Source organism: Phyllobates terribilis, unplaced genomic scaffold (assembly GCF_046119375.1).
Source record: "Phyllobates terribilis strain yellow unplaced genomic scaffold, ASM4611937v1 Scaffold_785__1_contigs__length_677335, whole genome shotgun sequence".
Lineage (NCBI taxonomy): Eukaryota > Metazoa > Chordata > Amphibia > Anura > Dendrobatidae > Phyllobates > Phyllobates terribilis.
The window spans coordinates 399,816-471,904 of NW_027363545.1; the positions used below are offsets into that span (position 1 = coordinate 399,816).

Below are 72,089 nucleotides of genomic sequence, written 5' to 3' on the forward strand. Positions count from 1 at the left end.
AGCCTGCTCCCCCTACTGGCCTGAGACAGGAAGCATTGCATGCTAATGTTCCCCTGACTAGAGAACCTCCCCCCTGCTCTCAGACACAGCTTTAATTACACTTGTGGCATCCAGGCCAGGGTGACACACATGTACACTTACACTACACACGTGGTCAAAACTGTTGGTACCCCTCGTTTAATGAAAGAAAAACCCACAATGGTCACAGAAATAACTTGAATCTGACAAAAGTAATAATAAATTAAAAATCTATGAAAATGAACAAATGAAAGTCAGACATTGCTTTTCTGCTTCCACAGAATAAAAATAAATAAATAAACTGATGAAACAGGCCTGGACAGAAATGATGGTTCTTCTTAACTTTATATTTTGCTGAACAACCTTTTGAGGCAATCACTGCAATCAAACGACTCCTGTAACTGTCAATGAGACTTCTGCACCTCTCCACAGGTATTTTGGCCACTCCTCATGAGCAAACTGCTCCAGTTGTCTCATGGTTGAAGGTTGCCTTTTCCAGACGGCATGTTTCAGCTCTTTCCAAAGATGCTCAATAGGATTTAGGTCAGGGCTCATAGAAGCCACTTCAGAATAGTCCAATGTTTTCCTCTTAGCCATTGTTGGGTGTTTTTAGCTGTGTGTTTTGGGTCATAATACTGTTGCAAGACCCATGACCTGCGACTGAGACCACGCTTTCTGACACTGGGCAGCACATTTCTCTCTAGAATCCCTTGATAGTCTTGAGATTTCATTGTACCCTGCACAGATTCAAGACACCCTGTGCCAGATGCGGCAGACCAGCCCCAAAACATAAAAGAGACTCCTCCATGTTTCACAGTAGGGACAGTGTTCTTATCTTGATATGCTTCATTTTTCCATCTGTGAACATAGATCTGATGTGCCTTGCCAAAAACTTCCATTTTTGTCTCATCTGTCCATAGGGCATTCTCCTAAAAGCTTTGTGACTTGTGAACATGTAGTTTGGCAAATTCCAGTCTGGCTTTTTTATGATTTTTTTTCAACAATGGTGTACTCCTTGGTCGTCTCCCATGAAGTCCACTTTAGATCAAACAACGACGGATGGTGCGATCTGACACTGATGTTCCTTGAGCTTGAAGTTCACCTTTAATCTCTTTAGAAGTTTTCCTGGGCTCTTTTGTTACCATTCATATTATTCGTCTCTTTGATTTGTTATCAATTTTCCTCCTGCGGCCACGTCCAGGGAGGTTGGCTACAGTCCCATCGCGATTCCACCCGCGCCTGTTGCGGGCACATGTCAGCTGTAATAATCAGCTGACATGTGCTTGGTTCAGTGCGGGCTCAGCGCCGGAGCCCTCACTGAACCGGAGGATAACGACATGCGCGTACTAATACGTGACATGTCGTTAAGGGGTTAAAGCTGTCAAACAGTTGCAAATCATGCACACGGGAGCGATTCAACCATATCACCGAGCAGCTGTAAATACTCGGCGCTCGGCCCGAGCATACTCGGACAGAACATACTCGCTCAACACTAGTTAAAACAAGTTATCAACGATCCATGGGCTCTACAGGATAGGTGATCACTTATTGAGCATTTGTGTCCGAACATTGGAAAACGCACCTATCGGAAGAATGGGGAAGTTTTATCCCTGACAGAACACTTATCCCTATTTTAAAATGCTGCGGCAGGTGGGACGTCTGACCGCAGCTCTATTCATTCTCTTAGAGACTTGCAAAAAAGAGCAGCGCTCACAGTCACTGAGGGAATGACTGGATGAGTGGTCGCATCTCACATGCCGCTCCAGTCTAATGGGGAGAAAAGCTCCACATTCTGCCGATTGTGTCCCAGCAGTCAGACCCCCACCAATCAATATCATCACTGATCCTGTGGAGAGGTGATTACTTGTTTTCACCGGAGAACCCCTGTAAGTGCATCTCTGCCGCTCTGGTCCAAGTATTTAATCGCTAAGGCCCTACTATCAGTATTCGGTCAGTGTCCAGTCAGTATTTTTTCTCAGGAGTGGGAGCCAAAACAGGTGATGAACAATCAGAGAAAAGGTATAATAGAAACAAGTCACCAATTCTGCATTAATCAACCATTCCTGGTTTCGGCAGCCACTCCTGAGAAAAATACTGACCAAATACTGATGGTGGGGCTGTGGTCTAATGGAAAAAAATCTTTTCCTAGTTAAGATCAGCGAGAATAAAATGACCGCCATACACAACATAGTCCACTATATCAACACCAATAATACCACATACAAAAGGGACAAATATCGCCACACCTTGACTAGATCACATATTACCACTACATAGTGACCGAATAATACCACATACAAGGAACAAATATGGCCAAACTATGACCAGACCATATATTACCACCCCAAGGTGACCAAATACTACAATACTGATCATGAATACAAAACCACAATACTAACAACACTGTTATTACCACCAGGAACATTATACACAGGAGCTCTGTATATAGTGTCAGTGTACAGGTAACACAGTGATCACCAGTGACATTATAGACAGGAGCTCTGTATATAGTGTATAGGTAATACAGTGATCACCAGTGACATACACAGGAGCTCTGTATGTACTATACACACACGTGGTCAGAATTGTTGGTACCCCTCGTTTAATGAAAGAAAAACCCACAATGGTCACAGAAATAACTTGAATCTGACAAAAGTAATAATAAATTAAAAATCGATGAAAATGAACAAATGAAAGTCAGACATTGCTTTTCAACCCTGCTTCCACAGAATTAAAAAAAAAAATTAAACTCATGAAATCGGCCTGGACAGAAATGATGGTACCCCTGAAAATAATGTGACAAAAGGGACATGTTAAATAAAGTTGTGTCCACTAATTAGCATCACAGGTGTCTACAATCTTGTAATCAGTCAGTGGGCCTGTATATAGGGCTACAGATACTCACTGTGCTATATATAGGGCTGCAGATACTCACTGTGCCTGTATATAGGGCTACAGATACTCACTGTGCCTGTATATAGGGTTACAGATACTCACTGTGCCTGTATATAGGGTTACAGATACTCACTGTGCCTGTATAAAGGGTTACAGATATTCACTGTGCCTGTATATAGGGTTACAGATACTCACTGTGCTTGTATATAGGGTTACAGATACTCACTGTGCCTGTATATAGGGTTACAGATATTCACTGTGCCTGTATATAGGGTTACAGATACTCACTGTGCTTGTATATAGGGCTACAGATACTCACTGTGCTTGTATATAGGGCTACAGATACTCACTGTGTTGTTTGGTGACATGGTGTGTACCACACTCAACATGGACCAGAAGAAGCAAAGGAAAGAGCTGTCTCAGGAGATTAGAAAGAAAATTATAGAAAAGCATGTTAAAAGGTAAAGGTTATAAGACCATCTCCAAGCAGCTTGATGTTTCTGTGACTACAGGTGCACATATTATTCAGAAATTTAAGATCCATGGGACTGTAGCCAACCTCCCTGGACGTGGCTGCAGGAGGAAAATTGATGACAAATCAAAGAGACGGATAATATGAATGGTAACAAAAGAGCCCAGAATAACTTCTAAAGAGATTAAAGGTGAACTTCAAGCTCAAGGAACATCAGTGTCAGATCGTACTATCCACCGTTGTTTGATCCAAAGTGAACTTCATGTAAGACGACCAAGGAGAACACCATTGTTGAAAAAAATAGTAAAAAAGCCAGACTGGAATTTGCCAAACTACATGTTGACAAGCCACAAAGCTTCTGGGAGAATGTACTATGGACAGATGAGACAAAAATTTAAGTTTTTGGCAAGGCACATCAGCTCTATGTTCACAGATGGAAAAATATCAAGAAAAGAACACTGTCCCTACTGTGAAACATGGTGGAGGCTCTGTTATGTTCTGGGGCTGCTTTGCTGCACCTGGCACAGGGTGTCTTGAATCTGTGCAGGGTACAATGAAATCTCAAGACTATCAAGGGATTCTAGAGAGAAATGTGCTGCCCAGTGTCAGAAAGCTTGGTCTCAGTCGCAGGTCTAGCAACAGGATAATGACCCAAAACACACACAGCTAAAAACACCCAAGAATGGCTAAGAGGAAAACATTGGACTATTCTGAAGTGGCTTCTATGAGCCCTGACCTAAATCCTATTGAGCATCTTTGGAAAGAGCTGAAACATTCTGGAAAAGGCAACCTTCAAACACGAGACAACTGGAGCAGTTTGCTCATGAGGAGTCGGCCAAAATACCTGTCGAGAGGCGCAGAAGTCTCATTGACAGTTACAGGAATCGTTTGATTGCAGTGATTGCCTCAAAAGGTTCAACAAAATATTAAGTTAAGAAGAACCATCATTTCTGTCCAGGCCGATTTCATGAGGTTAATTTTTTTTTTAATTCTGTGGAAGCAGAAAATCAATGTCTGACCTTCATCTCTTCATTTTCAAAAATTTGTAATTTATCAGATTGAAGTTATTTCTCTGACCATTGTGGGTTTTTCTTTCATTAAACGAGGGGTACCAACAATTTTGACCACGTGTGTAGTGTAAGTGTACATGTAATACACTGACTCACCAGTGATGTCTCTAGGTGAAGTCCTTCATCTTCGCTTTTCTTCTTCATCTGGCACAGACAGCCATCACTTCTTCCAGCCAGGAATCATCTCTGCAGAAAATAACACACAGTTATTAATAACTGATCTCTTCTAGAGAATATTCCCACTTTCCCCCCCCGACCTCTACACTACACCAGTTGAAGAAAAAAAGCAACATAGTGCCGTCCTGCACAGTAACAGGACTCCTCTTTTGTCCCATCCCATGGAAAACAATTTCCTAAAAAGTAAATTATATTACAGAAGTAATAATGTAATAATAATTGGAATCTAAAGTAATAATGTTCCCCACTGGTCACCATAAACTAATAAAGTATGTTCCTCAATCTGGCTCCCAAACAGTAATTAAGTCCCTTGTCTAGCCAGGCACCCCCATATGTCCCTTCTGGCCACCATTTGTCTAGTGTGACCCCTCCATATATTTATCCTAGCACATGTGTATCGAGCCTGCCCCCTCCCATATACCCATCCTAGCCCCCCCATGTGCCAGTCTGCCCCCCCACATATCCATCCTTGCTTCCATGTTTCCAGCCTGCGCCCCCATATGTCCCCCCATATATCCTCCATGTGTCCAGCCTGCCCTCTACATATTCATCCTGGCCTCCATGTGTCCAGCCTCTCCCCTCATATATCCATACTGCCCTTACCCCCTGCATATATCCATCCTGACACCCCCCATATATCCAGCGTGCCCCTCCATATATTTACGCTAGCCCATGTGTATCGAGCCCGCCCCCCCCACATATTCATCCTAGCACCCCATGTGTCCAGCCTGTCCCCCCCCATATATCCATCCTGGCCTCCATGTGTTCAGCCTGCCCCCCCTCCCCCATATATCCATCCTGGCCTCCATAAGTCCAGCTTGCCCCCCCCATATATCCATCCTGGCCTCCATATATCCATCTTGCCCCCCCATATATCCATCCTGCCCCCCCATATATCCATCCTGCCCCCCATATATCCATCCTGGCCTCCATGTGTCCAGCCTGCCCCCCATATACCCATCCTGCCCACCCCCCTTTGCCTGGGTCCACCTTGGTTCCCCCTTGTGTGTCCTGCCAGGGCTCCCCCTTGTGTGTCCAGCCAGGGCTCCCCTCCCTTGCGTGTCCAGCCAGGGCTCCCCCCTTGCGTGTCCAGCCAAGGCTCCCCCCCTTGCGTGTCCAGCCAGGGCCCCCCCCCTTGCGTGTCCAGCCAGGGTTCCCCCCTCGTGTGTCCAGCTGGGCCCCCCCTCGTGTGTCCGTCCAGCTGGGCCCCCCCTCGTGTGTCCGTCCAGCTGGGCCCCCCCTCGTGTGTCCGTCCAGCTGGGCCCCCCCTCGTGTGTCCGTCCAGCTGGGCCCCCCCTCGTGTGTCTGTCCAGCTGGGCCCCCCCTCGTGTGTCTGTCCAGCTGGGCCCCCCCTCGTGTGTCTGTCCAGCTGGGTTCCCCCTCGTGTGTCTGTCCAGCTGGGCCCCCCCTTGTGTGTCTGTCCAGCTGGGCCCCCCCCTTGTGTGTCTGTCCAACTTGGCCCCCCCTTGTGTGTCTGTCCAGCTTGGCCCCCCCTTGTGTGTCTGTCCAGCTGGGCCCCCCTTGTGTGTCTGTCCAGCTGGGCCCCCCTTGTGTGTCTGTCCAGCTGGGCCCCCCTTGTGTGTCTGTCCAGCTGGGCCCCCCCTTGTGTGTCTGTCCAGCTGGGCCCCCCCTTGTGTGTCTGTCCAGCTGGGCCCCCCCTTGTGTGTCTGTCCAGCTGGGCCCCCCCTCGTGTGTCTGTCCAGCTGGGCCCCCCCTTGTGTGTCTGTCCAGCTGGGCCCCCCCTTGTGTGTCTGTCCAGCTGGGCACCCCCTTGTGTGTCTGTCCAGCTGGGCCCCCCCTTGTGTGTCTGTCCAGCTGGGCCCACCCCTTGTGTGTCTGTCCAGCTTGCCCCCCCTTGTGTGTCTGTCCAGCTGGGCCCCCCCTTGTGTGTCTGTCCAGCTGGGCCCCCCCCTTGTGTGTCTGTCCAGCTGGGCCCCCCCTTGTGTGTCTGTCCAACTTGGCCCCCCCTTGTGTGTCTGTCCAGCTGGGCCCCCCCTTGTGTGTCTGTCCAGCTGGGCCCCCCCTTGTGTGTCTGTCCAACTTGGCCCCCCCTTGTGTGTCTGTCCAGCTGGGCCCCCCCTTGTGTGTCTGTCCAACTTGGCCCCCCCCTTGTGTGTCTGTCCAACTTGGCCCCCCCCTTGTGTGTCTGTCCAGCTGGGCCCCCCCTTGTGTGTCTGTCCAGCTGGGCCCCCCCTTGTGTGTCTGTCCAACTTGGTCCCCCCTTGTGTGTCTGTCCAGCTGGGCCCCCCCTTGTGTGTCTGTCCAGCTGGGCCCCCCCCCCTTGTGGGTCTGTCCAGCTGGACCCCCCTTGTGTGTCCAGACCATTACACACACACACACACATACACACACACACACACACACACACACACACACACACACACACACACACCTCTTACCTTCCTGCGATCCCGTGCGGTGTCCTCCTTCTCCTGAGTTGCGCGCCTCCTTCACAGCAGGCGCATGACGATGACGTCATACGCCGGCCGGCGAAGGGAGACACGCAGCTTCAGCTGCTTCACAGGGACGTGCGCCGCGGTGGTTCAGGTAATGAACGCTGCGTGCGCGCGTCCCTGCATACACTATGCCTGCGCTTTTAAAGGGCCCGTGCCCCTTAAAACCGCAGGATTTTTTTTTGTTCTCTTCTCCCCCCTCTACTCTGCAGCAGGGGGCGGGGCCCACCGGGAAATTTCCCGGTATCCCGCCAGCCCAGACCGACCCTGCTCACATGTATTAAAACCGTCAAACAGTCGCAAATCATGCACATGGGAGCGATTCAACCATATCACCGAGGAGCTATAAATACTCGGAGCTCGGCTTGAGCATACTCGCCGAAAGGGTTAACAGAACATACTCGCTCAACACTAGTTTTAACCAAAGAAGCTCTTTAATGCAAACATGTCCATCCCAGTTAGAGTGTCGCCCAGTAGATGTGCAGGAGCCGCCAGTCAATGCTCCACTATAACAGGGAGAGCGGATAACAGATATTTGCATCTTGCTGTAGGTGGGCCCCTAGAGTTAATTTCCCCTGTGGGCCCCAGACACCGCAGTCCGACCCTGGTCATCAATATCAGATCAGTGAGGTTCCAACACACGGCCCCCTCACCAATAAGACAGCAGCTGGAAATACTCAGCGTAGAGAGCCCAAACAGCACAGCGCTGTACACTGTGTAGTGGCCGATCTTGGTACTGCAGCTCCTATTGAAATGATTGTGATCTGAGCTGTAGTACCCGAAACCAGCCATTGCACAGTGTGCGGAGCTGTGCTATTCCAGCTCTTAACACTGTGTACATCATCTTGCAGAAGTAGCTGATGTCTGGGGATTTCAGGTGTCAGACCCCCACTAATCACTGTATGAGTTCTGCTCTACTCCTTTATTAAAGGGGTGGTCTTGTGTTCCTCTGATCAGAAGCTGAAGATTTACAGTTCTGGCCGGTGGCTTGGCTGAGCCGCTTGTCTGAATTGTGCCCTCTTGCATTCTGCGGGCAGAGGCGGCTTTGCCTCTGCAGAATGGGACAGGCACAGGGGCGCTGAAGTCCACCAGTCTGCAAGTGAGCGCTTCTTGCCAAGGAGACCAGCCACTTCTCAGGTGGTCAGTAACCATAGCAATGAGCTGTACACTGCAGAATTAAAAATCTTTTCCTTCTTGAGAACAGAGAAGATTTTGAATAAGAAGGAAATTGCAAAGTTTCTTGTTTTTACAAGCTCTTTGCAATCTTAGCCTTTTAATACATTCATTTTATTTAGTTATATATTTATTTTACTCTCTTATATAGCGCCGTTAGATTTTGTAGCACCCTTACAGACATTATCATCACTGTCCCCATTGGGGCTCACAATATGAATTCCCTATCAGTATGTCTTTGGAGTGTGGGAGGAAACCGGAGAACCCGGAGGAAACCCACACAAACACGGGGAGAACATATAAACTCCTTGCAGATGTTGTCCTTGCTATTATATGAACCCAGCCCCACAGCGTTAATCATTGACCCACCATGTTGCCCACATTCCTCGGCTTTTTTAAGATTTTCTGCAATGAATAAGAACACTGAAGAAAATCTAGATTGATCAACATTTAATATCACAAATGCAGTTGCTGCAAAACTTGTCCATAGTCCTGTTCCCAGCTGAAAATTGGATACAATTGTATCTTGTGTAGACAATGCTCTGTGAGCTAAATAGCCGGGATCCACTGCTACAAGGCAGGAAACAGACAGATTCTGCTGATGGGTTCTGCTCCCAGAGCATTATTCAGCCTGGACATCTCAGCTCAGAGCAAAACCAGCTATAAGGCTGTGTGCACACCTAGCAGATTTGATGCAGATTTACATGCGTTTTTTCTGCTAGAGAGAAGCGTTTTCACATGCATTTTTTAAAGCAATTTTCCAAGCGATTTTGAGCATCACTTGGAAAAGTGCTTGATAAGTTGATCACACAATATAAATCCATGCAACCGAAATGGATCTATAATGTGTGAACAACTTAGATGCTTTAAATGCAGCATCTATAGTAAAAAAAAGAATCAAAACGTTAATAAATAAAAAAAAACAACTGTATATTCACCTCTCCGGCGGCCCCCGGTCTGCTCTCCGGTCTCCTCCGGTCTGCTCCCGGCCGCGTCTTCTCTCTTCAGCGTCCCGCAGTGTACGGTCAGGACCTGCGGTGACGTCATTTAGTCAGCTGATGGTCACGCGACCATCACCTGATGCCGACGTCAGCGGTCATGCGACCATCACCTGACTAAATGACGTCAGCGCAGGTCCTGACAGTACAGACAGCAGACCGGAGGAGATCGGAGAGCAGACCGGGGGCCGCCGGAGAGGTGAATATACAGGTTTTGTTTGTTTTTAACTTTTTTATTTCTTTTTTTCACCGCGTGGTAGCCGGGATGAAGAGGAGTTGTAGTTTCGTCTTCCTCCCAGATACCACACGCATCGCGAATAAGCTTCAGCGTAATCGCAGGAGAAATGGTCATGCTGCGTTTTGCAAAGTAATGCGAATTCGGCGCGCAAATTAGCGCATCATGTGCAGAGCACATCCGAATTCACATGGCTTTGCATGGCAGACTGTTTTACAAGCGTTTTCGCGGCCGTAAAAACGCCGCAAAAACGCTACAAAAACGCTACGTGGGCACATAGCCTAAGGCTGTGTGCCCACGACGCGTATTTTAAGCGTTTCCGCATGGCAAAAACGCTGCAGAAACGCTTAAAGACGCATGTTAGAAGGTCTGCCATGTTCCCCAATGATAGTCCGCATGTGCTGTGCACATGCTGCGGAAATTTCCGCTGCGGATTATCATTGCGGAAAAAAACGCAGCACTACCAATTATTTTGCGGAAGCGCAGCGTTTTCCTGGCCATTGACTTGCATTGGAACGCATGGATTCGGCTTCACTAGATAAGCACATGCGGAATACATGCGTTCAATGTGCGGATGGTACACGGGTGTGGAGGATGGGAGACTCTCCTCCGGACCCGGGTACCATAGAACCTGTCAAAATAAAGAATAAAATAAAAAATAAATGTTATATTTACCTTCTGACGGCCCCCGCTGCGCTCGTCCTCCCATGTCGGCAGCTCGTGATGGACTGAAGGACCAGCGCTGACGTCATAGTCATGTGACGGCAGGTCCTTCAGTGTACTGCGATCTGCCGGCAGCCAGGACGGAGCGAAGCGAGACTGCGGGGGCCATCGGAAGGTAAGTATAGATTTATTTTTTTATTTTTAACCAGTCGTTGGGGTCACACTATATAAATCCATGCCGTTTTCATGGATTTCTATAGTGTGACCAAGTTGACAAGCACTTTCCAAGTGATGCTAAAATCGCTTGTAAAGCGCTTGTCAACCCGCATGCGGAAATGCATGTGAAGAACGCTTCACATCCGCTTGTCCCTGGCAGGAAAAACGCATGTACAATCCGCATATACAATCCGCATGTACAATCCGCGTGTACAATCCGCATATACAATCCGCATGTACAATCCGCATGTACAATCCGCGTGTACAATCCGCGTGTACAATCCGCATATACAATCCGCATGTACAATCCGCGTGTACAATCCGCATGTACAATCCGCGTGTACAATCCGCATATACAATCCGCATGTACAATCCGCGTGTACAATCCGCGTGTACAATCCGCGTGTACAATCCGCATGTACAATCCGCATGTACAATCCGCATGCGTTTTTTCTGCCAGCGAGATGCAGAAACGCTCAGGAAAAATCCGGAGCATTTCTGCATCGTGGGCACATAGCCTAAGTCTCTGCATTTGTCTGCTTACACATCAGTACATTTCTGAACACATTCAGCAAAAATTGCAGTACATTTGTTAAAATTGGGCATATAGCATACTATAGGTGCTTCTCACAAAATTAGAATATCATCAAAAAGTTAATTTATTTCAGTTCTTCAATACAAATAGTAAAACTCATATTATATAGAGTCATTACAGACAGAGTGATCTATTTCAAGTGTTTATTTCTGTTACTGTTATTATCTCAGTAAATTAGAATACTTTATAACACCAGCTTGAAAAATGTTTTTAAAATCTGAAATGTTGTCCTACTGAAATGTATGTTCAGTAAATGCCCTCAATACTTGGCCAGGCTCCTTTTGCATCAATTACTGCATCAATGCGGCAATGTGGCATGGAGGCGATCAGCCTGTGACACTGCTGAGGGGTTATGGAAGCCCAGGTGGCTTTGATAGAAGCCTTCAGCTCGTCTGCATTGTTGGGTCTGGTGTCTCTCATCTTCCTCTTGACAATACCCCATAGATTCTCTATAATAGATTCTCTATGGGGTTAAGGTCAGGTGAGTTTGCTGCCAATCAAGCACAGTGATACTGTTGTGTAAACCAGGTATTGGTACTTTTGGCAGTGTGGACAGGGGCCAAGTCCTGCTGGAAAATGACATTTCCATCTCCAAAAAGCTTGTGGGCAGAGGGAAGCATGAAGGGCTCTACAATGTCCTGGTAGACGGGTGCGCTGACTTTGGTCTTGATAAAACACAGTGGACCTACACCAGCAGATGACATGGCTCCCCAAACCATCACCGATTGTGGAAACTTCACACGAGACCTCAAGCAGCTTGGATTGTGGCCTCTCCACTCTTCCTCCAGACTCTGGGACCTTGATTTCCAAATTAAATGCAAAATTTACTTTCATCGGAAAACAACACCTTGGACCACTGAGCAACAGTCCAGGTGTTTTTCTCCTTGGCCCAGGTAAGATGCTTCTGGCGTTGTCTATTGGTGATGAGTGGCTCGACACAAGGAATGTGACACTTGTAGCCCATGTCCTGGATACGTCTGTGTGTGGTGGCTCTTGAAGCAATGACTCCAGCAGCAGTCCACTCCTTGTGAATCTTCCCCAAATGTTTGAATGGCCTTTCCTTAACAATCGTTTCAAGGCTGCGGTTATCCCGGTTGCTTGTGCACCTCTTCCTACCACACTTTTTCTTTCCACTCAACTTTCCATAAATATGCTTGGATACAGCACTCTGTTAACAGCCAGCTTCTTTAGCAATGACCTTTTGTGGTTTACACTCCTTGTGGAGTGTGTCAATGACTGCCTTCTGGACATCTGTCAAGTCAGCAGTCTTCCCCATGATTGTGGAGCCTACTGAAACAGACAAAGGGACCTTTTTAAATGCGTAAGAAGCCTTTGCAGGTGTTTTTTGTTAATTATTCTAATTTACTGAGATAATGACTTTTGTGTTTTCATTGGCTGTAAGCCATCATTATCAACATTAACAGAAATAAACACTTGAAATAGATCACTCTGTAATGACTCTGTATAATATATGAGTTTCACTTTTTGGATTGAAGAACTGAAATAAATAAACTTTTTGATGATATTCTAATTTTGTGAGAAGCACCTGTATGTTTGATGCATCTCATTAGCTAAGCTCAACCTCTTCCTTGCTTCACCTCAATTTGAGCCATAAATTGTGATATTTCATTTTGGTGCATTTTATGACTCCTTTTTGTCACACTTTTCTCATAACTATTTTTTTTATAACTGAGGGAAAATAACAAAATCTTATTTGTTGTACTCAAGTTTTCACAGAAACATCTGATAAAGTGTTGACTTATTTTTCTGAGTTAAACTCTTCCTTTTGGCCCTCTATATATTTGAGTTTGACAGCCCTGATGTAGATGGATGATGATGTGGCAAGAAGGGGCAGAGGGGCAGAGCCTCCTGGCTCTCAGCTTCGCTCTCCACTGCTCACAGGAGACAGCAGTTACTTCACAAATGTAACTGATAGAAAAGATGTCACGTAATAGGGGGTCAGGGGAGCGATGTGCTGCAGGAGGGGGAAGATTAGCCAGGGGAGTGGTGTGCTGCAGGAAGGGGAGGGGATTAGGCAGGGGTGCGATGTGCTGCAGGAAGGGGAGGGGATTAGGCAGGGGTGCAATGTGCTGCAGAAAGGTGAGGGGATTAGGCAGGGGTGCGATGTGCTGCAGGAAGGGGAAGGGATTAGGCAGGGGTGCAATGTGCTGCAGGAGGGGGAGGCTTAGGCAGGGGAGCGATGTGCTGCAAGAAAAGGAGGAGTAGGCAGGGGACTGATGAAATGCAGGAGAGAGAGGATTAGGCAGGGTAGCAATGTGATGCAGGAGGAGGATTAAGCAGTTAGAGATGTGCTGCAGAAATAACCAGTATATAGATGAGTGGAGCGATGTACTGCAGCACGGTGCTGAGAGGAGTGATATACTGCAGTCAGTGGCTGTATAGGCAGACAGCGAAATGTTGCTGGAGGGGATTAGACAGGAGAGCGATGTGCTGCATGAGGAGAAGGCTTAGGCAGGAGAGAGATGAGCTGCAGGAGGTGGAGGATTAGGCAGTGAGCGATGTGCTGCAGGAGGGGGAGGATTAGGCAGGTGAGCGATGTGCCGCAGGAGAGGGAGGATTAGGCAGGGAGCGATATGCTGCAGGAGGTGGAGGATTTGGCAGTTGCCGATGTGGTGCAAGAGGGAATTTGGCAGTGGGCGATGTGGTGCAGGAAGCGGGAGATTTAGAAAGGGCACAATGTGCTGCAAGGAGGGGAGGATTAGATGGGAGCAATGTGCTGCAGGAGTGGGAGAATTAAGCGGTGAGAAATATGCTGCAGGACGGGGAGGGTTAGGCAGGGGAGCAATGTGCTGCAGGTGGAAGGAGAATCTGTGACTACAGCCCAGTGTTTAAGGTTTATTGGAGCCTGTCTTTTATATATTTTATTGTTTTTTTTCTGACAAAACTGCATAACATCTGACATGAAGTCCGCTTAGCAGTCACTGTCCCTGTAGATTGTTACTGTCCAGGTTCACCGCGGTCTCTTTTTGTTTTTAGTGCCAATCTGACAGCAGTGAAGGTTCCGCTGATAATGGCGGTCGGGTTCCGAATAGAATGTTCATGTCTGTTCTCATTGTAGTAACATCACGGAATATGCTAATTTCTTCTGACCACACCCGATGACTGAATAAAGGCGCCTCACCCACTTGTCTATGTCATCACTTTGTGGTGTCACAATGATCTAAGGGGATAAAAAAACGCTCCTGGCAGCTTTACAGTCGTCCCTTCGTGTTAAAGGAGCAGGATGATAGAGCCGCACCATGCCAGCCAGAAGAAAAGAAAGTGGAGCCCTTCAAGATGATGAAGCAAGAAAGCAGACTGTGGAAGGCCATCCAGGACCAAGAGCATCATGAGGGCCTGGTAACGTATACTACACAACTGTTCTGTATATGCTCATGCCATGTAAACCTATGGTGGCCGATTCATCAAGGCTGGTGGATTTCTATACCAGCATTCATGAAGCGCCTATTGGAGGAACGTGCACCAAATTCATTAAAAAGACTAAACCTCTTAATGAATTTGACTCATCCTTAAAGGGGTTGTTCCCTTTCAATAAATGAATGTCCCTAGCTGCAGGTCATTTAATTAAAAAAAAGAGGTTCCACCATCTCAGAGCTGCAGCAGCTCAGTGCGCTCAGCTGGGCAGTCCGTCTGATTACATTTGTTGGCTGCGGCAGTATTGAGGTGATGTCAGTGCCATACACAATCCCAGGAATGGGTCAGGACAGCACAGTTTGATTCTTTATACCTGCAGCCAGGGTCATTCATTTATTGAAATATCCCCTTAAAGCTGACGTACTACACCTCAAGAAATGTACTCCAGTCAAAAGATGGAGTCAATTTCAGTCCTAATTTACACCACTTTTCCAGCCTAATTTGTAATAAGTTTTCAGGTAAAGCTAAGCCACAAGCGGTCCAGATAAGCTCTGTTCACTATTTAAGAAGTTAAAAGAGTGGGTGTAAAAAGGTCAGAGTATTTAAATGTAAGTTGCGCAGGAATTTACTGAGATTCAAACAGTTGTGCAACACATTTCCGGTGAAAACTGCTTGATGAAAAATGTTCCTTGAATAATATAACATTTCAGGTTAGTGGTAATAGATTTTGTTATGTTACGTTGATCCAGGGAACTAGTCTGATTGCCATATGTGGAGTCGGGAAGGAATTTTTCCCCTAATATGGGGCAATTAGCATCTGCCTCATGGGGTTTTTGCCTTCCTCTGGATCAACACATTAGCTTTTAGGTTGAACTTGATGGACTTGTGTCTTTCAACCTTAAAACTATGAAACTGTCCCTGTATTGAGGTTCAAGGGTGAAGCCCAGGGTTCATTTGGAACCATCAGAAATGGTGTGTTTTGCACCCAGTCTGTCCAAGAAAGCCTGTTTGAGCCAATGGCCTCAGAAATATCCTAACATTTAAGAAAGTAGCAATAGTTAGGGTGGGTGATCCATTCTAGCCTTAAGTTCGCCCCTCCAGTCAGCATCTACTATGTAGATGCAATCCGAGGCCCTGTAATAAGTCTTTATCACTGTACAGGGCTGTAAGAGTGAAGGCCAGAGTTCCTTTGGAACCTGTAGGATAGACTGGCTTTTGCCAAGTCTTTCCAAAGAAGCTTTTTTGAGCCATAGGTCTTAGACAGGTCCTAACAAGAAAGTGGCATTACATAGGTTTTTCTTTAGTTAGGATTGATTCAACTACTCAAGCCTCAAGCGCACTCCTCCGGCCAGCAGCTACTCTGTAGATGCAACCCTTGGCCTATGGTAAGTATCTATCCCTGTACAGGGGTGTAATGGTAAAAACCAGGGTTCCCTTGGGATCTGCAGAATGGAGTAGCTTGCGCCAAGTCAGTCCGAGGAAGTCTGTTTGAGCCAACAGCCTTAAACAGATCCCAGTATTTAAGGAAAAAAGAGCTTTAGTTAGAGTTGAATCAACCACTATAGCCTCAAGCTCGCTCCTCCGGCCAGCAGCTACTCTGTAGATGCAGCCCTGGGCCTATGGTAAGTATCTATCCCTATACAGGGGTGTAATGGTAAAGGCCAGGGTTCCCTTGGGATCTGCAGAATGGAGTAGCTTGCGCCAAGTCTGTCCGAGGAAGCCTTTTTGAGCCAATGGCCTTAGACAGAACCCATCATTTAGTAATAAAAAAGCTTTACTTAGAGTTATAGCCTCAAGCTCGCTCCTCTGGCAAGCAGCTACTCTGTAGATGCAACCATGAGCATGTGGTAAGTCTCCATTCCTGTATAGGGGTGTAATGGTAAAGGTCAGGGTTCCTTTTGACCTGCTTATGCCAAGTCTGTCCGAGGAAGCCGTTTTGAGCTGATGGCTCTACACAGATCCTAATGTTTAGGAAAAAAGCTTTTGTTTATTTCAGTTAGATTAAAAGTAAAGCCAACAAAAGAGAATTTAACTTTCCCCCAAAAATCAATTATTAATATAGCATTTACCTGCCCAGATCTCAGAACTAATGCACTATTAGGATGTAGCAATCCCATATAATTTTTGGGTAAAGTTTTAATACTATGTAATCACCCCCCTCCATTAATTGGTAATATGTGAGTGGTTGTCGCATCAGTATTTTGCACCTGTATTGCTGTCATCGTTATTATATGGTATGATTAGTACTGAGACCTAGGCAGGTAAACACTGTTGCCCTTTTTTTGCTGTGATAATTCTTGAATTTTGGTGGGAATTTAAATTTGTCTTTGCTTTTAATGTTAGTGTAGGGACTCGCAAGCATGAGGACCCTTGACGCGGGTTGCGAGCTTGTGTATTTTGGCCAAAATATTTACTAATACCTCATATATATCATATATATTTTTTGCACGTTATTTTTATTCAGGGTGCAGCCAGACCCATCAATGTTGGCCTTGTAAACTAGGGTGTCTGTCTTCATGGGGTGCACTTAAAAAGTGCTGGGCAGCCCGCCTAATCTAATAGTTTGGGCTTCACTAATAGGCTGTAAGCCAGACATTGTGCACTACCTGTGTGTGACCAGTGCCCTATACAAGGCTTATTTGTGTGCAGTTTTAATACTAAGCAATCACCCCCTCCATGAATTGGTAGGTTGTGAGTGGTTGTCTCATCAATATTTTGCACCTGTGTTGCTGACTTCTTCATTATATGGGTTTGCTGCATCCTTGTAATTATTGTTGCTGTATTTGCTGTGTTAATTCTTGAATTTTGGTGGGAACTTTAATTCCTTGTTTTTGTGACTTTGCTTTTAATGTTAGTGTAGGGACTCGCAACTATGAGGACCCTTGAGCAGGTTGCGAGCTTGTATATTTTGGCCAAAATATCGACCAATACCTCATATATATCATATATATTTTTTACATGCTATTTTTATTCAGGGTGCAGCCAAGCCCATCTACAGGTGCATCTCACAAAATTAGAATATCACCAGAAAAGTTAATTTAATTCAGTTCTTCAATACAAAACGTGAAACTCATATATTATATAGAGCCATTACACACAGAGGGATCTATTTCACGTGTTTATTTCTGTTAATGTTGATGATTATGGCTTACAGCCAATGAAAACTCAAAAGTCATTATTTCAATTAATTAGAATACCTTATAACAACAGCTTGAAAAATGTTTTCAAAATCCAAAATGTTATCCTACTGAAATGTATGTTCAATAAATGCCCTCAATACTTGGTCGGGAATCCTTTTACATCAATTACTGCATCAATGCGGCAATGTGGCATGGAGGGATCAGCCTGTGGCACTGCTGAGGGGTTATGGAAGCCCAGGTGGCTTTGATAGAAGCCTTCAGCTCGTCTGCATTGTTGGGTCTGGTGTCTCTCATTTTCCTCTTGACAATACCCCATAGATTCTCTATGGGGTTAAGGTCAGGCGAGTTTGCTGCCAATCAAGCACAGTGATACTGTTGTGTGTAAACCAGGTATTAGTACTTTTGTCAGTGTGGACAGGGGCCAAGTCCTGCTGGAAAATGACATTTCCATCTCCAAAAAGCTTGGCGTAGCTAAGGTTTTGGTTCAGGGGGCCGAAACTTCTGAGTGGGCCTCTAACCAGGTAACCCTGATTACAACTATAGTGGCGCACCCAGATAGTGGATGTAGGAAAACCTCAGCAGATGACCGCGCTGTTACTAAAAATAATCTCTATACAAAGACCAGCACTGATATTACCGCCATATGGTGACATATATTGATAGATGCCAGTCCTGCAGAACATATAAGAGATCACAGCTCAGTTATATATAGTACCTTACAGCTGACGTTCTTTCTGATTAAATTGTTCACTTTCCCCGTCTTTTCCATCTGGCCCAGACCAACACGACAACTTCTCCAGCCAGGACTCAGAGTCTCAGGTATGCAGAGATCACAACAAAGACACATTTGACTCCTTACATTTCAGGCACTGACCACATCTATCCCCAACCTGCACAAACTTCTCATCCTGCTGATACCCCAATACTGAGCCTCTGCTGCAAAATGTGTCCCTATTACTGCACCTACTGTGTGCCCTCTAGATGGTAAAACAAACCTCTAAAATAAAGTAATGCCGTGTGCAAGTGTCCTAGAAAACAGTGCCCACATTGTGCACCCTACAAAGTAATAGTGCCCCTTCGACAGTCACGATAACCTGAGTTCCCCTATAACAATAAGTGCCCACCTAAGATTTAATAATGTCCTGAGTCTCCCCCCATGTAGAGCTCCGCTCTAACCAGTATGATGTTCTCCTATTCACTATATAATTCCCCCTCACTGTATAGTACCCCCACACAGTATACTGACCCCTTAGTAGCCCCCAAGCTGATGGCTCCAACACTGTATGATGGCCTCCACACCATACAAAGATCCCACATTATCTCCCACACTGTATGATGGCCCCCACACTGTTCAAAGAACCCACATTATCTCCCACACTGTATAAATAGCCTACATATAGTATAATGCACCAGATAGTCCTCAATATAGTATAATGCACTCCCCATAGTCCTTCATATAGTATAATGCACCCCCATAGGCAGAGTCTGTAGTATAATGCCCCCCATAGTATAATGCACCAGATAGTCCTCAATATAGTATAATGCACTCCCCATAGTCCTTCGTATAGTATAATGCGCCCCTATAGGCAGAGTCTGTAGTAAAATGCTCCCCCCATTGACAGAGTCTGTAGTATAAAGCTCCCCCCCATAGGCAGAGTCTGTAGTATAATGCTCCACCCATCATCATAGGCAGAGTCTGTGGTATAATGCCCCCCCATAGGCAGAGTCTGCAGTATAATGCCCCCCCCATAGGCAGAGTCTGTAGTATAATGCTCCCCCCTCCTCATAGGCAGAGTCTGTAGTATAATGCCCCCCCCTTCCTCATAGGCAGAATCTGTAGTATAATGCCCCCCCATCTCATAGGCAGAGTCTGTGGTATAATGCCCCCCCATCTCATAGGCAGCGTCTGTAGTATAATGCCCCACCTATAGGCAGAGTCTGTAGTAAAATGCACCCCCCATAGGCAGAGTCTGTAGTATAATGCTCCCCCTCTTATAGGCAGAGTCTGTAGTACAATGTCCCCCCCATAGGCAGAGTCTGTAGTATAATGCCCTCCCCTGCTCATAAACAGAGTCTGTAGTATAATGCCCCCCATAGGCAGAGTCTGTAGTATAATGCACCTCCCCCTTCCCATAGGCAGAGTCTGTAATATAATGCCGCCCCCCACCCGGCAAAAAATAAATAAACGGTACTCACCTCTCCTCCTGGTTCCCTCGCTGCTCAGAGCACCCAGCCCGCACACATCTTCAGCACAGCGGGCCGGGCGCCAAGTGATGATGCCAGAGACGTCAGTCACAGAAGGGACTAATGGGAGAGAGATCCGCGCTCCCTCTCTCATCAGTAAACTTGCGGCGGTGACGGGCGGTGGGGCCCGATGCTGGCACCAGGGGCATGCCAGATACAGTTACACTGGCGTAGCCCTGGATGGGCCCCCTAAGAGCGAGGGGCCCGGGGCCACCGCCCCTTTGCCCCCCTGGTAGCTATGATACTGTGGCGGAGGGAAGCATGAAATGCTCTAAAATTTCCTGGTAGACGGCTGCGCTGACTTTGGTGTTGAAAAAACACAGTGGACCTACACCAGCACATGACATGGCTCCCCAAACCATCACTGATTGTGGAAACTTCACACTAGACCTCAAGCAGCTTGGATCGTGGCCTCTCCACTCTTCTTCCAGACTCTGGGACCTTGATTTCAAATGAAAATTGGAACTCTGGGACCTTGTGGAGTGTGTCAATGACTGCCTTCTGGACATCTGTCAAGTCAGCAGTCTTCACCATGATTGTGGAGCCTACTGAAACAGACTAAGGGACCTTTTTAAATGCTTAGGAAGTCTTTGCAGGTGTTTTTTGTTAATTATTTTAATTTACTGAGTTAATGACTTTTGTGTTTTCATTGGCTGTAAGCCATAATCATCGACATTAACAGAAATAAACACTTGAAATAGATCACTGTGTTTGCAATGACTCTATATAATATATGAGGTTCACTTTTTGCATTGAAGAACTGAAATAAATTAACTTTTTGATGATATTCTAATTTTGTGAGATGCACCTATATGTTATGGCCTTGTAAATTAGAGTGTCTATCTTCATGGGTTGCACTTAAATAGTGCTGGGCAGCCCATGTTCTGGCCTCAGCAGCGAATTTAGCTATCCAGGGAATCTAGTCACTTAATGTGTATATCAGTTCTGACATTATGTTGCTTGCATTTGAATCCTGTCTATTTTTTATTGTTTGATAACTGCACTGTCTGCTAGTGATTTAATGTATTTGCTCTCGGGCACTCGGAGCCGGGCAATAGGGAGAAGATGGGGGTAGTGGTGGCAACCCGGTCCGTGGCTCAGGGTGGTCAGGCCAGTGGCAGTCCTTTATAAGTTTTAAGTAATGTCCGACTACGCCACCCGTGGATTGCGGTCAGTGCTAACCGCCGCTGCAGTGCAGACCTCTGGGGCAGATGTAAATGTGCAGCTCCGAATAGTACAACTCCCCACGGGAAGAGTAGGGCCCCAGGGTAGTGTATGATGGATGATGGAGGAGATGATTCCAACCGCATTAGCCAGGAAACGGAGGCCTCTTAAACAGTTCAGGGTCTTTATTAGAACAGGTAAAACGACCCAGAAACAGGCCCGGCTAGGAGGGGGCCTGGATGTCTGAGAGCAAGTGGGAAGCTGGCCCTGGTCAGAGTGAGGGTGTCGGCCTACCGTGCTCTCTGTGCTCCTTCTGGCTATTTCCCTTCTGGTAATGTAACAGCCCACATTCCTGAGCTCACCGTGTCCTCTCGCCCTTATGGCTTGCAACTTGGGTCCCTTGCTACTCCCGGCCTGGTACGGCTCTGCTGGTCCCTTCTGCTGTGGCGGAGCCTCCGGGCTTCTTAGGCCAAGGAACATACAGTCCCCTGCGGACTGGTTATCTGCTGTAGGATGTGGAATCCTCACAGCCTCAGACACCAAAGTCTGGAAGATTAGTTTCTTTATCTGCCAGGACAGACTCACTTCGCCTTTTGTCGCTGGCTCATGGCTCTCCTACTGCCACACGTCCTCTTAGGCTGCAACACAACTGTCTGTCCCTGCTCTGGGACACCTCTCAATCCAGAGACAGGTTGTCCAGTTCTCTCTAACCCTGCCCCCAGTTCCAGCTTTTATAGGGGCAGCCTGCTCCCCCTACTGGCCTGTGACAGGAGGTATTGCATGCTAATGGCCCTTGACTAGAGGACCTCCCCCTTGCTCTCAGACACAGCTTTATTATACATTTGTGTTATCCAGGCCAGGGTGACACATTCCCCCCTAGTAAAATTTAGTACTCCGGGACTAAACAATAAACAAAGATCATATGCATGACCATAAAACATTATCAGGCAAGTGACGCACAGATTGAGTTCTTAAGGTCACAGTGTGGTCTGTGACCGGGTGTCCATTTTCACCAACACAACGGGGAGCCTTAACCAGGTGGGGGTCTGTCCTAGCCCCAAGTCCTTTACAGTCTTAGTTCATTCCTTGGTCAGGCTCCGAACGCAGTCCATACAAAGTCCCGGTTATTAAAAGTCCATAACCTTTGAGTCCGTACGGTAACTGTAAGAAACTGAAATACACAATTACTAATCATGCATGTAAATTTGCAAACATTTCAACACTTGGCAACAGGGTTATTTACAGTTTTAGTGCACCCTATATTCTCCAGCGAGCGGGTATCTGCCCCTTTGTGCTTCTGGTTGACCTGCGTAACCCACTGTCTGGTGGTGGACCAACCTGGTTTTCTTCACTAGCGTTAGGGGTAGAGCTACCAGCTTGGTGTACAGGTAGGGCAGGCAGCTGTCTACGGGTCCTTTGGCTCATCGCAGGCATGGCAGGCTCACTGTCAGCAGAGGGTTGATTCTCCTGGGCTGCTGGTACAGGCTCTTCTGCCTCTGGAACTGCTTGCTCTTCTTCACCTTCCGGCTCTGGTGTAGGTTGTTGCTGAGCCGGTTGCAGGAAATGCAGGACGGGTACCACTATGGCATCGTTTATTCGAGTCCAGGACTGAGGGAACTCTCAGAGAACGGTGCTGATCATTTCTTCCTTGTCCTCTGCGGGTTCAAGGTCACTTTGATCCTCTTCTGCACTACGGAGTTGTTCGGGGCACCTTTTTAGGTGGTCTCTGGAGACGGTACTAGTGGTTTCTCCTCCATCCTTGGTGATCACGCACACCTTCGAGTTGTCATGATCAGACTGCAGTACGGTGTAGGGTTCCCTTTCCCACTGGTCGTCCATCTTATGTAGCCTTCTCTTTCGCTTCAGGACCTGCTCACCAGGTTCTAGGGGACCAGCAGGGGCGTGTTGGTTGAAGAGTCTTTCTTGCCTTTCTCTCACCTGGGCCAGGCTCTTCTCCACACTCTCCTGTACATTCTTGTACTGCAGTCGCCTCTCCGAATCCCAGTCCGCATCCAGGGAGGTGTCCTCAGGTGTTAGGACTCCCATCTCCAGATCTAGGGGCAGCTTACCTGGTCTGGCTCGCATCAGGTAAGCCGGGGTGCAGTTTGTAGCGTTCACCGGGATATGGTTGTATAAGTCTATCAGGTCCGGCAGTTTTTCTGGCCACAGGCTGCATTCCTCCAGGGGCAACGTCTTCAGGAGATCAATGACTATATTGTTCATTTAATCACACATCCCATTGGTTTGTGGGCGGTAAGGCGTTGTCCGAATCTTCTTACAGCCATAGAGGTTGCAGAACTCTTGCAAGATTTCAGCTCCGAACGCTGGACCCTGGTCCGTCAGGACCTGTTCCGGATACCCGTGTGGACGGCAGAAGTATTGCTGGAAGGCTCTGGCCGCCGTTTGGGCTGTCAAGTCTTTTACCGGGACCACCACTAGAAAACGGGAATAGTGGTCCACGATTGTCAGGGCGTAGATGTATCCTGACCGGCTTGGAGCCAATTTGACGTGGTCCAGAGCTACCAGCTCAAGAGGCTGCTGGGTGACGATGGGCTTCAAGGGTGTCTTCTGGCTGGTGCGGTCTTTTCTCCTTAAGTTACAAGGGCCACAGTCCCTGCACCACTTCTCTACAGCCCCTCTCATGCCGACCCAAAAGAGCCGTCCTCTTAGCAGGAACTCCAGTTTCTTCCAACCGAAGTGCCCCGCTCTGTCATGGTAAGCCCCCAGGACCATAGCTGCATCCCGCCTTGGGACCACGACTTGCCAGGTCAGCTCTTGTGTCCGGTGGTTGACAAGTCTTCTGTACAGCTTGCCTTCATAGAGGAACAGCTTGCTCTTCTCTTTCCATAGCTGCTTGGCTTCCTCTGGAGCATCCGGATCTAAGCGGGCATCTTCCTGGGTCAGCAGATCTTTCACCAGGCGGATTGCAGGGTCACTATCTTGGGTCTCGGCCCAGCTGTGGTGAGGTAGGGGATTGATCATAACGGTTGTTAAATCTTCCTCCTTCACGCGGTGGGAGTATTGAGCGGCCCCATACCGGTGAAACGCGGGGAGTTCTACCTCCTCCAGCTCTTCTGGGTCTTCGTCACCTTCAGGTAAGTGAGGCATTCTCGATAGGGCATCAGCGTTGGCATGGGTTTTGCCTGCCCGGTACTTGATCACGAAGTCATAATTGGAGAGACGGGCCATCCACCGCTGTTCCAGGGCACCAAGTCTTGCACTGTCTAGGTGTGTTAACGGGTTGTTGTCCGTGTACACAGTGAACTTTGCGGAGGTCAGGTAATGCTTGAAGCGTTCCGTTAGGGCCCACACCACCGCCAAGAATTCTAGCTTGAAGGAGCTGTAATTCTCCGGGTTCCTCTCGGTGGGCCTCAGCTTCCGACTGGCGTACGCGATCACTCTTTCTCTGCCCTGTTGGTTTTGTGACAGTACGGCTCCCAGTCCCACATTACTGGCGTCTGTGTGGAGAATAAAAGGCTGGCCATAATCAGGGTAGGCCAGGATCTCATCCCCTGTGAGGGCCATCTTCAACTGACGGAAGGACTCCTCTTCCGGTTTATCCCACTTGAAGGGTGGCTTTTGGCTTCTGGACTTAGACTGTCCTATCAGGAAGTCCTGCATAGGAGCTGCCATCTTAGTGAACCCGGGGATGAACCTTCGGTAGTAGCCTACCAACCAGAGGAATTGCCTCACTTCCTTGATGTTCGAAGGGCTTGGCCAGCTCTTGATTGCCGTGACCTTCTCAGGGTCGAGGGCTACTCCTTCCGCACTTACCACGTGCCCTAGGTACTGGACCTTCGGTTTCAACAGGTGACACTTTGATGGTTTCACCTTCAGGCCATAGCCTGCCAGGGCTTCGAACACCTCGGCCAGGTGCTTTAGATGGTGCTCGTAAGTCTTCGAATAGACGATCACGTCGTCCAGGTAAAGGAGGACAGTCTCGAAGTTTCGGTGCCCTAGACAGCATTCCATCAGCCTCTGGAAGGTCCCTGGTGCGTTCCAGAGCCCGAAGGGCATACAGTTGAACTCGCTCAGTCCCATCGGGGTGGTGAAGGCGGTCTTCTCCTTGTCAGCCTCTGCCACAGGAACCTGCCAGTACCCGCTAGTAAGGTCCAAAGTAGAAAAGAAGTTAGCTGATTTTAGTGCGGCTAAAGACTCTTCTATTCTAGGCAGCGGATATGCGTCTTTGTGGGTGATACGGTTGATTTGTCTATAGTCCACGCACATTCTCATGGTGCCGTCTTTCTTTTTTACCAGAACCAGGGGGGCTGCCCAGGGGCTACAGCTATCTCTAATGCCCCCAGCTTCTTTCATTTCCCGCAGCATACCTTTGGCGTTCTGATAATGTGCAGGGGGTACAGGCCTGTGTCTCTCTTTTATTGGTGGGTGGCTCCCTGTGGGGATGTGGTGTTCTATCCCTTTTACTCTGCCGAAGTCTAGCGGGTGCTTACTAAAGACTCTCTCGTACTCCTGTACCACCCGGTAGACTCCTTGTTTTTGGTGCAGGGGAGTGGAGTCAGCACCCACATGGAGTTTCTGGCACCAGTCCTCCTTTTGTTTCTGGGAGCCATTACTCTCCGCCTGTGGAGAGGGAGGCAAAGGTTCCACGGCCCTGATAGCTTTGTGCTCAACAGCAAACAGTTTGGCAAGTGTAGCGTACCTGGGTAAGTGTACCTCCCTCTCCCCAATGTTGAGAATGTGAACGGGCACCCTCCCATGACGGACATCAACCACCCCCCAGGCTGTCAAAATGGTGGGCCTGCTGTCTGAGTACACGGGTTCTACCATGGCTTGGTAGTCTCTACCTCTCAACCCGATTGCAGTCCGACACCAGATCATCATTTCACTTTTGGGAGGCATGGAAATGGGGAATGGGTCACTCAGTCTTACGCTACCGATCTCACCACCAGACAGTTCTACCTGCTGCCGTCTCATCAGGGCTTTTATCTCCTTGTTGAGGACTCTCTGTTGGCTGGAACTAGCATTCACTGCCACCTGTTGTAGAATTACAATTACCTCTGAAAGACAATTTTCAATCACGTTAGTACCCACAGTTATTTTAGGGTGACTTTCACGACGGTCAATGTCCACAATAATCACTCCCTGTGCCGGTAGTTCAACTTTACCAATTTTAATGGTCATTTCCTTGAACCCCATCTGCGGCACGGGCAAGCCATTACTGGCGATGATGCTCAAGTCACTGTCTGGGTACCGTGTTATATCAGCATCAGTCCAATACTGCTTAAAAAGTACATAAGGGATAGTAGTTACTTGCGACCCGGTATCCAGCAAGGCGCTCATGGGGATACCGTTCAGCACCACGGGTAAAACCGGGCGCCCCCCCCAACGTACTTATCACGCCAATTATAAGGGCCTGGTGATCTTATGCCTGGGGGTTGGCTCTCTGCCCCAGGTTGGACCCGTTTAAATTACAGTACCTGGAAATGTGTCCGGGCTGGTTGCATCGACGGCAAATGGGCTGTCCATCCTCTGCGTAGCGATCTGTGGGCCTCCCTCGGAACGACGGGGTCCTCCTCTGTCGACGCCACGGGACATCCTCCGGACTTGAAGCCAACTCGATGGGTCTTGACGGGTCCACTTGTAACGCCTGGACGGTCCTGGTCAATGCCGCAACGCTCCTGGTCAGCTCCTGGACTTGGTGATGCAGATCTTTCGACGGGGCTTGGTTCAGGGCCTGTGCATCGTCCCCCACAGAGTCCACAGAGGAGGGCGCCGCCTTCTGGTGGTAGGTGAGAGCAGGGCGCCTGGGGTTTATAGCGCCACTTGTTGCGGGTTCACGGAGCACCCTTATGGCCCTGTCCTTGAATTGGGCAAAGGTCAGATCAGGGTTCTGAAAGAACATGAGGCGCAGCTGGGTCCTGTGGGCGCTAGACAGCAGACCTTCTATGAACTGTTCTGTTAGTAGCTTATCCGTATCCTGCACGCTGCCAGGGTCAGCTTGTTTGATCGCTCTCAAGGCTTCCTGCAAATTTAGGGCATAGTCTCTGATGCTGTCCTGTGCCCGCTGCTTACATCCGTAGAACCGCATTTTAATTTCAGCGGAGGTACGTGTATCAAAGGTACCCCGCAGCCGGGCCAGAATGTCCTTTACGGTCCTTTTCTCCTCAGCGGGCCATTACTTTACCTCCCGCTGGGCTGTGCCAGTTAACTGCCCTGTCAGTATGCTAATCTTCTGTTCCTCTGTCAGGGGGTAAACTTGGAACAAACTGTACAGCCTTTCCTTAAAGTCAGTTAGGGCATGGGGCTCCCCTGAATACTTAGGCAACCAGGCCCTCCATTGACGTAGGGCAGGGAAAATGGCATCACCGCTGCTGCAGCTGTGCTGGTGGTAGTGGGCGCCTCAGTGTCCGACATCTTCCTCCCCCCTAGTTAAGCGTGGTCTACCTTCTGACGATCCTCTTCTGTAGGCCGCGACTCCGCTGGTGCTGCTCCGGACGAGGACCTGCGTCGCGTCCTGATGACGTCAGCGTCGCTCTCTCTCCCTTCCAGGACCTTACGCAGCGTCGGTGCGTGGGGCGGAGATTCGGGTCTCGCGCGGTTTGGACGTCCACGCCCCTCCTCTTCCCGCGCAGCGTCCTGAAGATGGCATCCGTTGGCGGGAAAACGGCTGAAGATGGCGGGAACCGACGGAAGATGGCGGGAGACGGTTGAAAATGGCGGGAAACGGCTCCGGGTGGTGGAAAAACTCTTCTTCAGGTACGTGTACAGTCTTTTTCAGGCACGCAATACCCGTTTGTGGCGGGTTGGTTACAATCCTGCCGACTACGCCAAAGCTGACTCACCCCCTGGGCCGTGGGACACTCGGAGCCGGGCAATAGGGAGACGATGGGGGTAGTGGTGGCAACCCGGTCCGTGGCTTAGGGTGGTCAGGCCAGTGGCAGTCCTTTATAAGTTTTAAGTAATGTCCGACTACGCCACCCGTGGATTGCGGTCAGTGCTAACCGCCGCTGCAGTGCAGACCTCTGGGGCAGATGTAAATGTGCAGCTCCGAATAGTACAACTCCCCACGGGAAGAGTAGGGCCCCAGGGCAGTGTATGATGGATGATGGAGGGGATGATTCCAACCGCGTTAGCCAGGAAACGGAGGCCTCTTAAACAGTTCAGGGTCTTTATTAGAACAGGTAAAACGACCCAGAAACAGGCCCGGCTAGGAGGGGGCCTGGATGTCTGAGAGCAAGTGGGAAGCTGGCCCTGGTCAAGATGAGGGTGTCGGCCTACCGTGCTCTCTGTGCTCCTTCTGGCTATTTCCCTTCTGGTAATGTAACAGCCCACGTTCCTGAGCTCACCGTGTCCTCTCGCCCGTATGGCTTGCAACTTGGGTCCCTTGCTACTCCCGGCCTGGTACGGCTCTGTTGGTCCCTTCTGCTATGGCGGAGCCTCCGGGCTTCTTAGGCCAAGGAACATACAGTCCCCTGCGGACTGGTTATCTGCTGTAGGATGTGGAATCCTCACAGCCTCAGACACCAAAGTCTGGAAGATTAGTTTCTTTATCTGCCAGGACAGACTCACTTCGCCTTTTGTCGCTGGCTCGTGGCTCTCCTACTGCCACACGTCCTCTTAGGCTGCAACACAACTGTCTGTCCCGGCTCTGGGACACCTCTCAATCCAGAGACAGGTTGTCCAGTTCTCTCTAACCCTGCCCCCAGTTCCAGCTTTTATAGGGGCAGCCTGCTCCCCCTACTGGCCTGTGACAGGAGGTATTGCATGCTAATGGCCCTTGACTAGAGGACCTCCCCTTTGCTCTCAGACACAGCTTTATTATACATTTGTGGCATCCAGGCCAGGGTGACACACATTGTGGTCCTGTTCTTGTCACAGTTTGGGCAGCGACCATTATTTCCTCTTCTCTTCTGATCGAGAAGTTCCCTTATCACTCATCTTGTAAAGTGGCACAGAGCGGTAGTCGTGACTGAACGTCTGTCTGATTTCGCTCTGGCACTTTACAGACAATGGGTGTCCCAGTCCCAGTGTGGTCTAGGGTGTGGGGTGCAGCACATTCTCTTGTAGGCCGCAGGCCTCCACTGCCTTCAGGCTTCTTTCCTCAGAAGCCGCCGCACACAATTTAGGGGACACAAAGTTCTTTGTAACAGTCAAACATATACTTGACAGTTCTAGTTCATCAGGTGGGTACAGACAGGATAAGGCACAGCAATTCACATTATCCTCCTTCTTAGCATAACTCCTCTTCAGCCCTGTTGCTAGCTCATCCTGTATTTCTCGTCCACCTCTGCAGTGCACCCGGGACTGGCCTTCAACTTCCATCTATGCAGGTCCCTGTCCATCTTCCTTTGTACTTCAGAGTACACAAAGTGTCCGGCAGCTCCTATACCAGACCTTAGGCTCTGGACGTGACTGGAGCGATTGCTCTGGATCCCAGTAATGCCTCCCACTGCCTGGAACAAGTGACACATGCTGCCCCTAGCAGCCCACCGCACCTGAACTTCACCTTCACTATGCACTTCACTAACTCTCACTGAACTCACACTATTCTGACTCCATGACTAAGCTGCAAGCATAGGGCGCTGTGAGACACCGTTTCTAGGCTGTCTCTTTACCGTACTCACACATAGTGATGTCTTCAGATAGTTTAACTCGACTGCAAGAAGCACATTGTTGAAGATTCAGAAGAAGATTTATTTTCTAGCAGAATACTCGATGATGTGCAAATGTACAGCAGGTAAAAAGACTTTTTTAGAAACGGGCTGGAAGCACATAAGCTTCTAACATGGCTGAAAATGGTGAATGAGGAAGAAGAATGGAGAAGAAGGGAGGGGTTACTGACATCACAGCTACATCTGAGAGAGACAGGGAGAGACAAAGGACAAACTTATAAGAAAGGAAAACCTAACTGCATAGCAACAAAACAGCAACTTAATGATAGTGCAATATGGTCTGTAAGATTCCCAAATCATGGGACATGGCGCACACTATCAGGAAATGCCCCTCTTTTTATTAACACTAGTGCCCATCCACTGCACTAGTTCTATCAATAACTATTTCCTATCTCATATACTAAACCTATTATCCTCATCCTATGTGTTATGCAATTCAAAAATTCTATAAACAAATTAGGAAATCCCAGAATTATAATAGAAACCCTAAAATACAAATGTTATTAAATCTCATTAAAAGCGGGACATATATCACCCTAAGTGAAAACAAATTAGTCACACCCCTAATGATAGACCCTTATTCAGACTGCCGGAAGAGGCACTTCTCAATCAGAGGCAGGCCACACCCATTGAGTACTATATACAGTGGGTACGGAAAGTATTCAGACCCCTTTACATTTTTCACTCCTTGTTTCATTGCAGCCATTTGGTAAATTCTAAAAAGTTCATTTTTTTTTCTCACTAAAGTACACTCTGCACCCCATCTTGACTGAAAAAAAACAGAAATGTAGAAATTTTTGCAAATTTATTAAAAAAGGAAAACTGAAATATCACATGGTCATAAATATTCAGACCCTTTGCTCATATTTAAGTCACATGCTGTCCATTTCCTTGTGATCCTCCTTGAGATGGTTCTACTCTTTCATTGGAGTCCAGCTGTGTTTAATTAAACTGATAGGACTTGATTTGGAAAGGCACACACCTGTCTATATAAGACCTCACAGCTCACAGTGCATGTCAGACCAAATGAGAATCATGAGCTCAAAGGAACTGCCTGTTACGATGTTAGTAGATACCCTGAAGTCCAATGGCGAAAAAAGCAGAGACTGAGACAAGAGTAGTGTGAAAGTCTATTTTAAACTCAAGTGCAAAAGATCACAGCAAACAGTTTATGAAGGTAAGTTCATTCCAAACAACACTTCTTAGAACCTAATCTGTAAGGCACGGCCTTCATTACTATTAGGGTATGTAAACGTTAACGATAGTCCAAGTTTACTTAGGTACAGTAATATGCAAACAGAAATAAGGATAGTAAGCAGACGTAGGTATTCCTCAGTTGATTGTGGACTCACGTAGTGCAGAAGAGAAGACAAACTGGAATATGGATCTGGATATTGAAGAATGCAGGAGGTGCAGCGGAGGAAACAGCGATGTCTTAAACCAGAATGAGGGAAATTATGCCAGAATAGGGACAATATGCCAGAGAGGAGCCCATGATGGGGGAAAATGTTATAGCATGAGGTCTGACCCAATTCCCAACTCCATTTGCTGAAATGCAGCCCCAAACTTACAGGACCCTTCACCGTGGTTATGCATCACTATTGACCACAGACACTCATTATTGTTCTGCTCTCCAGCCCTTCAGTGAACAAACTCCCTACAGTAACAACCACATTTTTCATATTTTGGCTCAACCGCGCACAACTTGCCAATCCCCCCCCCCTCCTTCCCCGTTTTCTCTGTTTTAATGCAGTGACTCAGCGTCACTTGGCCTTGTTTTGATGTGGAAGATATGGCTTTTTCACCATAATTCTGCTATGAAGACCACTTCTGGCCAGTCTTCTCTGAACAGTAGATGAGTGAAGCTGAGTCCCACTGGTTGCTGCCAGTTCTGAGCTGATGGCACTGCTGGACATCTTCCGCTTTTGAAGGAAAGTAACCATAATGTGTCATACATCTGCTGCACTAAGTTTCCTTGGCCGACCACTGCATCTATTGACCTCAACCTTGCACATTTTCTTGTGCTTCTTCACTAGTGCTTGAATGACACATCTTGAACCCTCAATCTGCTTTGAAATTTGTGCCTTAGAGACCTTGCTGATGTAGTATAACTTCCTTGTGTATTCTTGCTCAGTCTTGCCATGGTGTATGACCAGACACCTGACTGCATTATTACAAAATCCCTGACTTTGCGCAGGTGTACCTAGAAGAATTGACGCTGTTTTAAAGTGAAAAGTTGGTCACACCAAATATTGATTGGATCTAGATTTTTCGTTTGTTCATTCACTTGTATTTTGTTAATTGATTAAATAGATCATTAACATTTCTACTTTTGAAGCGTTCTTACTTTACAGCATTTTTTCTACACATTTCTAAAAATTATTTTTATGTGTCTTTTATTTGCTCATTAATAATCTGATATACCTTTTGGTATTTTGTGTATAGTTGTTTTTTTGCTGTTGGGGTAAATTGTAGGATATTGATTTCAGAGGGGTTTCCTGATCCTTTGATTGTAGGAATGAGTGGTATATATGTGCTAATAAATTAGGACAAACGTAGGAAATTTAGGAAAAAAATTGGACATATCGGCAGTAATAACATGCTGATTGTGATGTCATGAAGATGACTTGAATTTCCACCATTAAGAGAACAGCATTGCTGGTCATTTATATTAAGTAAATTGGATATTCATTCTTCTCGATTGTGATGTCATGAAGATGACTTGAATTTCAACCAATCAGAGATCAGCATGTTTCAGGTCACCCAGATAGAACAGTCCATGAAACATGAGTCACGGCCACTGTGAGGTCATAATGCTGATTAGAATTTCCACCAATCAGAAAACAGAATTGCCGAGAAGAACCACCCAGGAGGTATGAGTCATCGCCACTGTGAGGTCATAATGCTGACCAATCACAGAGCAGCCATGCCCAGATTTTCCACCAATCACAGAGCAGGCACCCCCAGATTTTCCACCAATCAGAGATAAGCAGTGGGTATAAATAGCAGCCACACCCAGATTTTCCACCAATCAGAGATCAGCAGTGGGTATAAATAGCTGCTGCCGCCTGCCCGGCTTAGCCTTGCACTGGTTGGGTCTCTCTCTTTTTCTCTCTCTTGGTATCTCCCGGTATCTATCCCTCCCCTCTCTCTCTCTCTCTCTTTGACCCAACGGCCCTCTTAAGGGCTACCCCAAATGTGTAAAAGATAGAACCAATATTTGTGTTGTTTGTCCGTTTTATGAGCCTGTGATTAACCCCTTCCCACTCTTTGCTATATATATATATATATATATATATATATATATATATATATATATATATATATATTTATTATGTGCAGGTGGGCCTTAAAGGGATTTTCCAGGACAAACATTTTGATGGCTTATCCCCTGGTTAGCTCATTAATATCAGATTTGTGGTGGTCCGGCACACGGCACCTCCACTAATCAGCTGTTTGCAGCTTCGGCCGAGGTCAGATGTAAACAGTGTTGAGGAGCTGAAAAATCACTGATCTGTTCACTCTGTAGTGGCCGCTCCCTGGTGCTGCAGATCAGCTCCTATTACATGAATATTAGCTGATCTGCAGGACCCACAGTACAGTGAATGGAGCTGTGATGTTCAATCTTCACACTATTTACACTTGAGCGCTGCAATCAGCTGATGGGTAGAGCCGGTGCCGCGTGTCGGAGCCCCACCGATCTGATATTGATAACCCATCCCCAGGATAAATCATCATTATTATACTACTCATACATGAAGAAAGCGAGGTGGCACACCGATTTAATAAAATCTTCTTTTATTCCATTTCCATTAAAAATACAGGGAAGCGGCGCCTTTTGCGGACGACGGCCGTTTCGCGTGTCTATCACGCTTCTACGGGTCGAGGCATATGGTCATGGGGGTGTGCAGGGGTTAAAATACTCCCGACCCCACCCCCTGCACCAAACAGCCATACAAAATGTTACAACAAAAAATACATTAAAAACAACCACCCAGGAGGTATGAGTCATCGCCACTGTGAGGTCATAATGCTGACCAATCACAGAGCAGCCACACCCAGTTTTTCCACCAATCAGAGCAGCCATACCCAGATTTTCCACCAATCAGAGATCAGCAGTGGGTATAAATAGCCGCTGCCGCCTGCCCGGCTTAGCCTTGCACTGGTTGGGTCTCTCTTTTTTCCCTCTCTTGGTATCTCCCGGTATCTCTCCCTTCCCTCTCTCTTCTCTCCCTCCCCTCTCTCTTCTCTCTCTCTCTTTGACCCAATGGCCCTCTTAAGGGCTACCCCAAATGTGTAAAAGATAGAACCAATATTTGTGTTGTTTGTCCGTTTTATGGATGGAGCGAGACATGATGTCCCAGATGTGTCCCGGATTCAGGTCTGGGGAACGGGCGGGCCAGTCCATAGCTTCAATGCCTTCATCTTGCAGAAACTGCTGACACACTCCAGCCACATGAGGTCTGGCATTGTCCGGCATTAGGAGGAACCTAGGGCCAACTGCACCAGCATATGGTCTCACAAGGGGTCTGAGGATCTCATCTCGGTACCTAATGGCAGTCAGGCTACCTCTGCCGAGCACAAGGAGGGCTGTGCGGCCATCCAAAGAAATGCCACAGAACACCAGGATTGGCAAAGTCGCCAGTCTGAGGATCTCATCTCGGTACCTAATGGCAGTCAGGCTACCTCTGCCGAGCACAAGGAGGGCTGTGCGGCCATCCAAAGAAATGCCACAGAACACCAGGATTGGCAAAGTCGCCACTGGCGCCCTGTGCTCTTCACAGATGAAAGCAGGTTCACACTGAGCACATGTAACAGACGTGACAGAGTCTGGAGACGCCGTGGAGAGCGATCTGCTGCCTGCAACATCCCTCAGCATGACCGGTTTGGTAGTGGGTCAGTAATGGTGTGGGGTGGCATTTGTTTGGAGGGCCGCACAGTTCCCTTTATTTTTTGAGCAGTGCATATACATATATAAAATGTTCCTCCCCCACCATGTGACATACTGCATACCTCATAGGGACAGCAGTCAGGAAGCACCAGTAGTACCAGCAGCTCCCACAGTACAATGCAAATGTAGCATTCTCAGCGTGTACTGACCAATGCTGTCCACCAGGTGGCATCAGCAGGAAATTACAGGGATGAGACAAGCACTGCATGACAGCCCCGCCCCAATCTGCCCTATACCAGACACGCCCCCTACCAACGCCCCACCCCCGCTGCCATGACAACCGAATTGTTTAATGGCAGAATGAGACCTTATATGAGCAAAGAAGTAGCGGCCGGAGAGCGGGGTCCGCACAGGTGAGCGCCCCCATAACACAGTGTATGTACTGCACGTCAGCTCTATGGCAGACTGTCACCTGTGCTGGATCCAGTACGTGTTACACTTATATCTGTACAGAGACACAGAGGACGCAGCGGGGCCCTGTTGCTATATATTTGTGTGTGTGTATATATACAGTATATATATATATGTGTGTGTATATACAGTATATATATATATATATATATATATATATATATATATATGTGTGTGTCTATATACAATATATATATGTGTGTGTGTCTATATACAGTATATACTGTATATGTGTGTGTGTATATACAGTATATATGTGTGTGTGTCTATATACAGTATATATGTGTGTGTGTCTATATACAGTATATATATATATGTGTGTGTGTGTATATATACACAATATATATATGTGTTGTGTATATATACAATATATATATATATATATATATATGTGTGTGTGTATATATATATATATATATATATATATATGTGTGTGTATATATACAGTATATATATGTGTGTGTATATACAGTACAGAAAAAAGTTTGGACACACCTTCTCATTTAAAGATTTTTCTGGATTTTCATGACTTTGAAAATTGTACATTCACACTGAAAGCATCAAAACTATGAATTAACACATGTGGAATTATATACTTAACAAAAAAAGTGTGAAACAACTGAAAATATGTCTTATATTCTAGGTTCTTCAGAGTAGCCACCTTTTGGTTTGATGACTGCTTTGCACACTCTTGGCATTCTCTTGATGAGCTTCAAGAGGTAGTCACCGGAAATGGTCTTCCAACAATCTTGAAGGAGTTCCCAGAGATGCTTAGCACTTGTTGGCCCTTTTACCTTCACTCTGCGGTCCAGCTCACCCCAAACCATCTCGATTGGGTTCAGGTCTGGTGACTGTGGAGGCCAGGTCATCTGGCATAGCACCCCATGACTCTTCCTCTTAGTCCAATAGCCCTTACACAGCCTGGAGGTGTGTTTGGGGTCATTGTCCTGTTGAAAAATAAATGATGGTCCAACTAAACGCAAACCGGATGGAATAGCATGCCGCTGCAAGATGCTGTGGTAGCCATGCTGGATCAGTATGCCTTCAATTTTGAATAAATCCCCAACTGTGTCACCAGCAAAGCACCCCCACACCATCACACCTCCTCCTCCATGCTTCACAGTGGGAACCAGGCATGTAGAGTCCATCCGTTCACCTTTTCTGGGTCACACAAAGACACGGTGGTTGGAACCAAAGATCTCAAATTTGGACTCATCAGACCAAAGCACAGATTTCAACTGGTCTAATGTCCATTCCTTGTGTTCTTTAGCCCAAACAAGTCTCTTCTGCTTATTGCCTGTCCTTAGCAGTGGTTTCCTAGCAGCTATTTTACCATGAAGGCCTGCTGCACAAAGTCTCCTCTTAACAGTTGTTGTAGAGATGTGTCTGCTGCTAGAACTCTGTGTGTGTCATGGGTGTGTCGCCACGAAGATCGTCGCGACTACACAGCCTGACTTCTCGCAGCTGAGTTTTTGGTGCTTTGTTTTTTGTTGTTGTGAGGGAGTTAATTCTCTCTCTCTGTGCTTGACGAGGCTCAGCCTCGCCCAGCTGCAGTTAATGCTGCAGTATTGGGATTCCTTCAAATACCTGCTGGTCTGTTAGGGAAGTTGTCGGTGAAAGCATTTCTTGCAGACCTTCAGAGTGGATCGTTGTTTGGTGGAGTTCAGAGGAGTATGCGGTGTGGTTTGTTCCCTTCCTCCCTTTATCATTTATCTCCTAACCTGTTGTTGTTCCCTCTGTAATTGTGGTGTTAGTTTTTGTATGCAAGGTGGTTTTTGGTTTTCCCCTTGTACTGTCTCGTTTGTCTAGTACTGTGTTTTGGGCATTTTCTATCCTGTTTCCCATTGTTGTGATCGGGGTCCTTCTCAGGACTAGATTACTTAGGTTCAGGGATATTCAGAAGTTTATGGTTACGCTGGCGGCCTGGACCTCTGTACCATTAACACTACCTCCAGGTTGAGGGATTAGTCAGGGCCCCCGTCTAGGGTCAGCTCAGGCCCCTGACCCCCCTGTACGCTCTGACAGCGTGACAGTGTGGCATTGACCTGGTCTCTAATCTGAGCTGCTGTTAACCTGCGATTTCTGAGGCTGGTGACTCGGATAAACTTATCCTCAGAAGCAGAGTTGACTCTTGGTCTTCCTTTCCTGGGGCAGTCCTCGTGAGCCAGTTTCTTTGTAGCGCTTGATGGTTTTTGCAACTGCACTTGGGGACACTTTCAAAGTTTGCCCAATCTTTCGCACTGACTGACCTTCATTTCTTAAAGTAATGATGGCCACTCGTTTTTCTTTACTTAGCTGCTTTTTTCTTGCCATAATACAAATTCTAACAGTCTATTCAGTAGGACTATCAGCTGTGTATCCACCAGACTTCTGCACAACACAACTGATGGTCCCAACCCCTTTTATAAGGCAAGAAATCCCACTTATTAAACCTGACAGGGCACACCTGTGAAGTGAAAACCATTTCCGGTGACTACCTCTTGAAGCTCATCAAGAGAATGCCAAGAGTGTGCAAAGCAGTCATCAAAGCAAAAGGTGGCTACTTTGAAGAACCTAGAATATAAGACATATTTTCAGTTGTTTCACACTTTTTTGATAAGTATATAATTCCACATGTGTTAATTCATAGTTTTGATGCCTTCAGTGTGAATGTACAATTTTCATAGTCATGAAAATACAGAAAAATCTTTAAATGAGAAGGGGTGTCCAAACTTTTGGTCTGTACTGTATATATATATACATACATACACACGCTGCATATATACGTATAGTGGAAAAGATAAAAGAAAACTTACAAATAAAAAACTAATTTTTTTTGCGAATATTACCAATTCCCGTGGTCTAATAACTGCTGCAGGAGCTCGATAGGTGGCTGTGCTCCATATTTTTCTAATGCCGGCATGTTCATATCATCCACAAATATGACGCATTTCTTCCCCATCTGAGGTCGTACACGCCTTTCCGTCTTTTGTCCAGTCTGTCCATGATGATATTCTAGAATAAGATGCAAACTATGTGTCGGAAGATTCAATAGGTTGACCACTACTGCGGTGTCTCATTTTCAGGTAGAAAACATCACATGACCGCTGCAGCCAAATCAGCGGCTATTGATTGGCTTCAGAATTGATGTTTCATTCGACCTAGAAGAACTAGTCTTCTAGCTCTCTTTTCTGGCTCAGAAAGAAAGTCACCACTGCAGGCGATCATCTGACACTGGTTGGCTTCATTGACATCTCCTGGTCGAAAAGGAAGTGAAGAGACCGATGGGGACACAGGCGGCAGCGTGGAGAAGCGACAGGGTATTTTTTTTGTTTTAAGACACACATGGGTCCATCAACCCATTTAAATGTATGTCTGACCATCTAATACACAGATCTTCAGGGTCTGCGAGAGAGACCTCTGTTGTTTGTGGGTCTCCTCTCTGGCTAATAGCAGAGGGTCCTAAGTGGCGTATCCCCCCCAATGACATCTATATATCGTAATGAAGCAACCTCTTTCATTTGTCAGAAGGCAGGGTGATAAAAAGAAGACAAACCTGAATCTGATTGGCACTGGTGCGAGCAGAAAAGTTGATGAAGAAGGGAAAGAATTTTTTTTTGTCCAGATTGTTCATCAGTTTGTCTTTGACGTAAATAGATTTCTCTGTCCCCGTCAGTCCCACAAATAAGAGTGGTCTGCTAAAAAAGGAAAGTAGTTTGTAGGACAACCATAAAATCAAACATTTTACAGTGTTGAGAATAAAACTACTAATTTAGGCCCGAATTCAGACGTCCGATAAACACCATCCATGTACGGACCAAGATCTCCGGACCCAAACTCGCCAGCCTCATGGATGTCTATGAGGCTGTCAATTTCAGGTCAGGGGTCCCGCGGCCCGTCCGTCCATCGTGATATGTGTTTCCCGTCCTTAAGTAACTAGCAAACTATTTTCATTTATACAAACTGTATTTAGTACAGACATAAAACAGACAGGTGTGAATGGCGGCCAGTTTTCTGTGTATAGACCAATAGGGTTTCCTAATTCGACTCCACTATCCGAATGGTTTTCCCATACAATAAGTAATTGTGATGGCAAAATGGATAATTGTCAACAAGGTTTCCTAATAAGAGTCATTTTGTTACTCTTACTTGGTGTTTTTGATGCACATATCCATGAGGAAGGTGTATCTGACAGTATCCATAGTTGGCACAATGATATCTTGGATTTTGGTGCTTTTGTCCCACGTGGCTGTGCCTTTAATAAACTCATTCCAGTGAACCCAGCGCCCTCGGCCTTTTAACTTCAAATAAAAAAAAAGTAGTTACAACTTTGATAAACCATATTCGGACACATTTGATGTAAGGATAAGAGAGCACTGACACATTACATAAGTTTGACATTTAGGTCCTGTTCACACTGCGTTTATGCAGCATGTCTATTACTTTGCCAGAGGATCTGACGGAATCCACTTAGGTCATTGGACTCCATGTCTCCTTCTGAATTCAGTTTTTCGGGGATTCAATCAGAACCTCTGGCAGAGTCATAGATATACGGCATAAACACAGTGTGAACATGTCCTAAGAGACCTAAGATAATAACCCAAAGGCCAAAGTTATAAGTTGCTGAGCATTAGGCTTGATTTCCATGAAGAAATCCCTTTACCTCGTACATGTAGTCATAGACCAGGCCTTTATCGTCCAAAGGACATTCCCATTTCCCCACGGAGGACAGGAAAGGGCTCTGATCGATCTTTCCTGTGACAATTTCTTTGAAAAAAAACATCAAACTTCACTCGGCTGTCGGTGTCACAACAGCCGCCAATGGACCAAACCAGGGAGAAAGCAAAACTGGCCTAAAAGAGAAGAAAAGGGATACAATATACAGCGGGCGAAATAAGTATTGAACACGTCACCAATTTTCTAAGTAAATATATTTCTAAAGGTGCTATTGACATGCAATTCTCAGCAGACGTCAGGAACCTGCCTCTAACAATCGCGGATGACGTGGTCGAGCTTCAAAGGAGACCGTGATTTTTGCTATATGCAGCAATGGTGTAGCATTGCTGTATATAGCACAAGCGATCAGACGATCGCAGCTTTAAGTTCCCTAAGGGGGCTAATAAATACAGAGAAAAGTTACAAAAAATGTTTTAAAAAGTATGAAAAAAAACAAAAAAAAAACCCATAAAACTTGAAATGGGTTTTTTCCCCCAGTAAAAACAGAGAAAATACGTTTTACAAAAAATACACATATGTGGTATCGCCGCATTCAGAAAAGTCCAATCTATCAAAATATAAAAATAATTAACCCGATCAGTAAACGGCGTAACGAGAAAAAAAATCAAGAACGACAAAATTATGTTTTTCTGGTTGATGCAGTATCACAAAAAATGCTGTAAGAAGCGATAAAAATGTAATATCTATCGCAATATGGTATCAACAAAAACATTGTCTCGTACCACAAAAAATAAGCTCTCAAACAGCTCCATCGACTAAAAAATGAAAACGTCACGGGTCTCGGAAAATGGTGACACAACCCAAAAAAATGTTTTTTCCCAAACCTCTAATTTTTTTTTTTCACTACCAATCTAATAAAAAAACTGGACATGTTTGGTATCGGTGTAATCGTACTGAGGAGTGAATCATATTGCTAAGTAATTTTACCACACAATGTACACCGTAAAAACAATTCCCAAAAAATAATGTCAGAATTGTGATATTTTCACAATTTCTCTCCACTTGGAATTATTTCCCCGTTTTCCAGGAGCATAGGAAAGCACTGTCTATACCTGCAGATGGATCAGCCACACTGTGTATGGGATCGGCAGATCTTCCACTTACCAGGATCCAGATACGAATGTTCTTATTATTCGGATCCTCTCTCACCACATCAAAAATCAGCATCTCCAATAATGGTGTGAGTGATATTACCACATTGCCATTGCTGGTTGTCACCAGATCCTATGAGGAAAGACATTAGGACACTGAGGGTAAATCTAGACTACAAACTTGCGCAATGCTCCTACAATTGAGAGGACACATGGCGCCCACCTTGCACTGCTTTCGGAGGAATCGAAGGGAAGGTTGGACGAGCCACTTAAAGAGTTCCTCTAGAAGAGCGAGGTGGTCCTTAGTCTTCAGTGCATCGGGAAGGGTGCTGAGCCAGGACCTCACCAGGGGCGCCCAGCCCAGTTGTTGGGGTTCCAGATAAATCATACCGCAGCGGCTAACAGTGGCGGGCTGGAGAGAGAGATATACTAAGTAGGGTTGCCCTAAGACACAAGCCCATCCAGTTATCTAATTATCTCGCTGGGTGGATGAAAAACAGTCTACAAAGTCGTTTCCAAGTGTCCTGACGTTTCCATCATCCATAGATTACATAGACATCCATTTATTTGAGTAGAAGCTATGTAACATTACATTTTCCCTACATTCAGTGCTGGTGTCAGGAACTGGATCCTCACCATTTAGATGATTGTTGTAGTAGCACCAGAATGAAAGGGACTGACAATCCCTTTAATTATAGCGACTAAAGTGAATGTAGAGATGACTGTCAGTAGCGTAACTAGAGTCCGATGGGCCCCCATTGCAACATTTGGACCCCCTGCATGTTGGTCAGATGTATGGGCCCTTATAGTGTTCTAAATCCTATAAGGACATACGTGTTGCACCTCCTACCCCATTATGTAGTAATATCCCCCATATTGGGCTCCTTCCTGGTATATATGTCCCCTGTTCTGGCCCCATCCTGGTATATATATCCCCCATCCTAGTGTACATGTCCCTTATCCTGGGCCCCACCTTGATATATATATCCCCCATCCTGGTATATATGTCCCTTATCCTGGGCCCCACCTTGATACATATATCCCCCATCCTGGTATATTTTTCCCCCATTCTGGTATATATATCCCCCATCCTAGTATATATATCCCCCATCCTGGTATATATATCCCCCATCCTAGTATATATATTCCCCATCCTGGTATATATATATATCCCCATCCTAGTATATATATCCCCCATCCTGGTATATGTCCCCCATTCTGCCGTTGTACTTTAATGCATAGGAAAAAAATAAATGATTCTGCTCTCTTTTCCTCCGCTCCCCCGCTGTGCGCCATCCTCTTCTGAAGCCAGCATCTGACTTCAGAGTGCAAGCTTCGGGAGCATATGATGTCACTGTCATGCACCCTCAGTCACGTGCACGCCGACATCAGCTGCTGGCTTCTGATTAGCCGGCAGCGTGCATTGTCGTGCACAGACCCAACAGGTCTCTGCGCCTCAATACACTTCGTCTGAATGTGCGTTCGGGGGTGCACATGCAGTTGAAGTTTGCGCTGATGTCGGCGGGCCCCTCACCTGCACAGGCCCAGTCGCGACCTCTGCAACCGCGATCATTACACCCCTGATGACTGTGTATGTAGGACTTCCAAATCGGTGAATGGAAGAGTTGCTCGTGCTGCCAAACTCTCCTTTCACAGCGGCACAAGATGGGGCCTCATATTCGAGAAAAGTTAGGGTGGGTGCCAGAGGAGAGACCCTCATCTATCAGACAATTATGGCCATTTTGTGGATATGCTTTAAAAGATGAGAATACCTCTAAAAGTCAACCCTATAACTAAATCTGATTAGTTAGCATTAGATCCCCCGATGTACAAGTATATGGGAACTCCTCTCTTATAGGATGAGTGAAAACCTACCGACGCCTGGGAAAGGTCCATTGTTTCAAAAATCAGACTCATCTGAGGTGACATCTGAATGATCTCCCCACTCATCAAGCAACGCTAAAAATAACAGGACATATTTAAAACAATATTAAATGTTGAACAAATGAATAATAACTTAATCCACGGAGTCTGATCAGTAACCTCATAAAGGATCATTGTAAGCTTTAGTGGAGAAAGTACAATCATTATGTGCACAAATTAATATCTGAAAAAAGTGCAAAAATCTAGTAGCTGATTTATAATTGGAAGATGATCCTGCAATGAATATCTTTTAAAGCGTCTCTCTCCACATACAATACATAAGTCCTCTACTAAAGGCTTATTTCCATCTTCATGAATGGATATTGTCGGATAGTGTTAGGAAATACAAACAGTTTTTGCAATTTACTGCTAATTAAAGATATATAAAGATGCCATAAAATCTAATGTTTTCTATTCTCCATCATGGCTGTAGATATACATGGAGGATAACTTTTTGTATCACTTTTTGTTATGCTACATGGTGATGAAAACAGAAAAGGATATAAATAAAAAAAAAAAAGTTTTCACAAAGTAAAATAGAGAGTTACCTTTTTATTATCATCTAGGACGGTGTTCATACTTTCTATCCCTAGCGTATCAATAGGTCCATCAAAGATAACCCATTTTCTTTCCGGGGTCTCAGATAACGCAAACTCCCGGAAAGTATTAGCGACTATCCCATCGGTCCACTGCAAATGAAGAGAGGCATCAATAAAATTGCTCTTCCCATAAAATCCAATACAATCCCACAATTGAAAGGATTATTAAAGGGAATGCCTGGGATTATGATATTGATGATGCACATGTATTGACTACACGTGGCCCCTATTGAAGTGAACGTGGCGGCACCGGGAGAGACCGCAAGTAAGTGATTTGCATATACGCGGTCACATGCCAACTAGAAGTGCATGACCTCACTCAAAGCAAGTGTATTGAGTGAGGCTAGACACAGTCTATTCAGAATGTGGCTGGAAGTATGCAAATTTATGCTAATTTCTGGCATAAATAATACAATTTGTTGCTTCCATGTCTGATGGGGAAAATAAAACAGTTTCCAATTTTTGTGCAAACAGGGGGTAAGCAATAATAAAATGATTGCCCGGCAATGTATGGCTGGGATCTATGTCTCTGAAGGAACCCCATCTACCATGTCCATAAGCCATAAAAGGGGAGATTTTCCCATTTTCAGCAAAGATATTAGTATTATAAACAATAATTCCAATCATAGACGAACCTCATGTGACACTGGATCAAACTGCCCGAACAGCTGCCCCATGGTGATGGCTTTAGGGTTCACTGTCCGGTAAATCACTTTTTCTTCTTCGCACCCTCGCTCATTCATAAGAGACAGCGTATCAGCGAGGACGTGGAGGACCTTCGTTTTTCCAGAGAACGGCTCTCCAACCAACATAAAACTGCACGGGATAAACAAAACGCAGCATGGTCCATTGTATAAAATGGAAACCGCGAAGAATAAATCCCCCGTCCCATGGACTTCTGTAGTTCCAGCTTACCCGTGTCTGACAATCATCATCTCATACGTCTGGATCATGTCCTCCAGGAAGACCTTCTCGGGCTGGATGTTGTGTCCAGCACAGCTCTCCTGTGCGCATTCAAGGAAATCCTGAGCAAAAGGAAGGTAAAATATTCCATCAGTCTGTTTACAGTGGATCCAATTAGAGGTGGGAGAATACATTTTCAGGACCCAGATCAGTATTCTGTGGCCGCTGGACGGGACCCCTGAGAGCCGCCTCTTAGCTGCCGGCATCCCCGGCTCCTCTTCTGATTATATGGCCTGGTGTACATCATGCTGCAACCATAACTTCATGCCAGGCCGGCTAATCTGAAGAAGAGCCGGGGGGCAGGAAGAAATAAGGTGGCTCTCAGGGGTCTCATTCAGTGCCCACTACTGACCTGATGTCACACACAGTGTAGGAAAGACAAAGTGCGACACAAAGGGATGAGGGGAAGGGAGCACCGACACTAGGGAAAGGGGGAAATGGAGACCTCCTAGGCTGATCTGCAATCACCCTGTCTCCCCTACCGACTCTATATTGGTTCCTCACCAATTGCCGTACAGGAACCTATCCCTGTATTTCCTTAGCGTTTGGCCCTGGATAGGGAAGGGGGGGGGGGGTGAGCACTAGTCGATCCCCACTGACAACTAAAGACAGCAAGGGGAGACAGACACGGGGGAAGTAGCTTAGCTTGAGTCGACTTCAGAGAGATGGCACACACATCCTCTTAGCACCAGAGAGGAAGTAAGAACTGTACTTGCTCCAAGCCTTCACAAGGGGTCATGTGAATATCACTGGCACCTCTGTGTAGCAACCAGGAAGTATTTAAACACCCAGGCCTGATTGTCAATTAGAGCAGGAGGGAGGTAGCCGCTGGGTCCTACAGTGAGACCGCTAAGAAGATGTCTGTAATGCCAAACGAAGGGATCTCCTGCAACCAACTGCAGGGCGACTGTCACATCTGACGCACCCATGACACCTGGCCATTGGATCAGTCTCCTGCAAATTGATTCATTCATCTAAAAAAAAATGTCTCCATAATCTACAACTAAACTAGCGATAAATCACTCACAGATGTTTCAACCATTTTTTTTCTACATCAGATCATCTTGCATTGGAGGTATAAGTGAGCCCCCTTACCGCTGGTGCCCCTGTGCAGCTGCCCAGGTTGCACTAATGGGACCGGACGATGAGTGACAAGGTCATGTAACCCAATTCCAAAGCAGTGGATCAGGATCGGGTGATTTCAATGGGATTGGTCTACCATCTACTGTGTATGGGGGCCTCATGACAGATTATGTTGGGGGACATAAAAATCGGCCGGTTGGAATTTAATCACCCGATCCTTACTTTCTGACCGTGAAATTAGCAGCTGCCATAAGATTCTGGCAGCGACTCTGTCATAGAGAAAACAGGAGCGAGCATTCCTGAATATGGGGGAGCCGGGAAAGACGGAAGGAAGGAAGGAAGGGAGACACAGATCCATTACTAATGGGTTGGCGGAGCCCCACAGGGATAGTTCACCTCAGATTTATAAAAAAGTGACGACCGGCCCCTCCAACTTAAGCTCCTCCTACTCCCATGTTCTCCAGTCCGTACACAAGCTAAGGAAGAGCAGACAACACCAGCAGAACAGTACAACCCATTCTGAAAAATTCAGAAATGTGAGAAAACAGGTTATGCAAATAACAGCAAAAAAACACACAGTCCTAGGTACAACTCACTGGACCTGACAACTGCGATGAGCTGGCGATGCTGGAAAAGAGCCCTAGTGCGCCAACCCCAGACCAGATGACCGCCATCAGGAAAGGGTCGCGCCGCATCTAGAAACAAAAAAATACTTCTGCCATGGGAGGGTGCTGTGTCTCCCTTCCTTCCTTCGCTGAAAAGGATTTTACAGGTAAGTTCTTACCAAAATCCGTCTTTCAGCAGCAGAAGGGAAGGAAGGGAGACACAGATCCATTACTAGTGGGACGTCCCAAAGCAGTCCAAAATTCTAGGGTGGGAAATAGTGGCAGAATCTCCAACACCCCAACAACTTAGGTAAGTGCGCAACCAGCGCCGAATAAAAAATAAAATAAAATAAAGAGGTAACTTAAACCACCGCCGCCTGCAGGACCCTGCGTCCCAAGGCCGCATCGGCGGAAGCACTCACGTCCACTTTATAAAATTTAGTAAAGGTGTGAACGGAGCGCCAGGTAGCCGCCCGGCAGAGCTGCGCTGCCGAGGTCCCCTGACGAAAAGCCCATGACGAACCAACAGCCCTCGTGGAATGAGCTCGAACTTTAACCGGACAAGGCTCGCCCTTGAGCCGGTACGCTTCCAGGATAGCCGAACGTATCCACCGAGCTATAGTGTCCTTGGAAGCACGCTGACCACGTCGACGACCAGCAGGAATCACAAAAAGAGAGTCCAATTTCCGAAAACCTTGCATGATTGTAAGATAGAACTTCAATGCCCGCACCAAATCCAACGAGTGCAAGGCCCACTCCTTTGGACTCTTCGGCTTCAGACAGAGAGAAGGTAACACGATGTCCTGATTGACGTGGAAATGCGACACCACTTTAGGTAAAAAATCTCCACGGGTACGAAGCACCACACGATCCGGAAGAAATTCCAGAAAAGGTGGCGAGCAAGACAGTGCCGCCAACTCCGAAACCCTTCTCAAAGAGGTGACCGCTACCAGGAAGGCCACCTTCCAAGAAAGCAAGTAAAGCGTAGCTGAATCCATACGCTCAAAAGGCTCATGCTGAAGAGCTTCCAGGAATAGATTAAGCCGCCAAGGAGCCACAACCGCCTCCCGAGGCGGAAACTGACGAGCAACCCCATGAAAAAAAGAACGCACGTCCCTACGTGAAGCAATAGCCCTTCGAAAAAGCGCGGATAGTGCAGATACCTGACCTCGTAAGGTACCAACTGCTAGACCCTTGGCCAAACCATATTGCAGAAAAGCCAAGAAGTTGGGGATGGAAAAAACCCTCGGGTTCCTTGACGATCCAGAACACCAAGAATAAAAAGACTCCCAAGTTCTGTGATAAATCCTAGTCGTGGCTGGACCTCTGGCAGAAATAACCTCGGACGAAAAACCACGACGGTTCAAGATCTCGGTCTCAAGTGCCACGCCGTCAAACAAAGTGACTTCAGGTCCGGATGACGAATGGGCTCTTGGATTAACAGGTCCGGGCGAAGAGGCAGTGGAAACGGAGGCGACACCAGCGTCGAACACCACGTCCTCCGTGGCCAATCCGGCGCTACCAAAATTGCTGATACTCTTTCCAGTTTGATCCGCCAAATCACCAAAGGAAGTAAGGATACTGGCGGAAACACATAGATCAGCTCGAACTGGTCCCACGGGGCCACTAGAGCATCTACCGCCACAGCCTCCGGGTCCCTGTACCTGGACATGAATGTCGGAACCCTGGCGTTCAGCCTGGATGCCATCAAATCCACCTGAGGAGTCCCCCACCGGGAGCACAGCAGTGCAAACACTTCCGGATGAAGACTCCATTCTCCGGGATCCACCTGCTTGCGACTGAGGAAGTCCGCCGAGATATTCAGCACACCTGGGATATGAATCGCGGAGATGGCTGGAACCCTGGACTCGGCCCAAACCAGGATCCGAGAGACCTCCATCATGAGTCTGGAACTCCTCGTCCCGCCCTGATGGTTGATATACGCGACAGCCGTCGCATTGTCCGACTGAATCCGGACCGGCAGACCGCTCAAAAGGACCGTCCAATGTCGGAGGCAGAGAAAAATTGCTCTCAACTCATGTTGATCGGTAGAGACGACTCCTCTGACGACCAGACCCCCTGAACCCAGAGGTCGTTCCAAACCCCCCCCCAGCCAGTCAGGCTGGCATCGGTGGAAATCACCGACCACCTTGGGAGAAGAAAGGATTTCCCCAGGGATAGAGTTTCCGGACGTAACCACCATCCAAGAGACTCTCGCACCCTGCGGGAGATAAAGACCGAGCGATCCAGTGAAGTCGGCGATCGATCCCAACTGGTCAGAATAAGATTTTGGAGATCCCGGGAATGAAATTGTGCAAACGGTACGGCTTCCATTGTCGCCACCATCAGACCCAGAAGGCGCATGCATTCCCGAAGGGACATTGCCATCGCCGACCTCATAGCCTGGACATGGCGACGAAGGTTCGTTTGTTTGTCCGGAGGCAGGGACACCACTGCCCGTACTGTGTCGAAATGCATCCCCAAGAACAGGATTGACTGCGTCGGTTTTAATGACGACTTCTTCCAATTGACCAGCCACCCGAAGTCCTCCAGGTGCTGGAGGGAGAGATCGCGAGCAGTCATCGCCTCCTCCGCTGTGGGCGACACAATCAACAGGTCGTCCAGGTTGGGTAGAATCATAACTCCTTGTTTTCGAAGAAGCGCCATGAGTGGCGCCAGAATCTTTGTAAAAACCCTGGGTGCCGAGGCCAACCCGAATGGTAGGGCCACAAACTGGTAATGGGCCTGACCTATGGCGAAACGCAGGAAACGCTGGTGAGCTCTGCCGATAGGGACATGCAAATAGGTGTCGCGGATGTCGATCGACACCAAGAAATCGTACTGCGACAGGGCCGCTACGACAGAGCGGAGAGACTCCATGCGGAATTTCCGGGTCCGGACATGCAGATTCAAATCTTTGAGATCCAGAATGGGGCGAAACTTGTCCTCCTTTTTGGTGACCACAAAAAGGTTGGAGTAAAACCCCCTTCCCCGGTCCTCTGGCGGAACCGGGACCACCACACCCTGCTGCAGAAGAGTGTCTACCTCCCGCAGCAGTGCTGCAGCCAGCTTGGGCTCGGACGGGGTGCGTGACTGACGAAACCTGTCCGGGGGACGAGAGTGAAACTCTATGAAATAGCCTGCCAACATAACTCGCGTCACCCAGGCGTCCGAAATGTGGGACGCCCAAATCGACCCGAATTGTAGCAGACGACCTACCACCCGAGAGCCCTCGAGCGGAATCCTGGCGTCAGTCCGCCTTAGCGGGCTTCTTGTCAACCTCCCGTTTGTCCTGACGGAAATGTTGCTTCCAGGAAATACGGGATTTCTGGGTGGACTTCTTACCGGAAGCCGAGGGACGACCCGATCCCCAAGAAGGCTGACCGAACCGCCCCCTGGTCCGAAAGGACCGACGACCACCACTGGCACTTGACCTGCCAGACGTGGAAGCCGCCGCCTTCCGCTGAGGCAAGGCAGCATCCTTAGCCTTGGCCTTAGCAATCAGCTCCGTGAGGTCCGAACCAAAAAGATGACCGCCTTTGTACGCTAGACTAAGCAAACCTTGTTTGGATACTGCGTCTCCAGTCCACTGTTTATGCCACAGTGCTCTCCTGACTGTGACGGCCGAAGATTGAGACCTGGACAGAATGGAAGTAGTATCCAGTACTGCGTCCCTGCCATAATGTGTCGCCTCTTCCAACAGCTGGAAAAGCCTTTCCACTTCCGACAGCGGAGTTCCATCCTGCCATGCCGTCCGCAGCTGGTCCAACCACCGCAGAGAAGCCTCACCGGCCCACATGGCCCCCAAGACTACACGGAATCCATGACCCGCGGCCTCGTAGATGGACTTCGCCGCTAACTTCGTTCTTCTGTCCAGAGGCTCCTGAAGACTGGCCTTCCCTTTAACAGGAAGCAAGGAAGATTTGCTAAGCTGAGACAGAGGAAGGTCCACTTCAGGGGAGGGAACCCAATTAGCGATCGTCTCCGTGGCGCAGGGATACAAGGCATAAAAAAAACGCATCCCCTGGAAGCATTTATCCGGACACCGGCGTTCTTTCTCCACTGCCTCGTTAAGTTCATCATGCGCCGGTAATGTTGAACGAGCCCGACGCGACTCCTGATACAGCCGGGCCGACTTGCCAGGCTTTGTCAGCTCTTCAGACAGCTGTAACGCTTCCCGCATGGCTCCAATAAGAGCATCCACGCGGCCCGAAAGCGAAGCAGGACGACTCTGCCGATCCTCATCCTCAGAATCGGAGATTTCACCAACCGAGCTTGTTGGTGAATCTGGAGCCTCCGATGCACCGCACGGAGGAGACAGCGCCACCCTCTGGCGCTTCTTGCCTCGTGGTGTCGGTTGCGACTTAGCTGACACCCAATGACCCAGGAGGTTAGAAAGACTGTCAATGGAGCGGGTGAGAGCCTCCACTTTAACATCACTAAGGGTCGAACTTGACGCCGTCGAAGACCTGGGTGTATCAGAAATGCGAGACCGATCCTGAAACGGATCGGGAGAGAGGTCCGCGCCCCCTGGTCCCTGATCCGTCATGCCTCCCACATCAGATGCCAGCATGTTAGAATGAGTATGGTAACCTAGGGTGTGCGAAAATAGCTAACACAGCCTGCTTCCACAAAAAAAAAATTCCCCCCTTTTTTTTTTTTTTTAACTTTTAAGGCACTGAAGGGTTAAAACTCTCCTCTAGAGAGAGTTACCCCAGCCCTGCAGAGCAAAAGTTAACCTAACAAACTGGGGAGAAGCGCCCTCTGAAACAGAAGTGTGCACCCCCAGAAAGAGTTAACAGCCCTGTTGAGCAGACCCCTTCAGAAGGGGTTAATGCTGCTGACACGCTAAATACCTCACTGCCTTAAGAGGTCAGAGAAGTGAGAGTGTCCAGAAAAGCGGTAGCGGCAAATAGCACCTTGCCTGCCTTAGCAGGTCAGCCAAGGTGCTCTGCAATGGAAAGAACAAAAAGGGAGCCTCTGCCTACAGGCAGAAACGACTCACCAGTGCCGTGGTGACTGCTCCTTCTGAGCTGTGAGGGCGGTGAACGGGGAGCAGAGAGCCGGAGGTGCACGTGGAGGGAAGCCGGAAGGAGGGAGAGGGGCGGAGAGCTCAGCGCGCGCTAAGCCAGGAGCTTCCTGTCAGAACTACAATGACAGGAAGCCGAACGACGCGAAGCCCGGCCCCCCGAGCTCACTCACAGAGCCCGCGCTCAGAGAGAAAGCGCGCGCTCTCCTGAAGGCTTCCTGCCTAAAAGTGACGGCAGGAAGCCAAGATAATAAAGCCACGCCCCCCGTTCCAACGGAGCCGTGCTCCTCCGTCCCTGCTCCCCAGCCCCCAGGGTCAGAGAATGCAGCGGTGATCCTCATACACCGTCTGCAAATACAGAAAAGCAGAAAATCACCACATGAAATAACGGCGGCGGCCGCACTCATACACAGAGCACTTACCCCGCTGTGCGCCACAGGGACCCCCAGGGATGTGTGGTGCTGTGACCCCACAGGCGGTGTGCGTCTCTGCCAGGAAGCGCCCTATGTACCCCGGGGCCGGCAGGTTACTGCGGGGACCTCCTTAAGGGGTACGCAGGTCTGCCAGGGGAGGGCAGGGGTCCCGGCAGCGCCGAGACCCCCTGAGACCTCTAGACCACGGGGGGTCCAGGTCTCCTTTGGTAAAAATAAAAAATCTTCTGAGGAGCTGCAAAGGCAGCGACTATCCTCTGCGACCTCAAATTTCAGACTGGAGAACATGGGAGTAGGAGGAGCTTAAGTTGGAGGGGCCGGTCGTCACTTTTTATAAATCTGAGGTGATCTATCCCTGTGGGGCTCCGCCAACCCACTAGTAATGGATCTGTGTCTCCCTTCCTTCCCTTCTGCTGCTGAAAGATAACTATCATCCAAATGATAGCTGGCCAGCTATATAGGAGCTATCACTTGCCATTAATATGCAATTTTATTACCTGGTGTAAATGCCGCTGTTCTCCTGAATCCGGTGCGGTTTTTCTTTTGCTCCTGCGCCTCTCCATTCCTGAGATATAGCCTCTTTATAGAAATCTAGTTCATAATTTTTAATAGCCAAGTGGGCGTGGTCATCAAGTCCTCTCTGTGGGAGTCTTCAGGAAGGCCTTGCCCAGTTGGCTTAAAGGGCTAGAGGAGAGTGACAGATGTCAGGAACGGAGAGGAGCAGGAAGAAAAGAAAAACAATGCCGGAGTCAGGAGAACAGCGGCATTTACATATTTATGGCGAGGGACAAGTCCTCTTTAAGTCTTGGAAAACCCCTTTAAGACACTATTATATTTTAATACCTTATAGTCGGCTTCCGGAAGTTGAATGCCAGGGAACAGGTCACTGGTAATCCCATTGAACAGAGGAATATCATGAGACAAAAATTTGGGTTCGTTTACATCCTTAATTGACGGCAAGAGCTAAATAGAATGAAAAAGGATTAAATGATAAAATAATTCATATACAATATGACATGAAACAATATTAAAAGTGAAGAACCCCATTACAAAGGAGCAGTCAGTTCTTGTGGTATGTCTGTATTAGTAAAGAATAGTATTCTCCAAAAAATAAGTATGAAACCTCTTTTCCTAAAACTCTACATTGTATCGTCCCTCTGTTATACCTCCTGGAAATGTATGTGTAAATGACATATAATGTATATATAATCTATATAGGGGACAACCCTATACAATCTGACTGTGCCCAAACAGTGGTGACATTGTCAGACTGTGTAGGGGACTCGTTATTGACAGATTTCAATTAATTCCTACATTTCCAGGAATGATAAAAGAGGAACGGAACGCTGCTGAGTTGCAGTAAATTATGCTGCAGAATTGTTTCTCCATAGGGAATAGATGTGGCCTCTGTGTTGCACTGTTAATTGCCGGCTGCAGAATGAGTTAAGTGAGATACTGTCAGTGAACTCGTTTTTGCTGGCTGACGGGGAGTTTGTAAATGTTTTATCTGTCTTTTTCTGAGCTCCTCTCAGTTTATTTATGACCACAGACCTTATCAAAATTGAATGTGCAGGGAATCAAAAAGCCGGTGAAAGCCAAGCGATGCAAAATTTTTAATAAAAAACAATTGTTAAGATGATTTTTAGCCTAAAATACATGCGTTTAAGTTAAAAATCAAACTGTCCCATAAGATGAACAAGCTACGTGTTTAACAACTATAGTTTTGACACTTTTGCACAGATGAGATCTAACAAGCCAGGAACAGTAATGTGCAGACATTATTTGCAAGTCTCTGTCTGCTATTATAAAATCAGACAGCTGTAATTTTTGTGATCCAAATGCTTCTCGGTAAGATGGTAATGCTATCCTATACGAGATGTAAAGCGACCAACAGTTCAGAACTTACAAGAATATCTTCATTTTCATGGGGGAATTTCAGCTTCAGATTGCCAGCAGCGGTCAGCACAGCCTTTACTGCACGCATCCCATAATCATAATGGAACTGGGACGAGAGCGGCTCCGAGCACAGCCGGGAAGTCATTACCATCTTCACCGAAAGAGGTTTAGCGTGCAGAAAAGCGTAAGAATAAAGGCCGATCTCCGCAATCAGAGCATAGTTGGGGACCATCATTGCTACAGTCCGGAAAAGAACCAGAAATGCGCAAACCAGATGGGTCAGTCAACAAATGAAACTAAATTACTGTAAACTAGGCAGAGAGCCGGGGAACCCATTATGTCCATTTACACTATCCTCCACCCCAGACCTAAAAGTGATGTGTCTATTCCACATCAGAGGAAAGTCAGTCAAAGTGTGGTTAAAGGGGTATTCCCATCTCCAAGATCCAGTCCCAATATGTAATAGGGGTAATAATAATAATGTTTGCAAATATCTCCAATTAGAAATGTAGTATAGTTCTTCTGATTAGCTATGTTGCTTACCCCCATGTGCAGGACATTGCAGTAGCTTAGGTTTCCATGGTTACGACCACTCATAGTAACAGTTAGTTACTTGCTAGTGGTCGTAACCATGGATACCTAAGCTACTGCTATGTCCTGCACATGGGGTAAGCGACATAGCTAATCAGAAGAACTATACTACATTTCCAATTGGAGGTATTTGCTATTAATATTATTATTACACCTATTACATATTGGGATAGAATCTTGGAGATGGGAATACTCCTTTAACACTTTCCAAATCTCTCTCCACACCTCTACTGTGTCCATTTTGGAAAATAGGAGAATGGGACATCAATATTAAGGAGCTTGCAGAAATGAGGGCATCAGGTGTGGTGATTATACATAGGAAATGTGCAATCTCATATAGGTTTGGGGGAGAATAATCCCTTTGATGAAATCTTATGTTTCTTTTGTAAACCTAGCATTTACTTGAAAGTTTGTGAACCCCTCAAAAATTTCTGTATTACTGCATAAATTTGACTTAAAGCTACATCAGTCTGTGAGGTCACAAAGTAACTCAAGGTAACCGCTAAGCAACTAAAGGCCTCTCCTCACATTAGCTAATGTAATTGTTCATGAGTCCACCATCAGAAAGACAATGAACAACAATGGCGAGCATGGCAGGATTGCAAGGAGAAAGGCAATGCGATTTAAAATGTCACTGCTAAAACTCACCTGGGCACATCAATAGCTAACTGGAATAATGCTTTGTGGAAGGATGAGGCCAAGATAGAGATTTTAAGTGAGAAGCTATATGTTTGCAGAAAGAAAATACTGCATTACAGCATAAGAACCTCCTATCATCTATGAAACACAAAGATGGTAATCGTAACCTGCTTTGGGCCTGTTTTGCTGCACTTGGCCAAGGACGGCTGCCATCATTGATGGAACAATGAATTCTAAAATCTATCAGCAAATGCTAAAGGAAAATATCAGGATATCAGTTCATGTACTGAATCTCAAGAAAACGTGGGTCATGCAGCAAGACAATGGCCCAAAGACACAAGTCGCTCTACAAAAGAATGGTTGAATAAACATAAAGCTTTGGAATGGCCGAGTCATAGTCCTGAGCTGAATCCTATAGAAATGTTGTGGAAGGACCCGATGCAAGGCACTGGGACTCTTTACCTTGAGGTTATCCGGCAGCTCAGAACGTCCCGCGTAGCCAGGATTCATGGTAATGGCTAAGAAGCAATTTGGGTTAAGCTTCAGCTCTGTTCCTTCGAAGTTGAACATGTCCATCTTCGTCTGGATGGCTCTCTGGATGCGGAGAATCTGTTGGGCCACCACGGACAACACCTCCAGCTCAATATGGTTAAACTCATCAAAACACACCCATGTTCCCGATGATGCCAGCCCTTTGAAAAACTAAAAAAAAGTATATACAGTACAGACCAAAAGTTTGGACACACCTTCTCATTTAAAGATTTTCTGCATTTACATGACTATGAAAATTGTACATTCACACTGAAGGCATCAAATTATTAATTAACACATGTGGAATTATATACTTAACAAAAAAGTGTGAAACAACTGAAAATATGTCTTATATTCTAGGTTCTTCAAAGTAGCCACCTTTTGCTTTGATGACTGCTTTGCACACTCTTGGCATTCTCTTGATGAGCTTCAAGAGGTAGTCACCGGAAATGGTCTTCCAACAATCTTGAAGGAGTTCCCAGAGATGCTTAGCACTTGTTGGCCCTTTTGCCTTCACTCTGCGGTTCAGCTCAACCCAAACCATCTCTATTGGGTTCAGGTCTGGTGACTGCAGTGCAGGTCATCTGGCGTAGCCCCCCATCACTCTCCCTCTTGGTCAAATAGCCCTTACACAGCCTGGAGGTGTGTTTGGGGTCATTGTCCCGTTGAAAAATAAATAGCATGCTGCTGCAAGATGCTGTGGTAGCCATGCTGGTTCAGTATGCCTTCAATTTTGAATAAATCCCAAACAGTGTCACCAGCAAAGCACCCCCACACCATCACACCTCCTCCTCCATGCTTCACGGTGGGAACCAGGCATGTAGAGTCCATCCGTTCACTTTTTCTGCGTCGCACAAAGACACGGTGGCTGGAACCAAAGATCTCAAATTTGGACTCATCAGACCAAAGCACAATTTTCCACTGGTCTAATGTCCATTCCTTGTGTTCTTTAGCCCAAACAACTCTCTTCTGCTTGTTTCCTAGCAGCTATTTTACCATGAAGGCCTGCTGCACAAAGTCGCCTCTTAACAGTCGTTTAAGAGATGTGTCTGCTGCTAGAACTCTGTGTGGCATTGACCTGGTCTCTAATCTGAGCTGCTGTTAACCTGCGATTTCTGAGGCTGGTGACTCGGATAAACTTATCCTCAGAAGCAGAGGTGACTCTTGGTCTTCCTTTCTTGGGGCTGTCCTCATGTGAGCCAGTTTCTTAGTAGCGCTTGATGGTTTTTGCAACTGCACTTGGGGACACTTTCAAAGTTTTCCCAATTTTTCGCACTGACTGACCTTCATTTCTTAAAGTAATGATGGCCACTCGTTTTTCTTTACTTAGCTGCTTATTTCTTGCCATAATACAAATTCTAACAGTCTATTCAATAGGACTATCAGCTGTGTATCCACCATACTTCTGCACAACGCAACTGATGGTCCCAACACCATTTATAAGGCAAGAAATCCCACTTATTAAACTTGACAGGGCACACCTGTGAAGTGAAAACCATTTCCGGTGACTACCTCTTGAAGCTCATCAAGAGAATGCCAAGAGTGTGCAAAGCAGTCATCAAAGCAAAAGGTGGCTACTTTGAAGAACCTAGAATATAAGACATATTTTCTGTTATTTCACACGTTTTTGTTAAGTATATAATTCCACATGTGTTAATTCATAGTTTTGATGCTTTCAGTGTGAATGTACAATTTTCATAGTCATGAAAATACAGGAAAATCTTTAAATGAGAATGTGTGTCCAAACTTTTGGTCTGTACTATATAATCAAAAGATGTCAGCAGAACATCGGATGGAGTCAGTTTATTATCTGCAATGGAGCAGCTTAACATTGTATGTACCTTTGACATTGCTATGTAGTCCAAACCATCAGAGCAGTTAAAGACCACACACTGCACGGCCAGCGCCTTGGCCAAATCTTTGGTGGTCTCAGTTTTTCCTGTGCCGGCCGGACCTTCTGGAGCTCCACCAAGATTTAGATAAAAAGCACCGATCTACCAATGAAACATGAAAGAACTGGTATGAAATATCAATAATAATTGCTAATAAGTTTCATGCATCATACAAAAGTCAAAAACATTTCTGAGCATAACCCATCACATCATAGCAGAGTCCGCTAGCATCGGTCAGTGAGCGGAGTGATGACCAGGCGTGGGGAGCTGCCCAGGTACTCATAGGCGGACTTCACATTGCAGTTGATGATTCGCACTCTCGCATTCTCATTCTCCCAGTAATAGCGGAGTTGGGCAAGCCACCGGAAGTCTGTTCATGAGAAACTCCTGAGGAATGTAGGAAAAGATAGTCAACCTCTAAGACACTGCAGAATCACAAGGGAGAGTTTCTAAAGGGAAGGCAAATGCACATACATTATAGGACAAAACTCCTAGTCACCGAATTCTGCTTTTTTCATTTAGTCCCATTGCCCACGGTGTATAACATCCGGACTCTCAGCCCCCAGTTTATAAAATCCGGCCTCTCGCCTCCCCCGGTGTATAACATCCACCCCTCGCCCCTAGTTTAGTATAACATCTCTCCCCTCGCCCCCCCCGCCAGTGTATAAAATCCATCCCCTCAACCCCACTGTATAACATCCAACCCCAAGCGCTCCATTGCATAACATCTGGCCCCCAGGGTATAACATCCGGCCCCCAGCCCCGGTGTATAACATCTGTCGCCTCGCTCCCTCCCCCTGGTGTATAACATCCGGCCTCTCGCCCCCCCGGTATATAATATCCGTCCCCTTGCTCCTCAGTGTATAACATCCAGCCCTCGGACTTGTATAACATCTAGCCCCTCGTACCCCTAGGGTATAACATCTGGCCCCTCGGCCTTGTATAACATTAAGACTCTCGCCCCCCACCAGTGTATAACATCAATCCCCACGCCCCCCGGTGTATAACATCCGCCCTCCCATGCGGTGTGCTGTTACTAACATATGACAGAATGGCTGGTGGTGCAGAGCCCTCTGATACCAGCGCGGTCCTGTAATAGGAGCCACCGGGGTAACAAGTCTGGATATTACATTTCTTCCCTCCTAAATCTTCCCCCATCACATGTGAGTGATATTATTAAGGAGTGGAAGGAACTGCAGCAACTCAGGAGACCCCAGAACATTACAGAGCGGGGTCACTGAGTGCTGAGGAGCAGAGGGCAGAACGCTCTCCTGACTCCATAACTGCAGAGTCCAGATCTACTTTGGTAACAACATCACCACAAACACTGCGCCCCCGCCTGGAGCTTTATGGCCGAGCAGCTGCATGCAGCCTTACATCACCAAGCACGATGCCGAGCGTCGGATGGAGTGGTGTGAAGCCGCCACCACAGGACTCTGGAGGAGACCTGTTCTGTGCAGTGACGGATCACACTTCTCTATCTGGCATCTGATGGACGAGTCTGGATTTGGTGAATGCCAGGAGAACGTTACCCTATTAACTGCATTGTGCCCGCTGGGCAGTTTGGTGGTGGAGGTATGGCCTTGTTTTTAGGGGGTGGTCTAGGCCCCTTAGTTCCAGTGAAAAGATATCTTAATGCTTCAGCACAAGACATTTTGTTATGCACACGCCCGGGCTGAGCGGCGTGTGCGTGTGATTGTAGTGATTCCACTGGACCATGAACCGGAGAGTGCCTGGAGGGGCGTGACTAAGTATCTGGCCGATCCGACCAAGATGGCACGACGGCATACGACGCCAGTGCACCAGGGAGAAACCGGGCAGAGGGACCAGGTGCTACTCCAGGTCAAACTCCGGACACGGGGGTTGACCCACACAGGGATTACTGGATCAGGCTGGTTAGGCTGGCGCACAGACTGGAGGGTATAGGCAGGCACGACTGGTATGCAGGCAGGCGGGTAAAGGCAAGTGCAGCTAGAGTGCAGACAGGGAGGCACTAGCAGGTAGGAACACAGGCGGGATAGGACCCAGTACACACTGGGACTCAGGAACAATACAGGTAGAGGGGTACAGGCAAGCACAGCTAGAGTGCAGACAGGGAGGCACTAGCAGGTAGGAACACAGGCGGGATAGGACCCAGTACACACTGGGACTCAGGAACAGGCAGGTTAGGCTGGCACAGACTGGTGGATATAAGCAAACACGGCAGGTATGCAGATGGGTGGATACAGGCGAGTATGCAGGCAGGGAGGTACTGGCCGAAAGAACGGGCTGGAGCACAGAAAGGTTAAGACCCAGTACAGACTGGGTCACAGAACCGCAGATGCGGTAGACAACCACAGCAGAGAGGGAACGCCCGAAGCGGTGGGCAAGAACAGAGCAGGACAGGGCTGCAGGAGGAGCGAGCACAAGCAGGGCAGGACAGGACTGCCGGAGCAGCGGGCACAAGCAGGGCAGGACAGGACTGCCGGAGCAGCGGGCAGAAGCAGGGCAGGACAGGACTGCCGGAGCAGCGGGCAGAAGCAGGGCAGGACAGGACTGCCGGAGCAGCGGGCAGAAGCAGGGCAGGACAGGACTGCCGGAGCAGCGGGCAGAAGCAGAGCAGGCTAGAACCGCCGGAGCGGTAAGCAAAGGGGTCAGAGCAGACTAGAACCGCCGGAGCGGTGAGCAAGGAGTCAGAGCAGGCTAGAACCGCCGGAGCAGTGAGCAAAGGAGTCAGAGCAGGCTAGAACCGCCGGAGCGGTGAGCAAAGGAGTCAGAGCAGGCTAGAACCACCAGAGCGGTGAGCAAAGGAGTCAGAGCAGGCTAGGCTGAGTAGGGGGGACAGGGCTCTGTACACACGGAACAGACAGGAAGGGAAAGGCAGAGCCAGACACCCACAGGGTACTTGCAGTGAAGTAGCGAGTGGACCACAAACTCACAAACGGGAGTACAGAGACAACAAGCAGGAGTTAGGTACGAGTTCAGACTCTGCAGAAAAAGGAAGGGAACGGACATAGAGGCAAAACAGGTAAAGGATAGGAGAGAGTTCAGACTGGAACTGAGTGTACGGAGGAGACCGACACTGCAGCGGGATACAGGAGCGGGTCTGGGAATACGGCCCCCAGAGAGGCAGGACGAACAGGCAAGGAGCGTGTTCAGACAGGACAGACAAGATACAGGAACAGGTCTAGGTAATCGGCCCCTAGAAGGCAGGAGGAACAGGCTAGGAGCGTGTTCAGACAGGTCAGACAAGATACAGGAACAGGTCTAGGTAATCGGCCCCTAGAAGGCAGGAGGAACAGGCTAGGAGCGTGTTCAGACAGGCCTGGAAATACAGCCTCCAGGATAGGCAGACAAGAGAACACAGAACGGGACCTGGCACCTTCAGAGTGCAAGCACACACTGAAAGAAACACTATGCTCAGGCAGGGATAGATGGGCGCAGCTGAGCTATATACCAGGTGACAGACAGCAATAGGCTGAGGACGCACAAGAGGTGTGACCCACAGCAGGTACAAAAAGCAGGAAGTGATCGGGCGCCGCCCTTAAGCAGCAGAAACAGACACAAACAGACAGCATGGAGGGAAGCCAGAGAGACATTCTGGACAGGAGATCAAGTGCGCGCTCTTGCACAGTGGGAGATGGACCACTATGCAAGGACGCCGCCAGGTATGTTACACATTTTAAACAATTGTAGCTTCCAACCCTAAGGGAATAGAAGAGCAGAACTGTTTCCCACACGTTCTCAACCTCAACCCCACTAAACACCTTTAGGATGATTAATTAGAACAAATACTGGAGAATGGCAGCATAAATATGTCACCGCCACATAGGGAAGAACAATGTCAGGCACACATCAATTACATTGCCATATGTCTGCTCAGGCTTAGAATGGCTGACCACTCGGAGAATGACATAATACCTACAAAGAAACCGAACAAAAGGTCATTAAAGGAATTGACATAAAACCCCTTTATTAGTCCATCCATGGTTATAGAACGACACTGCACAGAGGAGGGCGCACACACCATTGATAGAAAATATTACAAACCGCACCTAGGCCATCCAAACCACTGACTATAAAGAAGATCAATTGTGGCAATGAGTCATATACAGGGGATGCCGACACCTACAGATGCCAAAACATTCCTATATAGGGACCACCATCTCAATATGCAGAAATGACTACTGCCCCATAGACGTCATTGTAAGTACACCCCAAGATTGCTTTACTGTGACAAGATCAATTGTGTCCTATGAAAACTCAAAGAAAAGAGGGGGGAACATAACATAGATATGGAAAGAACATAGGAATATGGTGAAATGTATGAAGGTGCTCGGCATACTGAGCTGTGATATCTGTAGAGGGACGGACTCCATATTAACATCCTGGATATGGATTAGAATAGGAGGCCATAAAAGCCCCTGTAGGTGTAATGTGGAGGGGGCACAATACCTTTCTCCATGTAGTGTATAATAAATAGAACATGGTATTGGAAAGTTTGCTGCCAGCCATGATGTTTGCACAAACCTGTTTCGATCATTTCCCTGACCACGTCACGAGCGTGCCCCTCTATGGTGACGAGAGCCCCCAATGTGCTGCGAGTCTGCTGGGACAATTTGCCTCCTCGCAAATTGCTCCAAATACCCAGATGTACCTCTATAAAACCCTGCTACAAACAGCATGGAAAACTCAATGCAGATGGATTCATTTTATGCTGGTATTATGGGAAATCCCATACAATGTCTTCCCTTATTGGTAGATATGACGAGAGTAGAGATGAGTGAATGGATTTGCAGGACTCTGGTCCAACAGTCCGGTCAGTATTCCACGGCCGCAGGACCGGAGCCCCGTGAACCGGCATCTCCGGCTCCTCTTTTGATGTCGATGTCATAGTTGTGGTGTGAGGCACAAATGACATCACGCCTGGCCGGCTAATCAAAAGAGGAGCCAGGGATGCCGGCATGTAAGAGGCGGTTAGCAAGGCTCCCATCCAACAGCCACAGACTACTAACCTGCTCTCTTAGACCAAGGTCCTGCAAATTTAGTTGCGCATCTCTAGACAAGATGCATGAATCAATGCAAAATCCCAACAATACTATGGAGCCTTTTGGGTACCTTCAAGATATTGAGCCGCTGTACAACTGCAACCCCCAGGAGAAGACCCCTGGGCAAGAACACTACATGGGCTCTTTGCAGTCTAATAACGTACTGTGAAATAAGCTGCTTGCATCTTTGGATGTGAATGTGGGTCCCCTTACCTCTGTTGCACCAATGGTATATCCCCCCCTGGAAACTCCTATAAGCTGCGTCTCTGGGTATGACAGTCTATTAGCAGGAGAACTCATGAAGTCTGTCTATGAATGTATATATATGTATTTCTCCCAGAAAATTATTACAATTACACGTTTTGTTGTTCACATGTTTATTTCATTTGTGTATATTGGAACAACACAAAAAGAAGATATTAGTCAACAATTTTGGTTCTCAAGTCCTCAGACAGTTCTCTTCTCCTCTTTCTGTTCTCCCTGCTTAGTGTGGCACGTAACAACGCAAAGACTGAGTCAACTTTTCCCCTTTGTATCAGGTTTCAGGTGTGATTTTCATATTGCCCGCACCTTTTACTTGCCACAGGTGACTTTGAACGAGCATCACATGCTTGAAACAAAATTGTTTACCCACAATTTTGGAAAGATGCCAACAATTTTGTCCGACCCATTTATGGGGTTTTGTGTGAAATTATATCCAATTTGCCTTTTTTTGTGTTGTTCCAATACATACAAAGGAAATAAACATGTGTATAACAGAAAATACACATGCAATTTTTTATGGAAAAATACTTCATTTTCTGGAACAACTTCAAGGGTGCCAACACTTCCGGCCATGACTGTTTATAGTGAAGCAACCTTGATCAGTAAAGGAGCTTATGCCGTACCTCCGGGCCACTGCCGATAGCTTCATGCACTTCACTTGTCCAGAACATGAGACACACAGAGCACGACCTGTCCCGGCCATTCCCTCACCCAGTCTTTTCTTGCAGTCGCAGGGTATGCCTTTTAAAAAACAAAGTTAAATTACGTTGACAGAAGCATTTAAGAGAGGGACAACCTTACTAGTATTATCTAGCAAATTCATTTCTACCGATTGCAGGTAGAAGATCTGCTACCTGGCTCTATTGCAAGAGATACATCATCCACAAATCATTCACTGCCGCCAAATAATCTTATACAAATATAAAAGAACTAGATGGTGGCCCGATTCTAATGCATCGGGTATTCTAGAATAGGTATGCGGCCGACCGGGTGCAATCAGCAGAGCTGTGTTTAAATTTGGCGCCAAAATCGCTGATTGGTCGCGTTCGGCAACCGCGACCAATCAGCAAAGCGGTGTTTAAATTTGGCGGCTATATCGATGATTGGTCGCGGGCGGCGGCCGCGACCAATCAGCGAACCGTGTTAGTGAGGACTGGAGAGCGTGTTTAAATTTGGCACCAAAATCGCTGATTAGTCGCGACCAATCAGCCGAACGGTGTTTAAATTTGGCGCCAATACTGCTGACTGGTCATGGCCGCCGACCGCGACCAATCAGCAGAGCGATGCAGAGCGGGGTTTAAATTCGGCGCCAAAATCACAGATTGGTCGCCGGCCGCGACCAAACAGCAGAGCATTCTTTAAATTTGGCGCCAAAATCGCTGATTGGTCGAGGCCGGCGACAGCGAACAATCAGCAGAGCGTTGTTTAAATTTGGCGCCAATCTCGCTGATTGGTCGCGGATGGCGGCCGCGACCAATCAGCAGAGCGGCGTTTAAATTTGGCGCCAATCTCGCTGATTGGTCGCGGCTGGCGGCCGCGACTAATCAGCAGTGCGGTGTTTAAATTTGGCACCAAAATCGCTGATGAGTCTTTGCCGGCGACCGCGACCAATCAGCACAGCGGGGTTTACATTTGGCCCCAATGCTGCTGATTGGTCTCGGCCGGCGACCGTGACCAATCAGCAGAGCGTTGTTTAAATTTGGCACCAAAAACGCAGATTGGTCGCGGCCGGTGGTTGCGACCAATCAGCAGAGTGAGGTTTAAATTTGGCGCCAATACTGCTGACTGGTCATGGCCGATAACCGCGACCAATCAGCAGAGCGTTGTTTAAATTTTGCGCCAATACTGCTGATTGATCTCGGCCAGCGACCGCGATCAATCAGCAGAGCGTTGCTTAAATTTGGCGCCAATCTCGTTGATTGGACGCGTCCGGCGTCCGCGTCCAATCAGCACAGCAGTGTTTAAATGTGGCGGCAAGATCGGTGAATGGTCGCGGCCGCTATTTAAATGTGGCGCCCAAATCGGTGATTGGTTGCGGGCAGCGGACGCGACCAATCAGCAGAGCGGTGTTTAACTTTAGCGCCAAGATCACTGATTGGTCGGGTGTGGAGAGCGCGACCAATCAGCGAATCGTATTGGTGAGGAGCGGGGAGCGGAATCGTATTAGAGAGGACAGGGGAGCGCCCCTGCCTGTGCGGCTACTTCCGCTGCGAGAACCCGGGACATGAGCGGGCGCTCGGAGCAGAAGTATCCTGACCCGCAGCGCCGCTCCCCGGTCCTCCCTTCACACCCTAGCCGCTGATGTCCCCACAGTATCCGCAGGGTGTTACAAAGGTCCGGACATTTGTGTTCAAAATCGCTGATTGGTCGCTGGCGCTGCCCGCGACCAATCACCGATTTGGGCGCCAATTTTAAATATCGGCCGCGACCAATCACCGATCTTGGCTCCACATTTAAACACCGCTGTGCTGATTGGTCGCCGACGCTGGGCGCAACCAATCACCGATTTTGGCGCCACATTTAAATTTAAATAGCGGCCGCGACCAATTGGATGTCAGCGCCGCTCCCCGGTCCTCCCTTCACACCCTAGCCGCATGGATGTCAGCGCCGCTGCCTGTGCGGATAGTTCCGCTGCAAGAACCCGGGACATGAGCGGGCGCTCGCAGCAGAAGTATCCGGACTCGCAGCGCCGCTCCCCGGTCCTCCCTTCACACCCTAGCCACTGATGTCCCCACAGTATCCGCATGGTGTTACAAAGGTCAGGACATCTGTGTTAAAAATCGCTGATTGGTCGCTGGCGCTGGCCGCGACCAATCACCGATCTTGGCGGCAAATTCAAACACCGCTGTGCTGATTGGTCGCCGACGCTGTGCGCGACCAATCACCAATTTTGGAGGCACATTTAAATAGCGTCCGCGACCAATCAGTACAGCGGTGTTTAAATGTTGAGCCAAGATCGGTGATTGGTCGCGGCCGATATTTAAATTTGGCGCCTAAATCGGTGATTGGTCGGCGGCAGCGTCAGCGACCAATCAGCGATTTTTAACACAAATGTCCGGACCTTTGTAACACCATGCGGATACTGTGGGGACATCAGCGGCTAGGGTGTGAAGGGAGGACCGGGGAGCGGCGCTGCGGGTCGGGATACTTCTGCTGCGAGCGCCCGCTCATGTCCCGGGTTCTCGGAGCGGAAGTATCCGCACAGGCAGCGGCGCTGACATCCATGCGGCTAGGGCGTGAAGGGAGCACCGGGGAGCGGCGCTGACATCCAATTGGTCGCAGCCGCTATTTAAATGTGCCGCACAAATCGGTGATTGGTCGCCGACTTGGCCCGCAACCAATCACTGATCTTGCGGCCAAAGTTAAACACTACGGTGCTAATTGGTCGCGGACGCTGACAGCGACCAATCACCGATTTGGGCGCCACATTCAAATATCGGCCGCGACCAATCACCGATCTTGGCTCCACATTTAAACACCGCTGTGCTGATTGGTCGCCGACGCTGGGCGCGACCAATCACCGATTTTGGTGCCACATTTAAATAGCGTCCGCGACCAATCCGCACAGCGGTGTTTAAATGTGGAGCCAAGATCGGTGATTGGTCGCGGCCGATATTTGAATGTGGCGCCCAAATCGGTGATTGGTCGCTGTCAGCGGCCGCGACCAATCAGCACCGTAGTGTTTAACTTTTGCGGCAAGATCCGTGATTGGTTGTGGGCCAAGACCGCGACCAATCACCGATTTGTGCGGCACTTTTAAATAGCGTCCGCGACCAATTGGATGTCAGCGCCGCTCCCCGTTCCTCCCTTCACACCCTAGCCGCATGGATGTCAGCGGCGCTGCCTGTGCGGATACTTCCGCTCCGAGAACCCGGGACATGAGCGGGCGCTCGGAGCAGAAGTATCCCGACCCGCAGCGCCGCTCCCCGGTCCTCCCTTCACACCCTAGCCGCTGATGTCCCCACAGTATCCGCATGGTGTTACAAAGGTCCGGACATTTGTGTTAAAAATCGCTGATTGGTCGCTGGCGCTGCCCGCGACCAATGACCGATTTGGGCGCCAAATTTAAATATCGGCCGCGACCAATCACCGATCTTGGCTCCACATTTAAACACCGCTGTGCTGATTGGTCGCGGCTGATATTTAAATTTGGCGCCCAAATCGGTGATTGGTCGCGGGCAGCGCCCGCGACCAATCAGCGATTTTTAACACAAATGTCCGGACCTTTGTAAGACCATGCGGATACTGTGGGGACATCAGCGGCTAGGGTGTGAAGGGAGGACCGGGGAGCGGCGCTGCGAGTCCAGATACTTCTGCTGCGAGCGCCCGCTCATGTCCCGGGTTTTCGGAGCGGAAGTATCCGCACAGGCAGCGCCGCTGACATCCATGCGGTTAGGGTGTGAAGGGAGGACCGGGGAGCGGCGCTGACATCCATGCGGCTAGGGTGTGAAGGGAGGACCGAGGAGTGGCGCTGACATCCAATTGGTCACGGACGCTATTTAAAAGTGCCGCACAAATCGGTGATTGGTCGCTGTCTTGGCCCGCGACCAATGACTGATCTTGGCGCCAAAGTTAAACACTATTGTGCTGATTGGTCGCGGACGCTGACCGCGACCAATCACCGATTTGGGCGCCAAATTGAAATATCGGCCGCGACCAATCACCGATTTTGGCGCCAAATTTAAATATCGGCCGCGACCAATCACCACAGCGGTGTTTAAATGTGGAGCCAAGATCGGTGATTGGTCGCGGGCAGCGTCGGCGACCAATCAGCACAGCGGTGTTTAAGTTTTGCGCTAAGATCAGTGATTGGTCGGGTCCGAAGACCGCGATCAATCATCGAATCGTCTTGGTGAGGACCGGGGAGCGGCGCTGCCTGTGCGGCTACTTCCGCTGCGAGAACCCGGGACATAGCGGGCGCTCACAGCAGAAGTATCCCGACCCGCAGCGCCGCTCCCCGGTCCTCCCTTCCGCATGGAGGTCAGCGACGCCGGCGGTCCTTCCGCTGCTACCGGCTGCATCTCCATCCCGCAGATGGGTCCGTCGGTCGGGTTCCTTCTGCTGTTGCCGGCCGGGAGATGAGCGCCTTGCGCCGGTCATCTCCCGGCTGCATCGCCGCTCAGCTCCGTCCCGCAGATGAGCCGCTAACGGCCGCCATCTTTTTTTAGAAATCCCCCGGCGCTGATTGGCCGCTGCCGGACCAATGAGCGACGCGGGATTTCCTGGACAGACAGACACACAGACAGACAGACAGACGGGATAAGACGATTATATATATAGACTAGATTAGTTCCAATTAATGCTTTTGGTCTGTAGGTAGATCCGTACCATTCGTAACCGAGCAATAACATCATGCACGCTCCTTAACATGACATCTTCCCCTTGGATGAGCCACTTCTCCACGGCCCCCCGAGCCTCGGAGGTGGAGATGGTCTGGATGAGCTCTACGCGTTCCCCCTCGGTGCTGTACATGGCTTTGATGTCCAGGTTAGGAAGGAACTCCAGCTTTGCGATGCCTTCAAAGCCCTTCTTTAGATGTGGTTGGACCCGCAGAGGGTCTTTAGTCTCAGAGAGAATTTCTAGCATTTCATCGTTGGACAGGAAGAAAAAGCTAAAGCGAAAATGCACAATATGATAAAGATGTCATTAAAGTATTGGGTCAGGCGCCATTTGTATTAGTGTCTATGTGAGAAAATAGAAAAGCAAAGCTTTAAAGTAAAGATTCAGTCCCCATACACATTGGATTAAAATAGTTTAAACCTGACGATTGCAGCAGGACCGGCCTACCCACTGATGTGTATGGGGGTCTCCTGACTCTCCCCCGATAGAGGATGTCAGGGCCAGAAGGATAGGGCAGATGGGATTTCAATACCCGGTCTTTTGGTTCTCAGGGGAGATAACCCGCTGCCGGAGGTGTCCAGTACCGACTTTCTCCTCTCTCCCCATTAAATCAGCAGAATAGGTGGGAGTCAGGAGAAATAGCCAAATAACCATTCAGACCACGGGTATCTCATATGTCATGCGTATGGTTAGCTTAAAGGGGCTATCCAGCTTTGGGAACTTTTTTTTATTTAACTGAAATGTGTATTCCCATCTCCAGGATTCTACCCCAATATGTAGTATGCGTAATAATAATAATATTAGCAAATACCTCCAATTAGAAGTTTAGTATAGTTCTTCTGATTTGTTTTGTCGCTTACCCCATGTGCAGGGCATTGCAGTAGCTTAGGTTACGACCACTAGCAAATAACTGTCACTATATGAGTGGTCGTAACCATGGATACCGAAGCTACTGCAATGCCTTGCACATGGGGAAAGCGACATAGTGAATCAGAAGAACTATACTACACTTCTAATTGGAGGTATTTGCTAATATTATTATTATTACTACGCCTACTACATATTGGGATAGGATCTTGGAGATGGGAATACCCATTTAATTGCGAGTATTTGCGACAATTCAGTTTCATTAAAAATGTTGCACCGTTAGGCTTTTTGTTTCCTGCACATTCAGCTTTGATGTGATCTGTGGTCATAAATCGGCTAAGAGGAGCTGAAAAAAGACAGATTAAAAATAAGTCCAATAGCCAGCGCAACACAGAGCCAATAGAAGGCAAACAGTGCAAAATTATTAATGAAATCCAATTACAAAAATGATTTCAATGCGTTTAAATAAGAAAAAAAAATATTTAAGGAATATATACAATCATTGCAACAAGTGAAAGGACTATACGGTGGGAAAAAAGCCTCTTCTTCTCCAGATAGGCATTCAGCCCTTTCATGATTTTATCCAGAAGCACATTGCTGTCCTGAAGTTTCTCCAGAAGTCCGGTCAGAGAAGTGGCGCTTAAAACCTAAAACAAAGTAGATAGCCCATAAGTAAGATTCCATTATATAGTTATAGAGACTGAAAAAAGGTCACATTCATTGACTATTGTGCCAATAGTTTATATTAAAAGAAAAATTAGAACCTATTTGGATAGAAAATAGAAGATGCGGGAGGCTGGAGTCCAGGCAGTGCGGAGCCCCATAACCCGGGATCCTTGTGATGGAAGCATCAGGACACGGACTCTTGGAAAACATCAATCCTGGATGCAAGATGACCGTGCTTTCTTGTATCAGTCCACCATGAAGCATCCATTTACCTTCGGGTCTTTAACGCAATGTTTCATGATCTCTCTCCAGTTTCTGTCCACAGTCTGGAATAAGCGTCCTTCTTCAGGCATTTGCTGCATGATGTCCTCAGAAGAGAAGATTAAAGCCACTGGGTCGGCACCTTCAGCCATTCATCAATGGTTTCCTGGATCCTTATCAGTCGTTCCTCCCATTGCTTAAAGGAGGAGAGCAAAAAGTTAATTACACATAAAATGAAAAGGATAGAAAAAAAATGCTATCATTTTAGAAGATAAATTATCAATGGATATGAATTCTGAATTGTTGGACATTTGTAGGGAAAGTTTGGCGAGACTCCTTGATACCATCCCCTTTACATGTAAGCTGGAGCCGCATGTAACTTTAGCCTCGGAGATCCTAATGAAACCTTAGCTTCTGCTAATAAGCAAGTGAAGATTTTAAGCTGAGTGACAACATTTACTGTGGGTGGGAACTCCTTAATCCCTTCAGGACCGGATAATTTTTTGTTTTGCATTTTTTCCTTCCCTTCTTCAAAAAGCCATACATTTTTTAATTTTTCCATTGATATAGCTGCAAGAGGCTATGTAATGTGCTGTAGCTTAACCCCTTCCCAACATATGACATACTGTTAAGCCATATGCCATGTTCCTGCAGATGTGCAAAATTTGGACCTGGGCCCCCACCAGCATGTTGGTCAGATGTATGGGCCCTTGTAGCATTCTAGATCCGATAATGATGCGCGTGTTCGTCCCTGCCTTGGATGTTTCCCATTGTAGCCCCATCCTATAATAATGTCTCTCATTCTAGGCCCCTTCCTGGTATAATGTTCCCCATCCTGCGCCCCTTCCTGTTATAATATCCCCGATCCTGGGCCTCTTCCTGTTATAATATCCACCTTCTGTGTATAATACCCCCCATCCTGAGCCCCTTTCAGCAATAACGTCCCAATCCTGGGCTCCTTCCTGGTATAATGTCCTTGGTCCTGGGCCTCTTACTGTAATAATGTCCCCCATCCTGGCCCCTTCCTGTAACAATGTCCCCAATCCTGGTACAATGTCCCCCATCCTATAACAATGTCCTCCATCCTGGTATCCTGTCCCCCATCCTAGGCCCCATTCTGGTATAATGACCTCCATCCTTGTGCCCTTCCTGGTGTAATGTCCTTCATCCTGGCCCATGTCATGGTATAATGACCCCCATTCTGGTATAATGCTCCCTATCCTGGGCCCTTTCCTTGTATAATGTTCCCCATCCTGGGCCCCTTCTTTATATAATGCTCCCCATCCTGGGCCCCTTCCTTGTCTAATTCTCCCCACCCTGAGCCCCTTCCTTGTCTAATGCTCCCCATCCTTGGCCCTTTCCTGGTATAATGTTCTGTCGTTCTTTTCTAATACATTAAATAAACAAAAATAAATGATTCTTCTTACCTTCCTGCGCTCCCACGACATGCGGCGTCTTCTTCTGTAGCTGATTTCAGTGTGCCGGCAAGGGCAGCGCATGACGTCACTTCCATGCGTCGCTCGTGACTGGCACGCCGACATCAGCTACTGGCCTTTGATTGGCTGGCGGCATGCATTGCAGCTCAGGGACCCGGCATGTCCCTGCGCAGCAATATACTTCAGCCGAATGTGCGTCCTCAGACTGTGGAAGTGCCATAAATATATGAGATGGGAATACCACTCTGCCACTGTGCGCTCCTTTATGCACTTTACCCTCCTTTTTGGCACTCTTTGTGGTAAGAGACTACCTTAAAAAATGTTTTATGTGACATGTATCTGATTATTTGTGGGCAGGAGCATTATTTAGATGGATACCTGATGCATATGGCAAGTGTAAATCCAATGACTATGGAATACTTCTGGATTACTTTTTGATATATTATTACACTCATTGGATTGTCTTGATATACTAACCTTATGCTATATTATCTATATTGCTCATGTCCCACTGTGACCATATGCGTGACCATATATGTATACTTTGTAACATATCTTGCTACATTGGTAATCTAATTAGTGTCTTTATACTATCCGTATTATGTCATTTCTCTTTTTACTATGTACGTTTTTTAACTTGATGGAATAAAAATTTATATTTTTTACGCCAATTAACTCTTTCTTCTCCTATGTACCCATGTGTTTCATGAGTTGGCTCAGTTTGGCAAATCTGGGATATATTTCCCCCCGGATATGCCAACTTTACCCCTATAGGGTCTATTTAGTTGTATCACTCTGAGTCTATGTCTGATCCAGAGATACAATAATGAACATGAATCCTTATATATCACGGATCTTGCAGCCGCCTTTACCTGCTTGGACATAAGTGTTACATAGTTACATAGTTTAAAAGGCCGAAAAAAGACAAGCGTCCATCCAGTTCAGCCTATTTCTTGTGCACTGCAGCTATTCCGCAGCGTTGATCCAGGGGAAGGCAAAAAAAAACCATGCGGTATAGGCCAATTTACATCATTGAGGAAAAATTCACTTCCCGACTCCAATCTGGCAGTCAGATTAAATCCCTGGATTAATTAACTATCACTAAGCATAAGATGTAATTTTATTGTTCTCAAGAAAGGCGTCCAGTCCTCTCTTGAACTCATTAAGTGAGTTGGACATCACCACTTCCTCTCCCAGAGAATTCCAGAGTCTCACAGCTCTGACCGTAAAGAATCCCCTTCTATGCTGGTGCAGGAACCTCCTTTCCTCCAGACGCATAGTGTGCCCCCTCGTCTTTGTCACCATCCTTGGTATAAACAGGTCATGGGAGAGATCTCTGTACAGCCCCCTGATGTA

The 72,089-nt window shown here is 47.5% G+C and overlaps 1 protein-coding gene and 1 long non-coding RNA gene across 2 annotated transcripts in view; both read right to left on the reverse strand.

Annotated features, from left to right (window-relative positions):
- Positions 1–21,197: 21,197 nt before the first annotated feature.
- Positions 21,198–55,137, reverse strand: LOC141240120 (dynein axonemal heavy chain 12-like). Its single transcript, XM_073668592.1, has 13 exons — positions 54,912–55,137; positions 52,167–52,286; positions 44,128–44,237; positions 43,848–44,028; positions 43,162–43,302; positions 42,566–42,649; positions 40,914–41,102; positions 40,704–40,823; positions 39,526–39,715; positions 39,012–39,163; positions 38,419–38,560; positions 37,712–37,877; positions 21,198–22,059 (listed from the first exon to the last, which is right to left on the reverse strand). Exons 1-9 carry the CDS (start codon positions 55,023–55,025, stop codon positions 39,554–39,556), a joined length of 1,221 nt encoding a protein of 406 aa, XP_073524693.1. The 5' UTR covers positions 55,026–55,137; the 3' UTR covers positions 21,198–22,059; positions 37,712–37,877; positions 38,419–38,560; positions 39,012–39,163; positions 39,526–39,553.
- A 13,761-nt stretch (positions 55,138–68,898) lies between these two features.
- LOC141240118 (uncharacterized) overlaps positions 68,899–72,089 on the reverse strand; it is an 11,069-nt gene continuing 7,878 nt past the window's right edge. Inside the window, exons 3-4 of the long non-coding RNA XR_012305420.1 lie at positions 69,309–69,493; positions 68,899–69,017 (exon numbers count right to left, since the gene is read on the reverse strand). This is a non-coding gene — a long non-coding RNA (uncharacterized lncRNA). The remainder of the gene's footprint in view (positions 69,018–69,308; positions 69,494–72,089) is intronic.

What these genes read in the sequence shown, in the direction of transcription:
- LOC141240120 (XM_073668592.1), bottom strand. Translation starts at nt 55,025, where the DNA reads ATGGACATGTTCAACTTCGAAGGAACAGAGCTGAAGCTTAACCCAAAT. An exon ending in AGCTGCCGGATAACCTCAAG is followed by an intron (nt 52,287 to 54,911) that starts GTAAAGAGTCCC and finishes CATTCTATTTAG; the next exon opens with CTCTTGCCGTCAATTAAGGA. An exon ending in TGGACCTTTCCCAGGCGTCG is followed by an intron (nt 41,103 to 42,565) that starts GTAGGTTTTCAC and finishes CTCTCTCTCCAG; the next exon opens with CCCGCCACTGTTAGCCGCTG.